We start from the raw sequence: 72,089 nt of genomic DNA on the forward strand, positions 1-72,089 counted from the left end.
TTTGATCATATTTGATTCAATTGGCACTTAAGACTCAGTTTGGAAGCAGTACATATCTTATATGTATTTGTACTGTACATATTTGCATTTGTGCTCTTTCCAAACTGAGCTTAAGAAAAACTTAAACTTCAATAAATGAATTAAAAAGGTATACATACTTTTTTAGGATGAATTGACGATAAGGATACTATATAGCAAAATCGACTGTCAGATTTTAACTGACTAGCTAACTACCCGATTAACAGATCCCGCCCCTCAACAACAAGAACTCCATCCATACAACCATTCATCGTAAGGGCACCTTACATCACCCTAGCTAGCTAACAAAAACTAACACGCCTTTTGCTTTTGGGTTGTGCTTGACGAATGCATGGCTTCCTGCTCGACTTTGTTAAAAACATCTTTTGCCCTATGTTGACCACCAAAAAAAATAAACCCCCAGTTTTTGACACTTGATCAACCGCCTCTAATTCTGGTAGCTCAGCACCATTACCTAATCGTCCTCTCCTATATGGTGATTAACGTAGGGGTGGCAATTGGGTGGGTTTGGGTTTGGGTTGAATTTCAATATAACCTATCTAATTCGTCAATTCATTAATGGCCTATTTAAATAAAGTTAAATGGATTCACCTAAATCCGTCTACCGGCCCAAACCGTTAACCATATAATAGCTTTAGCTTTAAGAAAATAGCTTAAAAGCTAAAACCAACTCATTTTTAACAACTTGGCGGTTAGACATGGTCTCCAATATGTTTTTGTTCTCTAACATTATCCCCTCACATCCAACATTAAAGAGAAACAAATGAAAGAGAAAACGAAAACCAATAATAGAAGGAAAGGGGAACATCTTTTTATGTGTCATGCAAAGTATGGCTGGTTGAATCCATGTTCTCATACTTGTCAACTTATAATTTAACCATATTGTACCAAACAATTGATCATTTTGTCATTAGAAAGTGGACTAGATACAAAAGTAAGCTTTACCGCATTTTCTTGCAAAAAGTGTTTGCTTCTAGATACTCAAACATGAAAGAATTCTCTTGTAATCAGCTTCCTAAGATTTTATAGTTGGTACAACATGAAATGAAATCTTATTTTTCATAGAAGAAAGTAAAGCATTATTTTCAATGTGCTTTTGTACATTCACTGGATCTCATACATAAGATGAAGGAAATCTACTAATAAAATATATAAATAGTTTAACGGAGATGATCAAATCATTATTTCAATATTTCTACAATGATAGGAAAAGAACATTAGACCTAAGGGATGTCCTAGATTATTGCTCAACGAGGGAAATTCATGGACAATATCATATCTCTTTGCAAAGAAGACTGCTCAGATGTATCACCAACATGATAGAATTCTGAAGGTTCAGATAATAAACTCACACTCTCTTCTTCTATTGGTTGAACCCATGGTTGTTTTCTCAACCTTTTCAAGTTTTGTAGCTCCATTGCAACTTCTTCCATAGTGGGCCTTTCTACACCTTTTAGACTGAGGCATCTTTTTGCAACCTTAGCAACTACACAAAGACCTAAGGGCCTTTCTACACAAAGTTCATTCATTGATGAAATGAAATATGTAGCCAAGTTTCTTTGTTCTTGTGGTCTTTCAAAAGAAAGAGGTGTTTTTTACCTGTTAAGAGCTCTACAAGAACCATTCCAAAGCTATAAACATCACTTTTCTCTGTCAATTGACTTGTGGAAATATTCTGGGTCCAAATATCCCAATGTCCCTTGAACCAATGTGGTTATTTGAGATTGATCCGTAGGAAGTAACTTGGAAACTCCAAAATCAGAATTTTTTGCAATATATTTTTCATCTAATAATATATTTGTGGATTTGATGTCCCTATGAATAATTGGTATAGAGACTTTGGAGTGAAGATAGGCAAGTGCGCTAGCAGTTTCTGTTGCAATCCTCAATCGATCTTCCCATGAAAGCAAAATGCCATTGTTTTGATGAAGCACTCCTCTGCTTGGGGTATCGGTTGGTCGGTGCCCTTTCTCATGTTTCTTGTGTTGTTCAGAGCACGGTCTTCTTGGGTTTTTGGGTTTAGCTTCTGGGGTGGGGTGATTGTTTTTGGGCTTAGCTTCTTGAGAAATCCATTGTTCATGTGAATTGAAGCACTCCTCTGCTAGGCGTTCTTCAGCATTGTATTCATTTTGAAAAAAGTAATGGGATCAATATTTTTTTTTTGATAAGAAAATTAAAATTTATTAGTGGGATCAATATTGAGAACCGGTGCTATTTTGCTAGCTAAAATATTGTTTAAATGTGCAATAGATTTTGAAGTAATAACAATTCTAATTCACTCCCAAACCTCTAATCTAGAAAAAAGAAATTTATTATCGTTTGTAGTCAGCTTGTAAAACATAAGAACTCGTTTTCTTTCAAAATGGATAGCAAAAAAAACATGTTATTTTATCATGTGAAAAGTTGCACTTAAGGTGGTGTTGTGTGTTCAAAGTTCAAAATGTAACTACAGAAGCGAGATCTTGTAAATGTCAACTGAGTTAAACCAGTCTTTGTCAGACAGAAAGGCCATGCTGCATTTGCTCATATTCCAAGTGTAGGCTGTTGTAGATTCATTCTTGTAAATGTCAACTGATATATCAAATGAATCAAGATCCACAGGTATCTCCTTCTGGCAGCATCCGGTGCCATTACAATGTACATTTGTCACCTCCATGTCATAGCCACAAAATGAAACGCATTCGGCGGACGACTCTAGGTGGTAATAATCAGCCATGACGCCATGTGTGTTACAACCAATTGCCGTAAGTTTGTTCCGGGAGTTGGATAATCTATATGCCTTCGGAATTTTGGTTCTGGGGTTGTCTGTTTTCTCCCCCATATCACAGTCGACATCAGCCCAATAGGACAAAGTTAATTCGCCATCTAGTGATATGTTCAACACAATTTTGTCACCATACCCATCACCGTCAGGGCCATACATCATCAGTTGCGGATGGTCAGTGGCTGTATTGCACAACAACTTGAATTCATCTCTATAACAGCTTGGATCATCTCCAACGAGGCCAAACGGGTATGGAATGCTGACATTTCAGCATTTACTTTGACAACCTAACTTTGTCTCTGGAGATGTTGGAAAGACTTGCAATTGTCATCATCAAAAGTTGTTATAAGACAAGGTAAAGGAACACGGTTAAAGCCATGGTTTTTAAAATCGAATCGGTCAGGGGAATGGTTACCGGTACGAACGGTTTGAGGCCGGTTAATTCTGACAAAAATAATTTTAAAAATTAAAAAAATTGGAAAATGGTCAAAACCGTTCGAACGGTTAACTGGCTGATTCAACGGTTTGTTGATCAAAATCAATGGTTTTAGAGAAAAAATCAATTTTGGGAGAAAACGGAATCAGTCAGGTCAAGTGACCAGTTCCCGGTTTTTCCGTTCCAACTGTCCAGTCCAATTGGTTTAAAGCATATTTCTGTTTTCTTTCCAGTTTAAAAAGGATTTTTTATGTAATTTTGAAAAGGATTTAATACTGATCTTATGTGAGTTCAAATCAACCCCCCACGTCTCACAGCACATCCTGCCGTGTATTGGGAATATCTCCCGATGATAATAACAGGAATAATGATATCATCATCGGGAGATGTTTCTAATACACAGTGGTGTAGGACGTTGTGGGGGGCAGTCTTGTCTTATGGGGAGCTGATTGTCTCGTCTTATGTTGAGCCTTTTTATATGTGCAGCCTTTTATCTCTTGAAGTTATTTCCGCAAGGCCTCTCAACTATCTTATCGATTTCACGGTTTGGTTTTAGGTTTGCATTTGGCGATACTCAGTTGTTTATGGCTATGGTTTCTATCTAATTGTAAAATATAGTTGAGTTAGGGTGATTGATAACTGTATGGGTTCTATGTTTTCTTTCCAGTAATTTTCTTTTCAAGACCGAGTATGATTTAGTAGGTCACTTGGCAATCAGTATCCCTCCTTCATATGGGTCAAAGCCACATTTACATAAGATCGTAGGGTGATCATGGGCCTAGGTCTAAGCCTAGACCTGGCCTTATTCCAAACTCATGCTTAGCTTGCATGGCTTAGCTAGGCTTTGAGCCCATGACACAAAAGATAAGGCATGGGCCTAATCTAATTCCTATACTTGGTTTAGCCTCTCCATACTTTTATAGATTAAGGCAAAGCCTTCATTCCCTTTTTGAAGCAATGTGAGACTTGGAACAGTCAATCACTATTAAATGTTGTTCTAAATCCTACATTCCTTGCAAAGGAGGCCTTACCTCTGAGGACAACTCTCTCTCACATTTGAGTTGACTCGTGTGTTGACATGTGGCATATGTATATGATAAAATTTGTATATTTTAAGTAAAATATTTGACATCTAATATGAAATTCAATATATATGCATATATAACATATAAAATATAGTAAAAATTTATGGAATATTTATACTATTAAGTATTTAATTTATTGTATATCTATACTATCTTCCTTTCTCCTTCCCCTTTCCCGCCTTCTCCTTAACTCTCTCTCTCTCTCTTTTCATTATCCCTCCCTATCCTTTACATTAAGTCACATCACTAAGGAGCCTTACTTTTATTAGTCCCCACTTTCCAATTACCTAAAATATCTCTCTCCTAAAGCCTCTTTCCAATTACTTTTATTAGTCCTCACTTCCCAATTACCTAAAATATCTCTTTCCGAAAGCCTCTTCCCAATTACTTTTATTAGTCTTCACTTTCCAGAGCTAGTTGAGGAACGGCTAGTCTACAAAGAGTCGAAAGCTCCTGAGATTGGTAACTAAGCATCCCTGAGATGAGACTTCGGAAGACGCTTCGGCCAAGCAAGCCGAAGACAAAAGATCTTAACCACTCCCGACCTCAACCATGGTAAGACCAAGGCCTGCACCTTAAAAAGAAAGAGAAAAAGGGTAGCAGATAAGCTCGGGACCAAAAAGCATACTTCCATTAATTAGCAGAGATTTGTACATAACTCTAGGCTTGGCATATTGAGTTGTTTATACAGGAAAAGAAGAAAAAGAATGGTCAACATTGCAGCAACAAAAGTGGAATATAACAAGACATGAACTCAGACTAGTATCAGCAACAACAACCAACAGGCACTTCAATCCTTCGGCCTCTTCATTCTCCTCAGGCATGTCCATGGCTGCAGTGTTATCCTTTGTAGGAGGATTGGTAGCATCATAAGGGCCCCAGTCCTACGCAACCTCAGCGATGTCGGGGAAATGGCGTAACACCCTGTTCCGAAAGAGATTGAATCCCATCTCAAAGAAATGCGCAACAAAGTTGTCCATCACATACTAGTACTCCTTCGAGCCCTTGAACTGAGCAACCACCTCCTCACTTGCACCTAAATAAGCATCTAACCAGTACAAGTCGTAAGATCGGAAAAGAAGAGTTTGATAGATAAAGAATTGAAGCGACGAAACAAACTGGCCTCCTCGCTCATCAGCTTGGCATGGATCAATATCGAGAAGGACATGTAGCACATCACGTCAATCTCCTCAATCATGCCTATTGCTGCCCTCTACTCCTCGGTAAGCCGGGCCAACGCAAGCTGCAATGCCTTAGTGCTTTATAGAAGATGAGGTCCTGACCAACACCTTGATGTGGTCCTGACCAACACCTTGATGCGCTGCCTCACCGAGAAGTAGTAGTACCCTTACTGGTGGTGCTTCAATTGAAGGAAGTAGGAAACCATCCCCAAGGTAAGCTCGACATCATGGACAAAATAGTAGGAGATGAGGCCAATCAGGAATCTAAAGGAGTTCGACATCAAATGCGCTAGTAGTACTCGGTACCACTATAACACCCCGACTTCCCTCGTGTAACGGGAACCTTAGCCCGGACTCTAAACTCTTCTCGTACACATAGAGCTCGTCCGGCCAAGCATGTGTGGGCCCCTCACCAGCCTTCGGACACTTGAGCTCATCCTCCTCAAGAATGTAGTACAGCGCTCGAATCCAAGCCATATCCCAAAGGTTCAAACATAATGGGGTGGTCCCAAATCGGTGACCCCTCCGCATAGGAAGCTCGACCTCAATAGATGACGGCCCCACCTTAGCTTCCTCGGCTCGGTAACCCTCTCAGAATCTAACCCCCCGAAGTCTTCGGCCACAGTCCCCTAGCCCTCAACCTTGGCAACATCAAGCTCAGTAACCTCGGTGTAAGACCCTGGTTCGGACTCAGAAGAGGAAGCACTATACTCGGAAGACAAATTAGAGGAAGAGGAAAAGGAACAGAAGGATGAGGAAGACATCTTACCTAGCAATAAGAACGGAAGGCCGCGGAACTGAAGCAAACACCGAGCACCGAAGACTACTCCTCGTCGAGCTCTTCAAGTGACTTCTTTTGCAAATGACGAAGGGGAAATGCTCTTCCCCCCTATTTAAGGGTTCTTAATAGTCCAGATCAAGACAAGATCAATGACAAAGATCAAGTCCTGCTTTGATAAGATCGGGAAATGAATAAGAATTTCTGCCCTTCGCACACATTCATCGTAAGGGCACCTTACATCACCCTAGCTAGCTAACAAAAACTAACACGCCTAGCAACTTGAACCCTATTGCTTTTGCGCTGTGCTTGACGAATGCATGGCTTCCTGCTCGACTTTGTTAAAAACATCTTTTGCCCTATGTTGACCACCAAAAAAAAAAATAAACCCCCAGTTTTTGACACTTGATCAACCGCCTCTAATTCTGGTAGCTCAGCACCACTAATGGCCTATTTAAATATAACAACCTATCTAATCCGTCAATTCATTAATGGCCTATTTAAATAAAATTAAATGGATTCACCTAAATCCGTCTACCGGCCCAAACCGTTAACCATATGATAACTTTAGTTTTAAGAAAATAGCTTAAAAGCTAAAACCAACTCATTTTTAACAACTTGGCGGTTAGACATGGACGCCAATATGTTTTTGTTTTCTAACATTATCCCCTCACATCCAACATTAATTAAGGAGAAACAAATGAAAGAGAAAACCAATAATAGAAGGAAAGGGGAACATCTTATTATGTGTCATGCAAAGTATGGCTGCTTCATATGGTTGAATCCATGTTCTCATACTTGACAACTTATAATTTCACCATATTGTACCAAACAATGGATCATTTTGTCATTAGAGAGTGGACTAGATACAAAAGAAAGCTTTACCGCATTTTCTTGCAAAAAGTGTTTGCTTCTAGATGAAGGAAATCTAATAAGATGAAGGAAATCTACTAATAAAATATATAAATAGTTCAACGGAGATGATCAAATCATTATTTCAATATTGCTACAATGATAAGAAAAGAACATTAGACCTAAGGGATGTCCTAGATTATTGCTCAACGAGGGAAATTCATGGACAATATCATATTTCTTTGCAAAGAAGACTGCTCAGATGTATCACCAACATGATAGAATTCTGAAGGTTCAGATAATAAGCTCACACTCTCTTCCTCTATCGGTTGAACCCATGGTTGTTTTCCCAACCTTTTCAAGTTTTGTAGCTCCATTGCAACTTCTTCCATAGTGGGCCTTTCTTCATCTTTTTGACTGAGGCATCTTTTTGCAACCTTAGCAACTACACAAAGTTCCTCAACATTTTTCTCATCCACAAGTCGATCTTCAATTAGTTCAAAAAGACGGTTTTCATTCATTGATGAAATGAAATATGTAGCCAAGTTTCTTTGTTCTTGTGGTCTTTCAAAAGAAAGAGGTTTTTTACCTGTTAAGAGCTCTACAAGAACCACTCCAAAGCTATAAACATCACTTTTCTCTGTCAATTGACTTGTGTGGAAATATTCTGGGTCCAAATATCCCAATGTCCCTTGAACCAATGTGGTTATTTGAGATTGATCCGTAGGAAGTAACTTGGAAACTCCAAAATCAGAAATTTTTGCAATATATTTTTCATCTAATAATATATTTGTGGATTTGATGTCCCTATGAATAATTGGTATAGAGACTTTGGAGTGAAGATAGGCAAATGCGCTAGCTGTTTCTGTTGCAATCCTCAATCGATCTTCCCACGAAAGCAAAATGCCATTGTTTTGATGAATATGGTGAAAAAGGGTTCCATTGGAGATATATTCATAAACCAACAAAGGTACTTCAGTCTCTAAACAACACCCCAAGAGTTTTACCACGTTGCGGTGATTAATTTGAGTTAAAATGACAACCTCATTTATGAATTGCTCCATTTGACTAGCATCCATTATTCTAGACATTTTAATGGCAACAGCTTGATGATTAGGTAAAATGCCTTTGTAAACCGTACCTTGTCCACCTTGGCCTATGATGCATTCTTCATTATAATTATTGGTTGCCAACTTTAACTCTTCGGTTGAAAAGATTTTCAAGAGCTTTGAACCTCCATTAGATAACTGTTGTTGTAAAAAGGAACCTTCAAGAGTTTTCAAGTGACAGTATTAATGGCTAAACAGAATGGCTAAACATGATTCATATAACTGATCCAGTGAAATTGAGATAAGGCTTAGATGATGATGAGTCAAATAGAAAACTATTAAATTAAATGAGAAGGTTAAATTATTCGATTATAACAGGAATCATTAGAATCTCATGGAAATAATATCATATTTATCAGCACCATGTTTATATTTTGATGACTAAAATTTATGATTCATGTATAATTTTGGGCTAGGCTTATAGTAGTTCAAGCATAGCCCAAGCTAAAATTGGACCCTGAAATTGATCGTAGGGTTGTCTCTCATCGCCTATACATGTAAATACTGAAGGAAAGGAAGAGAATATAATGAATTAGTACCTTGGCAGCCGTCGGGGAGATAAGGATTCCCTTGAAAACCTTTCTTACACTGGCAAAGATAACCGGGGCCATTTTTGGAGTGTATGCAATCGGTATTGTGCCCGCAGGCATAGTCAGTGTCTGTCCCTCCTTGTCCTTGTGCTTCCTCGCAAGAAATGTTGTTTCGAATTGCCCAGTCCAGTACTATTGGAGTTCTGAAGCCAACGTTTACAAGGTATTCCACCTCATTTCTTAAGCTCCATGGATAAGAACCATTTGAATTAAACCAGTCTTTGTCGGCCAGAAAGGCCATGCTGCATTTGCTCATATTACAGTTTTGAAGAAAACGCCAATTATCATAAATGAAGACATACCTTGGCATCCAATGGGGAGATAAGGATTCCCATTGTATCCTTTCATACACTTCCCAGAATGGAAGTCGTTAGTTGATGAGCATCAAGTGATATGTTGAGAATGTTGTGGTCTTTCCCCGGATCATCGCCATACAAAGTCAATTTTGGAGGGAAGATGGCAGTGTTGCATAACAACTTGAAATCATCATGTTTGTAACAGGTTGGATCATCTCCAACTAGACCAAAGGGATATGGGATGCTAATATTTCCGCATTTTCTTTGGCACCCAACTCTTGTACCTGGCGATGTCAAAATTATTATTGTTATCATCTAGAATTTTAAATTGGGCCGTGCCGCCAGTGGCCTGGCACGACTTTGGACTAGCTCGTATTGGCATGGTAAGACAGTATATACATTGTGTCAGACCCGATACGATGGTCCGTGCAGTGCTGGGCTTGGGGTTCAAAGTCCACGGGCCAGCACAGCACAGCACGACCAAGCAAGCAGTGCCACCCGTGGCTTGTATGTCTGCACTGCCCAGCACGGTCCAATTTTATTATAGTATATAATATATTAATAAAATAAATAATTTTTTCAATTTTATTATACTAATTTATTTAATTATTGTATATATAAGCAATTGTAAACAATAAAATTCATATAAAATTAAAATTTTAAGTTATTTTTTCAATTTTCGTAAATAAATAGGCAAAAATAGCTTTGGCCCAGTCCTTGGCCTGACTTAGGCTAAGGCTTGGCACACAGCACGACACGGGCCCACCCAGGCTTGTGCTGCAGCACGGTCCAATTTCATAGGAGAGGGCGGCACCACCCACACTTTGCGCGAACCACTTGCAATAGGTGGTGACGTCTAGAATAATATAAGATGATTACCTTTATATAACCCTAATTCAATAGTGAAATTTGAAGCAAAATTGGAAGAAGGGTGAAAGTCATACCTTCGCATCCATGGGGGATGTAAACATTCCCATGATAGCCTTGCATGCATTGGCAAATATATCCAAAGCTGTTGTTGGAGATAGAGCAGTTGGTGTTATCCCCGCATTTATAATTCCTACTTCCTTTCTCACATGTCTTTTTTGCGTTTGATCCACCCACTTCTATGCATGCAAATTAATATTTCTTAAATTAAAATCTGTTTATTTTTCATATTAAGAGGAAATTAAAGAAGTCAGACGGCTAATATGACCAATAGATGATCAGAGCAAACCGTATGGGAGATTCAAATAAATCCCCCTCTCCAACCGATCATTGATTCAAATGGGCGAATATCATATGAGTGCTCCATGTGACATTATATAGTAGTAATTAAGGTCAGTTAAACTTTACCAAAAGAAAAGCTAACTTAATGAGATCCGGTTATGATATCATTTCTTTTAAATGCATGATAAAATAACCATTACAATTAGTGTTAAAAGCCACTGCTGCAAGATGTTATTAATCTTAATTGATGAATGCTGCTCAAGATAAGCAAGAGACACAGGAAGAAGAAGACCCGTCAACAACCAAGTCTCGAGATAGGAATGGCAATGGGGCGTGGTGGGGACGGGGAGTCACTCTCCATCCCCTCCCCGTCTTCTTGGATGACAAGGTTATCCCCATCTCCATGGGGTTCTCATGATTTTTTATATTATTAAACATTTTGTTTTTGTTTTTTTATTTTATTTAAAAAATTAAAAATAAAATAGTTAAAATTTACAATCATATTAAAAAAGATTCAACCATATTTTTAAAAATATAAAATACCCACATGCATACATATATAAAATATATTAGCAGAGATCCCTAGGGGCCGGGGATCGATTGGGGTCCCCGTGGGGCAGGGAATGCACTCCCCATCCCTATCAAAATGGATGAAAATTTTTCCATCCCCATTCTTGCAGGGAGAAAATCATCCCTATCCCCACTTCATTCAGAGAGAGTCCCCATGGGAATTGGGGAAATGAGAAAAATTGCCATCCCTAAGCTAAATGTAAGTCCTAGTTATCTCTCCCTCTCTCTTCAAGAGAAAGAAAATTTTATTAAGATGAAAGGAAAAAGGGGGAAAAGAATAATACAAATGGGTCAAAGCCCGAGGCTCACTCAAGAACCCAGAACGGAACACACTACTAATCAAAACAAACTGACAACAACAACAAACCAGGAAGGACAATAAAACATTGCTGCAGAAAGCCACATAACCAAAGGAAAATCAAAAAGACCAACAAAGACAGTGATAGACGCATGGCCCATGCAGGTGTGTGACGTGGCGTAGGGAGAAGAGCAGTAGATTTCCTCCATTTTCTTTTCATTTTCTTGTTAGTTTATTTCTTTTCTATTTCCTTGTAACCTGTACATAGGAATAGGTCAATAAAGCCAAAGTGTTGGCCTTAGGAAGTAGTCAATTTGGTTAAGTAGTTATTACTTAAGAATAGGTCAAGTTGTGAGTAGTTAAGTAGTTATGTTCCTATGGTTTAGGGATAGACTAACTACTAGAGAAGCTAATCCCTTAATCAGTGGCTATGTTAGTGGAAAGAAGTTGAGAATTTTCTGTATTTAAACACCACCCATCCAACATGGGAGGGGAGTTGGAAGTTAATAAAATCTTGTGGTCTTATTCTCACCCTAAGCAGAATACTCTATCACTCTAGCTTTGACTAGGAGCTATCATTGGTATCAGAGCTAGGCACCATGGCTACTAACAAGGAGAGAATTGAGAGCTTAGAGGCTGAACTTGGAGGCGGGAGTAGCTGATAAGTTCCATCAGCTAGAAGATGCCATCAACAAATTATCGGAAGCTCTACTCTCCAACCGTGATATAATCGACTGCCAACAGCCTTGAATTTAAGGCAAACTCTTCTACCGGGCATTCTCGCAACATGAGAAAAGAATCTCGAGACAACTCCGAAGTGGGATGATAACTGTTCTCTTCCAAACTAGCCAAATTGGAGTTTCCTCGATTTACGGGAGATGACCCCACCGAATGGTTCACAAGAGTTGTTCAATTTTTTGAATACCAAGGCACTCTTGAATCTCACAAGGTGTCCTTGGCTTCTTTCCATTTGAAAGGCGAGGCTAATCAATGGTGGCAATGGTTGAGAATATCCTATAAGGAAAAAGGCAAAGAGGTGATATGGGAAAATTTCCAAGAGGAACTTTGGGCAAGATTTGGTCCTACCGAATGTGAAGACTTTGATGAAGCATTGTCAAAGATTACACAGGTGGGCTCCTTACGTAATTATCAAAAAGAGTTCGAACGGCTGGGAAATCGGGTACAAGGGTGGACTCAAAAGGCATTGGTAGGCAACTTTATGGGAGGTCTTAAAATTGAAATAGCAGATGGGATTCAGATGTTTAAGCCAAAATCCTTGAATGCTACATGTCAATTCAATAGGACCACTATCGACTCTTCTCCAACGAAACTGAAGTCTGCTTCACCAATGAAACGACTCACTTGGACGGAGATGTAAAGGAGGCGTGCTCAAGGCCTTTGTTTTAATTGCGATGAAAAATTTGTACCGGGGCACAAATGCAAAGGGCCGCAGTTGCTGTTGCTTGAAGGAAATTATGACGAAAGTGAGACAGATGACGAAGAGGGAGCTCACACCAACCTTCGACGAGCTATGAAACAGATACATCAAATTGGACCTTGAGGATAAGGTTCCTCTGAAAGACGGGGGCAATGATAGACGCATGGCCCATGCATGTGTGTGACGTGGCGTAGGGAGAAGAGCAACAGATTTCCTCTCTTTTCTCTTCATTTTCTTGTTAGTTTATTTCTGTTCTATTTCCTTGTAACCTGTACATAGGAATAGGTCAATAAAGCCAAGGTGTTGGCCTTAGGAAGTAGTCAATTTGGTTAAATAGTTATTACTTAAGAATATGTCAAGTTGTTAGTGGTTAAGTAGTTATGTTCCTATGGCTTAGGGATAGATTAACTACTAGAGAAGCTAATCCCTTAATTAGTGGCTATGTTAGTGGAAGGAAGTTGAGAATTTTTTGTATTTAAACACCACCCATCCAACATGGGAAGGGAGTTAGAAGTTAATAAAATCTTGTGGTCTTATTCTCTCCCTAAGCAGAATACTCTATCACTCTAGCTTTGACTGGGACCTATATACAACCAACCTCGAAACTCTTTAATTGACCTAAGGCCCAAAAACTAAGTGGGACAGAGTGACAACTTACCTCTTCCTCCTCTTCCTTAACCTCTAATTGCCTTCCATCCTCTTAGATCTTCTTTAACTGAATCATCCACATCAAATTCAACAAGCCTTCTTATCTTTCTACATCCTAGAAATCCCCCAAACTTGTATTATATTAACAACCACTTAAGGCTGTTTGGTATCCCACTTTTAAAATCACTTATTATGTTTTTAAGCACTTATTGGGGTGGGAATGTTTGGTAAGCTATTTTCCCCATAAGTGCTTATATTGATACAAATGACAATTTTAGCCCTCACTTCACTTATACATATAAACAATGCTTTTCACATGTCACACTATACATTTCAATTGAGAATCCACATGGACCCACACGTGAATCACCATGTGAACTCAATTAATAACAATAATAATAATAATCATAATAATTGATGATGCAAGTTTTGGCAGTTCCTGACTGGCCGGTGACTCGGATGCTAATTGATAGTGTGCGATCCGAGCGTTCTCTGGTCATCTGGCGACTTCTTGGTGGCTGGTGACTCAGAGGCCGAAGTAGAGGATTTCCACCGGATAAAGAGTTGGATGTCGAGCTAACTAGGCTAAGCTAGGGGGTAGATCGGGTGCCGACCTAAGTTGATTGTCGAGCTGTGTAGCTCTTCAGAGAAACTTGCAAGGAATTAATGTCTGAGTGTCCGGGTTGCTTTACCCGTGGTGGGCACTCCGATGCTTAAGTTAGTACTCGGTTGTGCAAGCTGAAAGTATGTATACTAGAAGGCTCGTGAACAAGTAATTGTGCATACCCTGTTCCTTGAGGTCTAAAGTCCTTATATAGTTGAGTTGTCGTCGATCCCACGTACCACACCCAATATTTCCGGGAGGTCGTGCCTAACCGGTCAGAGATCCTCAAAGGTAATCGCCATACACGTTGACCATCCTCTGGAATATCCGGTATGCAGGCCAACTTCCTAGAGACCTGGGAGTATCAGCATATGCATGCCAAATTTGTTGGCGAGCACATTTCGCAGGTCACTGCCTGGTCCTCAGTCAGGTCGACAAGCCCTCGAGGGAGGTCGTTCTTTGCATCGAGGTCACTTCGGCCAGTGGCGAGGAGCTATAGGTCAGCCCTGAACGAGGTGCTCCTAGCTGACCTAAGTTGTGGTCGAAGTCGCTAGGTCGGAGTAAAAACGAACCGCGATCTGGGACTCCAAATCATCACTTAGGTGGTATTTATGTGTCATTCAATAGTTCTAAGATGCCATGTGTCACGATGTCATTGGAGGGCCACATCCGCCCATCATCAATTGCCCCCCACTCCCGAGCTGAGAGTACCTAGGCGAAGGAAGTAGATAGTTCATTTGGCCTGGAATGACTGTTTGATGAACTCATAGTCGTAAGCATAGGTCTGATTTGCTTCTCAGGTTAGAAGAATCCAAGTGTTAGCAGCCTTACACAGGACCTCGTTGTCTTGATTATCGTGGCACGAGAGCGATCTCATCTGCTCGAGGAAAGGTGGAGAAGATATACGAGGACATCTACCTTATAAGGGATGTGACCATCAAGGGGTCTTGCAATCCGACCTATTACCTCAAGAGTGGAGCTCATTGGGTCACCCTCAAGAAGGGGTTCTATGTGACTGCTTTATCAAGTTGCTCCACCTAAGTAGACTCTAACGTAGCATCATTCAAACTGGTTCTGAAAGAGTATCCAGCGAATTTGACACAAAGACTAAACCGAGGTGAAAGAGTATCTTGCTTTATCAAACAACTGGGTCTTATGTGGTGCCGAGGTCTAATAAGCTCGCAACTAGATTGCCCAAGCCGAGGAGGCGATTGGGTCTTATATGGTGTCGAGATCTTTTATCAGTTCGGCACCTTAGCTCTTAGGCTCTAAGAGCGACTTGTGGTCCACTCTACTTATCCTTGATCTTGCCCATGCCAAAGAGTCAATTGCGTCACATGTGGTGCCGAGGTCTTTTATTATCTCGGCGCCCTAGCCCTTAGGATATGAGAGCAACTCGCCGTCAACTCTCCTTATCATTGATCTTGCCCACATCGAAGAGGAAAATGGGTCTCATGCGGTGTTGAGGTCTTTTATCAGCTTGGCACCCTAGCCCTTAGGCTCTATGAGTGACTCACAGTCCATTCTCCTTATCCTTGATCTTGCCCATGCCAAAGAGGAGACTGGGTCTCACGTGGTGCTGAGGTTTTTTATCAATTGGGCATCCTAGCCCTTAGGCTCTAGGAGCGACTCGTGGTCCACTCTCCAAAATATTATTTAGCCAATGTGCGCATTAACCTTTCCGCCTAAAAAGGTGGTCGTTCTGTAGTAACTTCCCATATGGCTGCTTCTAAATTGTCTCATGGGATTATCTTCCTGGGTGAGTGCTTGCAAGACCACAACTATGCACTTCAGACCCCCTTGTGAGGGTTGTTGATACATAAACATGTTATTCGTGTGAGTCAGTAGTTCGAGGCCACAACTACACTGCATCAGCCTTGTAGTGACGTCGGTCATCCACCCCTACAAGAAGCCACTAGGAGCTCGACCTGCGGGAGAAGCACTATTGACTTTAGGTCGCCAGCTCGCATGGGAGCCTTGGAAGGCTCGACCTACAAGGGCGTCCATGTAATCCTTTGGCCGCCTACTCCCATGGGATCTAGGAAGTGCTCGACTTGTAGAAGCAAACTTGCGAAACTAAGCAGAAGAGGCTTCATTCGGTTTAACCGTTGTTGAGTATAAACATAGAATGAGCTGAGGTCGGTGGGGCTTCTTTACAATCTATTAGCTGTCAAACACCGCGGGAACTATGGAGGGCTCGACCTGTAGGGGCGGCCTCACTCCAAGGTGCTTGTCGCCAAACTACTGGTTGTCGAGGTCATTATGTTGTTTACATCGGGCTTCTCCCATTCTCAGATTTGGAAATTATTCCTTCATTTCATAGAACCGCCACGCTTCAATCCTGGTGGGAACCATTGATGACTCTACCGCGAGGAGAGGGGTGTTCACAAGCCATAGCGGTGTGTTTACATAAGATACTAGGAGTGATGACTTTGGCATGGTTGCTACTGATTGTAATAGGGTGGGTCTCAAGGTTCATCATGGACGCCTTTGCCCCCCAGTAATTGATTATTGATTCATGATGTTGGTACTGGTCAAAAATGCCTTTGAGTTCATAAAAATGGAAATTAGAGAATGAAAACTTAAATCTTTAAAATGTGAGATCTTAACTTTCTAGAAGATGAGCATTTAGTTTTCTAGAAGACAAGAACTTAGCTTTTTGTAGCATCTCTCACAGATGATGCCAGTTGATGATGCAAGTTTTGGCAGTTCCCAGCTGGCCGGTGACTTCGATGCTAATTGACGTTGTGCAATCTGAGCGCTCTCTAGTCATCTGGCTACTTCTTGGTGGTGGGTGACTCAAAGGCCGAAGTGGAGGATTTATGTTGGATGAAGACTTGGAAGCCGAGCTGACTAGACTTAGCTAGGGGTAGATCAGGTGCTGAGCTAAGTTGATTATCAAGCTGCATAGCTCTTTGGAGAAACCTGCAAGGAATCAATGTTAGAGTGCCTGGGTTGCTTTACCCGGGGTGGACATTGCGATTCCTAAGTTAGTACTAGGTTGTGCAAGTTGAAAATATGTATACTAGTTGGCTAGTGAACAAGTAATTGTGCGTACCCTGTTCTTGACGTCAGAAGCCCTTATATAGTTGAGTTGTCATCGATCTCACGCACTACACCCAAGATTTTCGGGATGTCGTGCCTAACCGGTCCGAGATCTTTGGAGGTAATGGCCATGCATTCTCTAGAATATCCAGTACGTGGGCCAAATTCCTAGAAACCTGGGAGTGTCGGCATATGCATGCCGAATTTGTTGGTCAGCACATCTCACAAGTCACCGCCTAGTCCTCACGTTGAGGTCACTTCGACCAATGACGAGGTGCTACAGGTAAGCCCTGAACGAGGTGCTCTTAGCTGACATAAGTTGTGGTAAAAGTCACTAGGTCGGAGCGCAAATGAACCACGATCTGGAACTCAAAATCATCACTTAGGTGGTGTCTATGTGTCATTCAACTGTTCTAAGATGCCATTTGTCATGATGTCATTGGAGGGCCTAATTTGCCCTTCATCAATAATAATAAATAATAATCATAATAATAAAATAATAATAATAAATAATAAATAATAATAATAACTATTTGGCACTTCAATGAAACCCCATCCCTAAAAATCATTCTTGCATTATGCAAGTCGCCGCATTTTGCATACATGTCAACTGGTTAGGTTTGATATTGCTACAATTTACAAGATTATGGATTTCTTTTTCGTGATCCAAAGAACCATTTTGTGCACAAGCTGATAATGCACTTGCTACTGTAACTTCGTCAGGCTTAAATCCCTCGAACTGCATCTTAGCGAGAGCCTCTAGAGCTTCTTCGCAATATCAATTCTGTGCATATCCAGCAATCAATGAATTCCAGTTCACCAAATTCTTGACTGGAATGCGATCAAAGATCTCTCTCGCCTCCTTGACGTTACTCTTCTTGTAGTAACCAGCAATTATTGACTACCAGGAATAGCAGTTCCGCTGTGGCATCTCCTCAAATAGCTGCCTTGCCGTCTTCAACTGCCCAATCCTCACATATCCATCGATCATCACAGTCCATGTCACTAGATTCCTCATCTCATGTGGAGAGCAATTGAATAAACGCCTAGCAGCAATAATAACCCCATTCCTTGCATATCCATCAATCATCTCTGCCCATGTAACTTCCGTCTTCTCTAGCATCCGTTCAAAACTAAATGATGCAGAACCCATGTCACCATTCCTTGAACACCCTCTTATCATTGCATTACTTGTCACCAAATTCCTATCAGGCATTTCATCAAATACCCTGTGGGAACCAACTATGTCGCGGCATTTAGAATACATGCTAACCAATGAAGTCCCTATCCCCACATCTGAATCCACCCCAATTGTGATCGACTCAGCATGGAACGCTTTCCCGGCAGAGACCCACAAGCCTTGAGTAGTAGAGGAATAACACCATAATGGTGGATTCCTTTTGCAGAGAATTTGGGTGTAAAGAAGAAGAGCTTCTTCTGGGGCTCCTTGAGAGAGGTACCTTTTTATGACATGAGACCAAGATCCATTAGTTGCGGACGAGAGGAGAGAGATTTCTTGAGAGGAGAGAGGTTTCTTGCTGCCACTACCCTGTTTTCCATCTCAAGGTGGGAGACGATGAACAGTGACTTCCCTTTCTCCCACAAGGCCACAACCTCCGCTCTCCACTGTTTCATTGTACACCAGCAACAAAAAGAAATATATTACAGCTAATTATAATTTCATTAAAAATCTCATTCTTAACTATAATTTATAAATTATAATTCTTAAAGTTTAATGTTTTATGGGATGAGAAAGACCCAACTCTCCTATCCAACCATAAAATATGCATTGGCAAAACTTCGATGTGAAAATATAAATAATAATTATTTATTATTCATTTTCAAAAATTATAAAAAATAAATAAACATTATATAATATATTCAAAAATTAGTTATTAAAGAAGAAATTTCGATTGCTTTGTGGATATGTTAGATCACCGATAGATTTATAATACATTCAATCATTGTGATCAAATGATAAAATTTAATTAATTAATTAATTTTTAATTGGTCTGATAGATCATCCATAGAGTTATAATATATTCAATTGTTGTGATCAAATGATAAAATATAATTTATTATTATTAATTTTTTTAATTTTAAAAATATTCAATTATTCTATGGATATGATAGTTAAATCCATAGGCTCGATATATCTCCAATACACACCAATATGCCTCTAATAGGATACAATACACCTCATATCGGACATATCATATCAAAAATTTAAACAGGGGTTCTCATTCAACTTGGAAACAAATAACAATGTCAAAAACAACTCTATCAGAACTAAAGAAAAAGCTAGAAAACAAAACTTTTGGAATAGGAAAAATCTTCGTGTCACATGTCTCACTGTCCTCTAAAATTTCAGGTTCAAAATAGGAAGGCGCACATCCTACATGGATTTGAGCCGTTTGGGATCTCTCACAAAAGCAGGGGAAGAAACTCTCGGTTTACAGATTGAAGTGCATAAATCTCGGTTTACAGATTTGAACCTTGTAACATTTTACGCTTCCCAGAATAGAAGTCATTAGTTGATGAGCATCATGTGATATGTTGAGAATGTTGAGGTCATCCTCCGGATCTTCGCCATACAAAATCAATTTTGGAGGGAAGATGGCAGTGTTGCAGAACAACTTGAAGTCATCATGTTTGTAACAGGTTGGATCATCTCCAACCAAAGGGATATGGGATGCTAATATTTCCGCATTTTCTTTGGCACCCAACTTTTGTATCTGGCGATGTCAAAATTATCTCTGTATAGCATGAGGAGGTTAGGAAACAATAAATACATTTTCCTAGCTACTTTTTGAACAAATTACACATAAAAGAAATAAAACAATAAATACAGTAATTACAAGTAAATCCGTTCCGGGATAAGTCATTGAGCAAATGTGACCGGTGAAGATATGATGAATATCACCTGATGGGACACCTCTTTTATGATGTGAGGAATCCGTTCCTCACAAATGGGTGTATCACATGCACATCCACGGTGCATTAGGAACATCTCCTGTATATAATAACTAATAAATACGCATGATAAGGTGTGCGTGTGAAGCTCCCGTGAGGCGCTAGGTCCAAGGAGCTGATCGGGTCTCCTTTTATGATACGGGTTGATTGGTTATATGTTTTTGAGGTATCATGTCTCTTGGGAATCATAGCTAAACCCTGTTAGACAGCAAAATCAAAGTAAAGAATTAGAGACCCTAAAACGGCCCCAAACAAAACTACAACAGAGTCGAGGGCAGGGTCAAGCATATCAAATCAAAAGGTTCACTAAAGTCCACTTGGAAAAACACAACTGTAAGATAATAATAATAAGCGAGAATGACGGTTCAGCCCAGGGTCAGAATTTGTTGGCTCAAAATACATTTGGGGTAAGTGTTAGCTTGAAATTGATGCCAATCTATGGATGGATATGAGTGCATAGAGTATCTTTTTTTGACATTTTGAATGTTTGTAACTCTGCAGTGGAAATCAGAATTCTGCATTGAGCCTGTCCGTACTTCTCAATAATAATAATAATAATAATAAGGCCTGATAAAATCAAGATACTGCTATGAGTGGGGTGCTCATGAAAAAATTAAAAAAAAAATTGAAAGACTTAAACCTCCCTTCAAATTTCTATTAAATACTAAACTTCCCATGTCCTTTTAAAAAACACTAAGAGACCTCCCCCATAAATTTATTCCTAACAGAATCATCAAAAGAACTTTTTATCATTACTAATTTTTTAAAATTTTAAAACAGTGGAATAGTTTCTTTGTCCATTCCGTTATCTTCTGTGGTGGCCTATGCTTCCTCAAGTTTTCTTGTTGATTTACTGGTTTCTTCCATTGATCGGCCTCTCTTATCTTCTCTCGCTAACGTGTGCATTAATCTCCCCGACTCTGCATTGTTTGTTCTGTCTCTTCATTTGTCTCTTGTAGACGTCTCTGCACTTGCTAATGTATTGAAGGATGTAGCTTGCAGATCAAACTCTTGCCCTTATTTCTGCAAATCTGTGTTCCCCATAATATGAGCAGCAATATTTATGACTACGACTGGTTTTCTGTTTATCACTTTCTTTCAACTTCCAGGAAGTTTTTTGCGCCTGGTTGATGAATACCTCAAGGCTCGATTTGAAAGTAGAAATGTAAGTATGTACGGTACAAATACATATAAAACAATACAAAATATAATGTTTTGCACTCTACATGTTTGAATTTATACTCTTTCCAAACTTATCCCAAAAATCAGTGGACCTAACACTTTCCAACTCTGCCTCAACCCCCTTAATCGTTTTTAAAAACGAACAGTGACCGAACCGGTCAGGGGTCCAGTTACCGGTTTGAACGGTCCGGCCGTTCGACTTGAACGGCTGGTCCGTTCTGACAAAAAAAATAAAAAAGTTTAATAAAAATATTGGAGAACGGGCAAAACCGTTTGAATAGTTTGAACGATTAACCAGCCGATTTAGAGGTTTGTTGACCAAAATCAATGGTTTTAGGGAAAAAAGCGATTTTGGAGGAAAACGGAACCCCGGTTTTTCCGGTCCGACCATCCGGTCCAATCCGATTTTAAAAACAGTGATATATATAATGCTAGCAAGGAAAAGAAGTTTGCTGCATTGAATAATATTTTCTTTTAATTTTTCATAGCATCATAGAAATGTTATTGAAAAAGGTGGAGAAGAGTTTCAGACTGACAAATTAAATTGAATTCAGTTTAGATGATGAACATGCAACTCTACTTACGGAATTGGATGCAATACAAAGCTAAAATAACATTCAATGGGTCCCCCCTCCATTTGTTTTTGCCCAAACAAGAAAAAAATGAAAAAGATTATAAAGAAACAAAGGAAAAGAAAAATTAAATGCATCTCACTTCAGAGAATGAATTCTCTCCAAATGGATGTGAAATATTTACAAGAATTTAAATTAGGGTTAGTTAGGCTTAACTAGCAGAACATTCATGATTGGTCACTATATTGCAGTTGATATATCAAATGGTTTAATGGTTGCATAAATTGATTAAGGCTAGTTTTCCATAAATCGGTTTCTTTTTCAGCTGTTAGGAGTTTTTGGGCATGGTTGATCAAATAGTTCAATATCTCATAAATCAGTTGAAATTTAACAAATTTCATCCACATTTGATGTTATATGCAAACGGATCTTCACTGATTATTATTGAGGGGAGGCTTTTGTCCTTTAACATCACCTGACAAGAGAGGTCTTAGTCCATTTTCAAAAGTAAGGTTTAGTATTTAGGAGAAACATGGAGGGAGTTTTCAAGTATTTTACCCTAAGAAAAAGACCAAATTGAAAATCCGTAAAAAAAAAATTTGATTAGACATAAAACAATACAAATATACATTATATGTAGAATGTAATTATATGTTACATTTTCTTAAAACATGGATTTATATTATATATATTTTTATACATAAAAACCAAAAACTGAACCAATCATCTGATTAACCTATTGATTCAGTCTATTTCAATTTGGCACCATGCAAAATCGGAAGGTACCAATTTGGTTAAAATATGTGCTCACTGTTTGGTTAACCGAACTATGAACACCCCTAACTATGGGTTGATTTAACAAACAGCAAGGACGCTTACTTTCAATCTAAACAGCAACAAGACCAACATAGCTCAACCAAAATCAAAATGATCAAATTTCTAAATTTCTTCCTATTGTAAATTTAGTAAAGGGAGAATGGAACTTATTGTTTTCTAAATTTCTTCCTATTCTAAATCAAAGGTCCTTCCACTACTATTGACCACTAGCTTTAGTAAATTTGGAATAAATTAGGGATATCTTGACTAGAAAAGGATTGTCAGGGGCTCTAGATTTCTCTACTCAGTTTTTGGTGCTTATGCCAGCAAATCCCCTAGAGGCTCCCCTATCTATTTGAAGGAGGCCCAATGCCAAAAATCTTCACTCACCATTTAAGATATCTTTCAAAATTTTCAATTTCATCTAAAGCCCGATAGGTTTAGCTGAATGAAATAGTTGTTCATTAATATTAATTTAGAAATTAGAACCACTAATAATAATAATACTCACAGTAATCATAAAATAAAATACATGGGGCACAACATAATTTTTCACTAGCGTGATGTATTATCATCGGTTCCACTGCCCACTACATGGCTAATGCCTTTAGCTAATCGAAATTCGTCAAAACTAGAGACCATGGCAACAAAGAAAGGTTCCTACCGTTGAGCTACAGTGGATTAAGATTAAGCACCCTCATGGCTTTCAGCTCAGATTCAAAGACTAAAAGTCAATGTCGCACTTGAACATTTTTGGTCACCGAAGGCAAGTGTCTTCTCCATGTCACCTTAGTCCAACGACTTAGTTCAAAAGAAAGATGCGGACCCTCGATTTTTTTTGACACTGTTGTAACCATGCTTCCTGTTTTGGTACATTGACACTCGGGTGATCATTAAATTAGAGCTACAAATCACCTTATTAACTAACCCTACGTCAACACAGTTGAAAAGCAAAAGGTGGGCCAGTCGGTGGCCCACCGAGCTGTGCCCACCATTCTATTTGGTGGCGGTGGCACACCATTTGTAAATCACACCATTTGTAAATCACTGATTGTGGTTTGTTTAACTATGAAGAAAATTTTTAAAACACCCCATTATACCTCTAAGTTCAAGTGTAAATAGGGGTCCCTCTTATGTTAGTTCATCATATACTCCATTCCATTTCAGTGTATAGTGTATATAGTGTGTTGAGAGGAGTATTGAGTGTCGGATACAAGTGTGATTCCGGTAAGACCATCTTTGTATCTTCTCCTGTTTATAGTAAGAAGGAAGCTCCGAATTGCTGTCCGTGGCCCTAAGCAATTTTGTCGAACCACGTAAATCTAGTGTTTTCTCTTCTTTCTTTCTTTATTACTATTTGCTTTTATTTTATTTCTGTGCATGTACAGATTACATTATTTCTGTTGTGCAATTCCAACAATTGGTATCAAAGCCACACGGTACTATTCTAGGATTTTGCCAAAATCTGTATTTGCTGTTCCGGTATTGCACGTGTTGAATATAGCGAGTTCAAGCTCTACCCGGTTCGATATACCGAAATCCAACGGATCCAACTATGCAATTTGGAAGCTGAAGATGCATGCTGTGTTGGTGAAAGAAGATTGTGCAATTGCCTTTGAAGGAAAAGAGAATAAGCCTACTGATATGAAATACGAAGATTTTGAGAAGAAAAACCAGATAGCCATGGCTGATATTCTTCTTGCTTTAGAAGATTCAGTTTTATTCGACGTGTCCGAGGGAACCATTGCCAAAGGTTTATGGGACAAGTTGCAGAATCTCTACGAGGGAAAATCGATGTCCAACAAAATCTTTCTCCGACGATAACTCTACAATTTGAGGATGAAGGACGGAGCCTCTTTGCAAGTACACTTGAATGAGTTCAACACTCTAGTAAGCAAATTAGCAGCTATAGAGGTACGTATTGATGACGAAGAAAAGGTTGCTCTTTTGCTTTGTTCTATGCCAGACTCTTGGGATAGTTTGATAATGAATTTGAGCAATACTAAAGATCTGTCATTAGAATCTACTATTTCTATGTTGCTTATGGAAGAATCTCGTAGAAAAGTTGGTTAGAATTCTTTAGCTGACGCAATGATGGTACGAGGTAGATCGAATGAGGGAAATTGCTCTATCAAAAATCAAACGAGATCCAAGTCAAGAGGCAATAAGAAAGGACTCAAGTGTTGGAATTGTGATAAGAAGGGGCACCTTCGAAAAGATTGTCGACAATCCAAAGAAGAGCAAAATCGGCCCAACTCTGACAAAGATCTGGCTTCAAACAATTCCCAAGGAAACATCGCAGAAGGAAGTGATTCATCAGAAGATGGTGAGGTATTGTCTATTGATTCTTGTGAAAATTTAAAGCATAACTGGATATTAGATTCTGGTGCTTATTTCCATATGACGCCATGCAGAGATTGGTTCTACACATACCAATCGTGCGATGGTGGAACTATTTACATGGTCGATAATAGCACATGCAAAATAGTGGGAATTGGAGACGTTAGAATTACTATGTTTGACAGCACCACTCGTACAATCTCTGGTGTACGGTATGTTCCTGAACTACGAAAGAGTCTCCTATCACTGAGAAAGTTTGATGAAGACGACTATAAGTTTTCTGGAGAAAAGGGCCAATTGAAAATCAGTAAAAGAGCTATGGTAATTGCAAAAGGCAAATTACAAGGGAGGCTATACCACTTGATTGGGGATACCATGGTCGGCGATGCCATCGTTGCAAATGCTATGACCGATTCCGTCATGATTTGGCACAAATGTTTGGGTCATATGAGCAAACAAGGACTTAAGGTACTTCTTGATCAAAATCTACTAATTATCTAAAATAATTAATTAATCAAATTCGAATCGAATCGAATATTCAAATATTTAATCAGAGTCAAATTCGGATATTAATTTTCAATATCCGTCAGATATCAAATCGAATTCGGATATCAGATTTTCCAATCGGATTCAAATTCGGATATTGCCTGATCCGATTCGAATTCGATCCGTTTACACCCCTAGTTTGATAGGGACATCTCACTCAACAAAGGCTGAAATTCTAGCTATCTTCACAGGTCTCTGAATTGCAAAAGACAAAACTCTGCAAACACAATAAAATGGTTAGGAGAGAAGGATGGAGGTCCTTGGAGGTTAGCCCACTATCTGACAAAGGCTAGAGACATCTTGGGTTCCTTGCATGTCAACATTAATTGGGTTCCTAGGGAACTAAATTCTATAGCTGATCAATTAGGGTTGTCAATGGCATGGTGGTACAGAAAAATAAAATATACCTCACCTAGCCTAGGGTTGTCAATGGCCTCTGAAAGTTTGATGTCTGTTCTGACATCCAATCCAATTATCTTGGATTAGGATTATGTGTTTACATAATCGGATTGTATTTGGATTTTGCAATCTGCATTACTGGATGTGGATTTAACTCCATCCAATCCAGTTAAAATCCAAATTCGATTATATTATAATATTCATTGATTTTAATATATAAATTTAGATAATCACATTTGAAATTATAAAAAATATAATTGTATATTATATATGAAAATATATATAATATATTTAGTATGTCATATTTACATGAATTTATTAAAAAGTTATCAACTTTTTAAATTTTTCTGTATTTTAAAAATTAAAGCAGTGTCGGATTAAATTTGAATCTGATCCAAGTCCATTAGGATTCAAATTCGAACCCAGGATCTTCAAATCTGATCAGAATTCGGATTGGATTCAGATGCCATTTTTCAATATTCAGATTGGACTCAGATATTGTTAAATGCAATCCATTTATAGACCTCACCTAGCCCACTACTCCTGATTTACTGATTATCTATAAGTGGGATCAAGTGCTGGATCTGCAATTGAATGCACATTCATCAAGCAAGCATGTAAGTATGGTCAGCTACTAATAAATAACCAGCAGGTCCAAATGCATTTTCTGCAGCCTTGGTTGAAGCATTTTATTGTGACTGACCATAAAATATACACACAATTCCTATAGTTTTAAATTCAAAAGACCAAATCATCTGGTCTTTTTGATTTGATCACTACAACTAGGGTTGTAGACATGAACCCCCTCTTGATGTGCTCAATTGTTTTAAAGTCAACTGCTGATCATACTTGTCAACGCATCAGGTGATTCTGGGTGACAGTGGGGTACCTAGTTGCCTAGGTGGGCTCCTAGGCAATGCCAAGATGATAAGAATTTTATAAAATAAAGATCTAAGTTTTTGATATATCACTAGTTTTATATACCATTCAGCATACATATCATTTGAAAGAATAACAATTCTTGTGGTTAGGGTGCAACCAAAGCATTAATGTGCAAAAATCATGCGACTATTTTACTTTATAAGAAGCTTACTTTCCATAATTTTTAAAGTGAGGGAACCTCTATTTGTACTAAATTTAATGCTTTGATGGCCTTCAGATTTTCTTATCTCACAACATTTTGGAAATAGTGGTTTAGAATGATAACCAATGTTTGTTTGATATATTCAATGAGAAAATACCCACACCCTTGGCAAGTTGGCATCTAGCAATATATGTTTCAAAAAATAAAGAAAACAAGTGTTGGCATGAGCCTTTCCTTTTCTTAAACATTAAAACAAGGCAACAAGTGTACCAACTTCATTGCTAATAAGGGTATCAATGAAGAAAACTTCTATGATTATAATACCATCAATGAGTTTCCAAGCATGGCAATGTTGCTACATGCTTAAAGAATACTTTGGTATTCCGTCTATTTGTGTAGGTCAATGGTCTTGTTGGTTTATGATTGGTTTTTTTTTCTATTTTTTAAACCTTGTATTGGGTTAGGATGAGAGAGTTAGGTTGTGTGCTCTATTTTTGGGTGAGGTGCTTATTACTCTGATTGCCTCATCTGGACTGACTCTCTACAAAACTCTATTGCCCCGCTTATTGAGGCTGAAGGTTGATAGATTTAGTCAATCAGTTGTAATTGAGATTTTTTACCAATGAGAAAATTAAAATTAGGGGTGCAACTTGAGTGGGGATCAAAAACACTTTATAAATTGGATCCTAATGAATCCTTGGCTACTTTCTACAGAAAAAGAAATTCCTATGAGTTGATAGTAGTGACAGTACCCACTAGTGAAGTAGAGAATTATCTAGTTTTTGTAGTGAAGTAGAGAAAAATTATTGCCACTTTCAATTTTTATTGTGTTTTCACCTATAGTTTCCCCACCAAATAGGGCTTTTCTTACAAGATGATGATAGTAAGGGAAATCTATGAGTCGAGAAAATAGTACATAACCAGTAAAGAAGAAACCCCAATAAAATGTTAAATAAAAAACTCTTTAAGAAACCTAAATTCTCCATCTCCAAAAATTTGAACATGAAGACAGCTATATATTCTTTATTCCACAAATGATTTCTTTATGCTTTGACATACCTACGTTTGAATTTGGCTTGACCTACTGCCGTGTTTATGCTTCAACAATCCAATATGTCTCTTGTATTTAGGGCTTCACAAAAGATTGGGGTACCAACTAGAGGCCGATGGATGAAATCCCTGCATATGAGGGGAAAGAGAGGTGAAGATATATAAATAAAGATATCTCATAAGAAAAAAATATAAAATCAGAAAGGAGAGAAGATGAATATCATTCGCACAAGCAGGAATGGAGTACCAGGAACAAATCTCCTGGCTTCAACTCAAACCCTCTAGTTTCAAATCTTCAAATCTTTATACACAAGTTCGTGGGTTCAAATCCTTCTCTCTGAGCATATATTCACAACCGATCCACAGTTCTCTTGAAATCTCCACTCTCACATCCACAGTTCTCTTGAAATCGAACTCTATGCATGGCTTCTCACAGTTCTCAAATGATATGTTAAATGGAGGAACAAAGATATGGCATCGAGATTCAAGGAAAGGATGATTTAAAGTGAGAGATATTCGTCGTTATGTTTAACGAATCCCTCCTTTGGTGCGACATAGCTGTTTTGGCGGGACCCCTGTTTCACTGGTCAATTGGTTATTATTTTCTTTTTTTTTTCAAAATAATAACTGCCGGGACTCATCATGCGGTTACGTTATATGGCCTCTTAAAATTTGACCGTCTTTGATTTGCCATCGAATATTGCATCTGAGCAAGGGAGGATGGGTTAAAACTAAGAGAAGAGTAAGGGATTACCAGAGGAAATTACTTCGACATAACGAGTATTTTGGCCTGATAATCGGCTGGTGCTACTGGCAATGACTAGCTTATTCCCGCGTCACACTATGTTTGAGAAATTAGTGCTAACGACGAAAAACTGATGATGAAAACTTGATACCATTGTGATGAGTGAAGTAGGGGATGAACAGCTTCTTACCCCTTCAGAGCCCTCCCCCTCAATTCTCCTCCTTGTTTTTCTGCCAAAAAGGAAGCGTCCAACACCTCTTTTTAAAGAGTGTCCAGGGACAACTTCATGAATTTTTGACAAACTAGGGTGAAATTGGTGGTTTGGGTACGCGAGTCAAAGAGGGATTAATCGGTTAAACTGGGGTTTGGTGCAATGATGGGTGGCTTTGGTTTAAAGAAAAGTGGAGGATTGAGATTGGTTCGACCAAAAAGAGGTTTTTGTGCTAGTAAACTAGCGAGATTGATGGAAATGGAATCTTTTCCGATGGATAGGTAAATTGGAGGTGTTCTTGGTGAAAATTGGTAGGGTGAGGTTTTTGGAGGTCCTGAGCTATTTAGTGGGGTTGGATTGGGCCATATAGGCCCAGATCGGACAGATCTGGAAAAGGCTTGATTCAGCTAATCTAGGGGTTCGAAACAGAATCTAGGTATGATCAATGGGAAAACAAGGTCTGTTTTGGATGAAATTTCTTAGGGTAGAGTTTTTGGGTAGTCTGAGATGATTGGTAAAATCAGAAGGACTTGGGATTTGGCTGATCTAGAGCCTTGAAACAGAATCTTGGTATGGAAAAAGGTAAATGGGGGGTATTTTGGTGAAAATTGGCAAAGTGATGTTTTGGAGTGTCCGGAATCTAATGGTGATGTCTGATTAGTCTTGGGGGTCAAGATCGTAGGAATTTAGGTTAACGGGATATTTTAGAACGAAATCTTTGTTTAATTGACAAACAAATGGGGGAATCTAGTTTTGAAACTTTATGGGTAGGTGTTTTGATGTGTTCAAAGTTTAATGGTGTGATTTGATGAGTTCAAATGTATCAAGATCAAGGGGATCTGGGTTCTGAGTGTTTAGGTTAATGAGATTGGCCAAAATGGAATCTTTGCTTGATGAAGGGGTAAATGGAGGAATCTTGAGTTGAAATTTTATAGGTAGGTATTTTAGGAGGTCCTAGGTCTGATGGTTATGTCTAATCTGATGGTTGAGATATAAGTAGGGGTCAATCGAGGCCATCGGATAGGTATCAAACAAGTTTGATGGTGGATTTAAGGGTTTTTTGGGTGGAACTCGGGTTTCTTAGGTTTTAAGTGTTTCGGAGAGGTCCGAAGGGTTTGATGGGGTGTTTGGGGTGAATTGAAGGTTCAGACGATGAACTGAGTAAAAATCAGGTGCTAACAATGATTATACAAGAATGACATGGGTTTATTTTATGTATGAAAGGTCAAAAGTCTTTAAGATTTTTGAAAGGTTCAAGAATTTTGTTGAAAAACAAAGTGGCCAAAGCATAAAGGTGATCAAAAGTGATAGAGGAAAAGAATATACTTCTTATGAATTTGAGAAGTTTTGCAAAGATGAAGTCTTGGAGCATTAGTTGACCATCGCCTACGCTCCAAAGTAGAGTGGAGTTTCAGAAAGGAAGAATAGAATAGTAATGGAGATGGAAAGATCAATGCTCTTGGAACAAGGCATGCCTAAGATTTTTTGGGCAAAAGCAATATATATTGCAGTTTATCTACTTAATAAATGTCCAAAAAGAGCAATAGAAAACAAGACTCCTATATAAGCTTGGAGCAGAAGCAAGCCGTCGACACAACACTTGAGAGTTTTTTTATGCATTTGCTATGTTCACATTCCAGTAGGAAAAAGGAACAAGCTAGAAGATAAGACAAAAAAGGGAATATTCCTGGGATATAATATGTAATCAAAAGACTATAGAATTTATAGCCTAAAGAGCAAGAAGCTAATTATTAGTCGAGATTCGAGATGTAGAGTTTGATGAGAATGCTACATGGAACTGGAAAGAAGAAAAAGTAGAGATACATAACATCATGGTACCAAAAGTACAAAAACTAAGGCCTTTTATTAATGAATGAGAAGAAGGATAAAAAAGTCCTGAATCTACAATATCACTATCAACTCCATCATCAGCCACAATAGTAGAAGAACAAGAAGAGTTATCTCTAGAATTGCCACCAAGAAGGATGAGGCCACTTAGTGTTAGACAGTTTTGTATGCCCTTAGCTCCAATCAGTTTTGATGTACTTTTGACATTTAGTGTAAATGAATAAACTGCATGTTTGATTCATGTTGTGCGGTATGTTTCTGTGTAAGACCCTTAAACTGGACACTTAATGAGACTCGTGTTAGTTTAGAATGTTCACAGCCGTTGGATAAGTCTGGGGAGATTTATCCTACCAAGGCTGACATTGGTGTGCTACCAAGTGTTGGGGTGGCCTGTCTCAGCTGCCAGGGTGAGACCCAAAGCACATGTAGTGTAGGATTACTTAAATCTTTGAACCAGACCAGATTTCCAGTATTGCCCTGGACCTTAGTGATTGATGGGTAAAATTGAAAAGTTACACCTGACCCCTAGACTCGATTATGATACTGCACTAGGTATCGGATTGGGTTGTCTTTAATATGTCAATCAGTGAGATCCTTAGCGGGGGTCAAAACCTAGGTATGTTGGGACAGTCTGAGAATTCATTTGAATGGGTGATCATAGTGACATGATCAACCCCTTTGCCGGACAAAGGTAATGATCGGGGATGCACTCTCTCTAATGGAAGCCAAACTGCCGGTAGTTGATTTCAATCGTTGGAATTTTGTTTTGCAAAATTTATATATAAGATATATAGATATATACGGTTTCAAAATGTTTGCAAATGGTTTTAATTCCCGGGATCCATATGAGCAGAGAGTGCAACACTCTTCCTTGCAGCCGAGGGAGAGGTCCTCTCTTGTCGGGCAGTGTTTGACCATTATGGGTTGAGAGGTTAAGTGTAAGGCCATTTAGGGTTATACCTGATGGGTTAATCTTGCATCTGCCCACAGTCCCTGGGTTTTTATAAGATGGCTTGACCCAGGGACCACTTAATGTAAGTGTTGGGCCCAAAGAGTCCATGTGATGGGTTCAGGGCGTTCACTGGGCTCTTTAGTGAATTCGTTAGGCCTTGTAACAAAGGCTGGGCCGAATCCAAGTGGTTGATGTGTAGATCAATGCTTGGGTCCCACGCCATACAAAGAAGCTCAACTGGGCAGCAGTTTGGAAGCCATTTGAGCACTTAATACATATTGGGCCTAAAGCCCATATCGAACTGGCTGATTTAATTACCCACTTAAAGGGACGGATTTGAGATTAGGGCAAGCCAAAGGATTGGGTCTTGACCCTATCCATTCTTGGAGACCAAATTCAAATAAAGATTTGAATCTGGTAACCTCCTGATGAGATCAAGAGTGGGCTGACCTAATCTGTAGATAGGATTAAGATAATTACATATCCAAATACAGATTTGGATTGGGATAACTCCTAATAGGATTTGGAGGTTTCTTAATCACTAAGAAAGAGGAGAAACCCTAATCTTGAATTACAAGAATTCGAACGAAGTGTTTAGCGGAAAAATCCTCCTGCAATTTGAGATAGGATCTTAGAAACCCTAGAGAGAAGAAAAGCAAATACGCCAACTTCATCTCTAGAGTTCTCCTCCAGCCGTCGCCATTCACTGCCTGGTTCGATCTCTTTGAGAGGGAAAGATCAAGTAGGTATTCTTGATATCATTCTTTGCTGAAAGGCTGATTGTGTACGGTGCTCTTCGCTTCCATCGAATTCTTGTGAAGAATTTGGTTCGTAGGACGAACATTGCTGGTTCTATTCCAGTATCACTGCGTCATCTTCAGTGGGAGCAGATCTTGGGAGTATTCTTTGGGCATGAACACCGACGTTGGTTTGATTAGATCCTTGAATATTGTATTATAAAATCAGGGAATATGATTTTCAGTTGGAAGGGAGGAGAGAAAATATTTGAAATTTGCCCACCCTGTTCCGCTGCATTCTTGGCGTCCATACGATGGATCTCTCCCTCCTTTCACTTAGTGAGATATATTTGACATGCAACTTTGTAACTATGGAGCTTGAAAGCTTTGAAGCAGCAACAAAACAAGAAGTATGGGTAAAGGCGATAAAGGAAGAAATCAATATGATTGAGAAAAATAAGACATGGGAATTAGTGGATCGTCCTCAAGACAAAGAAGTGATTGAAGTTAAGTGGGTATTAGCTCAACCCTAATGGCTTAATACAAAAACACAAAGCGAGACTAGTCACTAAAGGCTATGTACAATTGCTTGGGACAGATTACAATGAAACCTTTGCTCGGTGGCACACTTAGACACTATAAGAACACTAGTAGCATTAGTGTCATAGAAGAAGTGGAAGATCTATCAAATTGATGTTAAGTCGGCGTTTCTTAATGAAGTGCTCTAGGAAGAAATATATGTAGAGCAACCTCAAGGGTTTATAGTAAAAGGACGAGAAGACAAGGTACTAAGATTGAAGAAAGCTCTCTATGGCCTAACGCAAGCACAACGAGCATAGAACAATCAGATTGATAGTTACTTCATCAATCAAGGATTAGGAGTCAAAGTAAGGCTACTCTATACATCAAGACCCAAGGTAAATATAACACTCTCATTACTTCTCTATACATAGATGATCTCATGTATACATGAAACGATGAGACAATGATTAAGGTGTTCAAAAAAGATATGATGAAGACATTTGAGATGAGTGATCTCGGAATAATGCACTACTTTCTTGGTATTGGGATCAATGAAGAAGGTATCTTTATATCACAAAAGAAATATATCAAGAACCTACTGAAGAAGTTCAAGATGCAAGGATGCAAGATGGTCGCTACACCACTCATTACAAACGAGAGGTTCAAGAAAGAAGATAGTTCAAAGAAGGTTGGTGCCTCAATCTACAGAAGTCTTATTGGGAGTTTACTCCTCACAACTACATGGCCAGGCATTATGTATGCAACAAGTCTACTCTCAAGGTTTATGCAAAGCCCAAGTCAAGCTCACTATGAAGCAGCAAAAAGGATACTAAGATACTTGGAAGGCATAAAAGAATACTTCATTTGGTACAAATCCAAATGAAGAGTACCTCAGGCTATGCCTTCTCACAAGGTTCTGGAATATTCTCTTGGGTATCAAAGAAGCAAGACACATTGGCACAATCATCCGAAGAAGCTGAATACATAGCAGCGGTAGCAACAAGTCAAGCTATATGGCTAGGAAGAATACTCGAAGACATGGGTGAAAGGCAAAAGGAACCGACAATGATCTATTGTGACAACAAGTTTGCTATAGCAATGGCAAAAAATCAGTATACCATAGCAGAACGAAACACATTGCAATCAAGTACCACTTTTTACGAGAGACACTAGCAAAGGAGAAATTGAGCTCAAGCACTACAACTTTGAAGAATAATTAGTAGAAATTTTCACAAAGGCATTACTTTATTCAAAGTTTGAGTTGTTACAAGAGAAATTAGGAGTTACAAGAAAGTGTATTAAGGAGGAGTGTTAAAAAAATAATCCACTTTCTAGAAGTTTTCCAGAAATTCAAACTTCTAGAACTAATTATCAGGTATGACTAGAAATTAAATCTCCAAGCCTCTAGAAAATGTAAAGAAACTATATAGAATGTCAGTTGGCTTTTGCTCCATTGACTTGGCTCCAATTTAAATAGGACTAAGCTTCTACATTTGGGGACAAACCAATACAAGTTCCCATTTTTCCAACATCTTGAGCCTTTGCCATTTGCTACAACTATATCTTACCTAGTTTACTCTCTCTCACATCCCAAGTTCTAACAACTCCACTCTCCTCCATATCCCAATAATTTGATATATAGTATTGGAATTCCCAAATAGGAGGTCAATAAATCAAAATAGGGTTGTTTGGGCTCTCCGGTCTTGGGAAGTTGAGTTAGAAGTCAATCATGTGATGGGTTTTTGGCTTGGTGGAGTGAGATCGAGTCATGGGTCCCATTCTTTGAGAGATGACATTGTTGCTGCTACTGCTGCTACTGCTGTGGTGTTGTTGGAAACCCATGCCCTGAGGGTGGAATTATATTCGTTCCCCACCATCACAAGCCCTAGAGTTTTTAAGTTCAAACATATCAAATTCTCAACTAGGTGAAATAGTGGAAAAAATGTCAATACTATATCTGTGTAGGTTTTGTACTGAAACTCGTGCCCAACTTATACTGATTTAATCAAAGATATATTTCAATTGAGCCTCTTCTCCCATGTATAAATTCAATATATTGAGTCTAGTGGTAGATGGCTAGTTGAGATTCAACATTTAAAAACCACCTTCCGAATATGATGGAGGGGGATGTAGTTGAGACTTAGAGAAAGGGAGAGCTGAGAATGGGATCCTATGTTTGGTTAACTACAAAGAGAGATGGAGAGCGAAAGAGATATGGGGGGGGGGGGTAACTCAAAATGTCCACTTAATGGAATTTGGGCATTTGGAGTCTGCTTCCACGTTAACGTTAAATCTGAGGAAAACTTGAGGAAAACTTCGCACTCCCAAGTGACCTCCTCTAAGATAGAAAAATTTGAGACAATCATTGAATACTTGAACTCTTGCAGCTCGCTCCTAAAAACACCTAAACCCATTATTAAAACAAAACTTTTGATGTAGTTAAGAGCAAGGTTCAAAATATCGATACGTATCAGGTCGTACCACTGATACATATTGTAACGAGGCCTTTTGGATTCTCCCATATAGGGGGTGTTTTAGGTCGGCGAGTCTTTTAGGGGGTAGACTAGCCTTATACCGGCCCCTTTGAACTAGATTCGAAAAAATAAAACAAAAAGAAAATCGATACAAGCTGATACGCCTTTTATATTTTATTTTCTAACCTATCGTCATTAATCTAATAAATCAAAAGAAATTTGCTCAGGGGTGATCATTTCAATCCAACTCAGGCCCAGGTCCACATCACGTCCACAAATTCTACTCTCATTTATTTGTTTTATATTCAAATTTTATTTAATTGGTTAATTGTCATAAAATTATAATTTAAGCCTAAAAACTAAATTTAATAAAATATACTAAAATTATTAAAATATTAAATTTTACTAAGCTTTTATCTAGGAACTATTAAAAATTAAGAAATTAATAAAAATCAGTAGTTCACAAATTAAAAATTCAAGTGCGTTGAATTATATTTAAAATAATTAATATTAATAAGACAATTAAAAATAATTTTTTTGAAGCTAAATGTATAATTTTGTTAAAATGAAAAAAGAAAAGGGGAAAAGTAAAAATAATAGGATAAGTAATAATAATAATAATAATAGTAATAATAAAATAATAACTATAAAATTTATTAAAAGTAATAAAACAAACCATTTGCATTCCAAATAAAAATTTTAAAATTTAATTAAAAAATAAATCTAATAATGGCACGATTAGAAATATCATAAGGCTCCTTCTACTAAGGGATAATAGTTTATAATTTAGCCTAACCTAGCTAGACCTATAAATTTTTATGCTCAAGCAATTATTTTCTTCTGAGCTAGGTCTAGCATAGATTTCCACCTAGCCCACAAATATTGTAGGTAGTAGTGTTTTAAATTGAACAAATTTAGATCGGATCCTAGTGGACCCACATCCACATTCAATTATGAAATCTCCATCTCCACATCTACATCTAATTATTATGTTAGATTTGGGATCAAATGCAAATTTAATCTACAACCATTTTATTGTGTTTAAAATGACAAAAAAAAATTTAAAATCTTAATTATTTTAAAGTGTATATGTATAATAAATGTATATAAATATAAAATATTAAATTTATCAATTATAAATTTATATAATTGTACATAATATCTTTATGTATACATAATTATACTACATATATACATAAAATAATAATTTTTATTGAACTTGGATTTTAGGCAAACCGAATGATGTTAAATCCACATTTGATCCAATTATTAATTACATACTAGTTCTAACATCCAAATCCAGGATTTTCAGATTTAGAGTCAAATCAGGTATCAGACTTTTGGAGTCTATTAATGGCCCTACTAGGTAGGTCCAAGCTAAGCAACCACTAAGCTCAACCTGGAAGTTATATATGAGGTTCAAAATATTGATAGAGGGTGATATGTTGATAGTGTGTATACACTGTATTGGTACTCTTTTTTTTGTTATTTTATTTTTTTTCAAATATGGTTCATAGGGGCTGGTTTAAGGGCAATCTATCTTCTGAACCACTTGTCGACCCAACCTCGATACGATACGTATCAGTTGATATAGCCTGATATGTATCAATATTTTGAACCTTAGTTATATACATATATATTTAGATAACAAGTTTCATATAAATATATAGATCAGAAATTTTATGTATTTTTTATAATAAACTAAAATTACGTAGAAATTTTAATTTGTAAAAGAATCATACCTTAGTTAACATAGGCAATCCGGTACCTATCCCAAGCCTAAACAAACATTATTATGCTTGGGGGTGTGGGCTAGGCTGGGCTAGGAAACCTTAAAAACTATAACTACACTATAATGATTTGGCCTGAGATCTTTTATGTTTTTTTGGTTCATTAGGCTATACAATGTGGGTAGCCCATCCCCATAGCCATTCAGCTTCAATCTTAATAATTTTTATCTAAATAGTAAGAAAACCCAAAAATAATGCATGCTTGGATTGTACTCGGTTTGGTTCAGTCTAATTACAAATGTCACATTGCTCTTAGGGGTGCAAGTTAGGGGAAGGGTCAAGTCGAGGATCAACCAAAGCCCAACCCGAAGTCTTAAAACTTGAGCTCAGGCTTAGATTAATTTAATTATGACTAAAAATGGTAATATATAGATTAATTTAATTATGACTACAACCAAATTTTATATATTTACTAATATTTAAGTAACATTTACAAAAAATTGTAAAATTTAATCATTAATATAGTATAGTAAATAAAATAAAACATGAACAGATAATATGAAAAATTAATTATTTTATTAAATAATTAGTAGTAGCTAACTATTTTTGTTAAAAATTATTAATATAATTAACACAAATTACTAAACTATTTTTGTAACAAATTAGTAATATAAAGATGAATTATTTTAAACAATATTGCATTCCTTCCTTGTAATGGTTATTGATGCTTGTTGTTACACTTTCCCTTGACAAATCCCTTGAATCCCACAGGTCCTTGCTAGAATTATATTATTTTAAGTGGAAAGTTTTAAAGAGAAAACAATGGTATAGGTTTCGGCATAAGTTGGCTACATGGTGTTTTTACATTCTTTTCGTAAAACAGTGATAATTAAGATTGGGTTCAGTTCACTGAGTTGATCACATTTGAACATGGTGTTTTTGGTTTTCGAAGGTTACTTTGGTTCTCCATTTGAACATCTGAACACATTTTTGAATTCTAAAAATTGATCTCAAATCTCAAAGTTTAACATACCTCTTTATAAATTTAGATCCAAATTAAGAGTTTAATTGAACTATAATGTACAGTATACAAGATATATCAGCCCAAGGTACAACAGTAGTGATCTCACCGGGTCCAAAAAACACTCAAAACACAAGCGACCTACCCAATTAAAGATCCCGCCCCTCAACAACAAGAACTCCATCCATACAACCATTCATCGGCACCTTACCATCACCCTAGCTAGCTAACAAAAACTAACACGCCTAGCAACTTGAACCCTTTTGCTTTTGGGCTGTGCTTGACGAATGCATGGCATCCTGCTCGACTTTGCTAAAAACATCCTTTGCCCTATGTTGACCACCAAGAAAAAATAAACCCCCAGTTTTTGACACTTGATCAACCGCCTCTAATTCTGGTAGCTCAGCACCATTACCTAATCCTCCTCTCCTATATGGTGATTAATGTAGGGGTGGCAATTGGGTGGGTTTGGATTTGGGTTGAGTTTCAATATAACCTATCCAATTCATCAATTCATTAATGGCCTATTTAAATAAAGTTAAATGGATTCACCTAAATCCGTCTACCGGCCCAAACCGTTAACCATTATTCTAGACATTTTAATGGCAACAGCTTGATGATTAGGTAAAATGCCTTTGTAAACCGTACCTTGTCCACCTTGGCCTATGACGCACTCTTCATTATAATTATTGGTTGCCAGCTTTAACTCTTCGGTTGAGAAGATTTTTAAGAGATTTGAACCTCCATTAGATAATTGTTGTTGTAAAAGGAAGCCACCATTTTGCTCAAAGTATTTCTCTTTCAATTTCATGAGCTTTCTTTTCCTTATGATCAAGTACAGCCAAGAAATACAGATGAGTAACAAGAAGATGCCAAAGCTTATACCTGCATAGAATATATATATCAATCATTAGTTAATGACAGAATAACCACTGTTATATATGTTGTAATTTTCTCAAGGAACAACATCTCATAAGTTGACTAATAAAATCACCTTTTTTATGAAAAAAAGAACTAATCATAGAGCTGACAGAATCTATGTAATATTTATTTTTTTCTCATTTTTGGTTTAACCCTTACAGCATCCCGGACATATACATGATTGAGGGACTTCCTGGAAGTTGCTATGAAGCAAAAAAAACATGTTATTTTATCATGTGAAAAGTTGCAGTCAAGGTGGTGTTGTGTGTTCAAAGTTCAAAATGTAACTACAGAAGCGAGAAATTTGCTACTGCATGCCTGCAGAAAATTGCATAAGGACAAGAGCATTACCTAGGATGACCTTAATTACAGGGAAAGCTTTCTTGCAACCTTGCCCATCTTTCCTACCATCACCATGCGTACCCTTTGGACATGGGCAATTGTATGATCCAATTGTATTAAAGCAAGATCCTATGCAAGGATTTCCTTTTGGATCATTACATTCGTTTACATCTGGCAAAAGAACGATAATAAACAAAGCATTAGCTCAAATATTTAAGTGTTGTAAATTTTACAACAAATCAGAAAATATCAGAAGTTAGAAGAAATGAGTCATTATTGCAATGGCTTTCTCAAACCACAAATTTTGGTACATTTGTGGGACGTGTGACATAATTTTATCAAAGGGCAAATATTCGATTCTAGTTCAGATCATTAGAAACTAATGGAAATAATATCACATTTGATGACTTAAATTTATGATTCGTGTATGTAATTTTGGGCTAGGCCAGTGGTAGTTCAAGCCTAAGCCAAGCTGAAATCCGACCCGACAATTGATCCTAAGGTTGTAACTTGTCTCTATATCTAAATATAAATACTGACGAATAAAAAAAGAATATAATGAATCCGTACCTTGGCAGCCGTTGGGGAGATAAGGATTCCCTTGAAAACCTTGCTTACACTGGCAAAGATAACCCGGACCATTTGTGGAGGTTATGCAATTGGTGTTGTCCCCGCAAGCATAGTCGGTGCTGGTCACTTGTAGTGCTTCCTCGCAAGAAGTATTGCTTCGAATTGCCCAGTCAAGTACTATTGGAGTTCTGAACCCAACGTTTACAAGGTAGTCCAATTCATTTCTTGAATTCCATATATTAGAAGCACTTGAGTTAAACCAGTCTTTGTCAGACAGAAAGGCCATGCTGCATTTGCTCATATTCCAAGTGTAGGCTGTTGTAGATTCATTCTTGTAAATGTCAACTGATATATCAAATGAATCAAGATCCTCAGGTATCTCCTTCTGGCAGCATCCGGTGCCATTACAATGTACATTTGTCACCTCTGTGTCATAGCCACAAAATGAAACGCATTCGGCGGACGACTCTAGGACGCCATGTGTGTTACAACCAATAGCCGTAAGTTTGTTCCGGGAGTTGGAGAATCTATATGCCTTCGGAATTCTGGTCTCGGAGCGGTATGTTTTCTCCCCCATATCACATTCGACAGCAGCCCAATAGGAGAAAGTTAATTCACCTTGCAGTGATATGTTTAAAACAATCTCATCACCATATTCAGCATAATCAGGGCCATACATCATCAGTTTCGGAGGGTCAGCGGCTGTGTTGCAAAACAATTTCAATTCATCTCTGTAACAGGTTGGATCGTCTCCAACGAGGCCAAACGGGTATGGAATGCTAACATTCCCGCATTTGCTTTGACAACCTAGCTTTGTCTCTGGAGATGTTGGAAAGACTGTTGCAATTGTCATCATCACAAGTTGTTATGAGACAAGGTAAAGTAACACGGTTAAAGCCTTAGTTTTTAAAACCGAACCGGTTAGGGGTCCGGTTACCGGTTTGAATGGCCCTGAATTTTCCATTTTCCATGAAGAGAGGTGGATAAGGATGGAGATCAAAACTTAACTGTTGAGTATGTATTTTTTACAAAATGAAAAAATTAAATTTGTCTAAGTGGAAACGAAAAGATATGATATAGAAAAAGTTTTGACCAATAAATAACACCTAATTAGCTATGATATAGAAAAAGATATGATATAGGAAAAATTAAATTTACGATTCCAATTAACTGATTAGAAGTTTTTCAGATATCGACAGCTGGCAGTTTAAACTGAATATATGGCCCCTCTATTTCTTGTAGTATCAGATGGTGTAATCAAGAGCAAGTCTAATTACTCCAATTGTACTACATTTCTCTTACAGGGAATTGTTATAAATGACCACATACCTTTGCATCCATTGGAATTGTTATAAATGACAACATACCTTGGCATCCGTTGGAGAGATAAGGATTCCCATGATAACCTTCCATACAATGACAGATGTATCCACGATTGTTGGTAGAGTTGGAGCAGTCGGTGTTCTTCCCGCATGCATAGTTGATGGATGCCTTCTCACATGTCTTGCTCTTGGCAGCAATTGACCCGTCTACCACTACGTACCCAAAAATAATGCTTTTAAATACTATTTTTCTTATTAGGAGATACTGAAAATTCAGATTGCTAATTGTTATTAACACGACTATGGGATCTTGTTCGGGTAATTGTTATTAACTTTCGGGTTAAGACTAACCTACAGGAATACGAGAGAATGCTGGAATATATTATTATTTGGATGGGTCAGGTCGGGTTTGGTGAACCTATTCCAACTAGTCAAGTCGTGTTATTGCGCATAGGATCGGGTTTAGGTCGAACAAAACCCGTATAGAACCCGTTCCATGTGACACAAAACAGCAAGGCATTTATCATGCTACTTTCATAATTTTAATATTTGTATTTGAATTTTAAAGTAAAAGAAGATTAATTATTCTTTGAACTTAATTAATACCATACCTTGGCATCCATCGGGGAGATAGGGATTCCCTTGATAACCTGGCAGGCAATTGCAAAGATATCCAGCGCCATTTGAGGAGTTGGTGCAATAGGTGTTACTCCCACAGGCATACCCAGCCACGTCTCTTTGTGCTTCCTCGCAACTCTGGTTTCTAAGTATTGCCCAGTCCAGAATTATGGAAGTGCTGATCCGGACATTTAGAAGGTATTCCACATCGTTTCTCATCTCCCAGAGCTGTGAAACTTGTGAGTCAAATAATGAATCCTGGGCGTCGGACATAAGAACAGCCAACCCACATCTACTAATGTTCCATGTGTATTTGAAGTCGTTACGGCTCCCTATGCTTACTAAAAACTCATTAAGATCGTTTGGTATGGTTGTCTGGCAGCAACCAAAACCACCGCAAGATGAACCAGCTGTCACTTTTGTATCGTTGAAGCATGACGATAGACAGTTGACATAGAACACATTGCCCTCGTAATCATACAACTCGCCATACGTGTCGCAACCGACTGCCATGAATCTGTTTCTGGTATTGGAGAGCCTGTATGTGTTTGGAAAAGAATATCCAACGTCATAGCCGTCCATGTTATAATCTTCACCCGTGTAACATCTTACGCTTCCCAGAATGGAAGTCGTTAGTTGATGAGCATCAAGTGATATATGGAGAATGGTATGGTCATCTCCCTTATAATCGCCATAAAACGTCAATTTTGGAGGAAGGATGGCAGTGTCGCAGAATAACTTGAAGTCATCATTTTTGAAACAGGTTGGATCATCTCCCACTAGGCCAAACGGGTATGGGATGCTAACATTCCCACATTTGCTTTGGCACCCAGGCCTTGTATCTGGCATTGTCAAAGTTGCTGTTATCGAGTCATCATTTTCTCATTTTAATTTCGTTTTTTCATTCAAGTTGAACAAATTAAGCATAAAAGCAATACACAACAAAATATATATTAATTTCCATAAACTCATTACGGGATAAGCCATTGAGCAAATATATTCGGTGAAGCTTTCTTCATCAAAAGTTAATGAAAACAAAGTCATACCTTGGCATCCATGGGGGAGGTAAGGATTCCCATGATAGCCTTGCATGCATTGGCAACTATATCCAAGGCTGCTGTTGGTGATAGAGCAGTTGGTGTTCTCCCCGCATGCGTAATTTCTGCTTTCTTTTTCACATGTCCTGTTCGCATTTGATCCGTCCAATTCTATGCATACAAATTAATGTTTTTAAATTACAAGCTGTTTATTTTTCAGATTAAGAGAAAATTAAAAATTCAGATGGCTAATGTGACCATACGAAGGTAAATTAATGAGATCCGAGTATGTTATCATTTCATTTATGGGATTTTTAGATTGCACTCCACGAATTCGGATTCAAAGGGACGTTGGTTTGTAGGGCTGTCAAAGGGACGGATTCTTGTAGGGATGTTGGTTTGTAGGGCTGTCAAAGGGACGGATTCAAAGCGGTCGGGTCGGTTCTGGTTTAGGAAAGTTCTGGTTTTTGATATATATATATATATATTATATATATATTATAATTTAATCGATCAGGTTAGACCTGATTATCCTGAGAACCGATTAATTCAGTTTTATGTCGAAAATTACACACCCTACCGTTTTAGGTTGTTCAAATGTAAGGTTGTGGAATGAAGAATCTTTCAATCATCTTTTCTCTAAGCATTTCGAAAACTCAGCTAGGGCTAGTTATTCTTGAAATGTATAATGTATTAACACATATGTCTAGTCAATTCAATTATGAGAATTATTATCTTAAGAAAAGTTTTATATATAGCCTTCATCCTCATTCCTTAAGCAATGTGGGACATGGAAAACACTCAATTGTTGCACTAATTATTTAGTGTTGATCCAAATCCCACATTCCTCAAGAAAGAGAATGAAGGCCTTTCCTTCTCCTATAAAACGATATTAACAATTAAATGAGGTTCGGGCCATGTGTATTTTTTTTGTATGTATTATTCTTTTATATTACTTAATTTACAAATTTAAATAAATTAAATTTTATTATTTCATTTCATGGGCTTAAAGTCTTTACTCGTTAGGCCCAAAAAGCCCATAAACCTGGCCTAGGCCTATATAGAACCGGTCTTGGGCTTATGATTTAGAGGGTACAGGCTGGGCCAGGCTTAGGCCTAGCTTCCAACCCTTATCATTAGTTCTCAACCTGGCCCACCCGACCCATGATCAGCCCTAAACTCAAGCATGCTAGAGACAGAGCCATTGATTAGTGGAACCTTTGCAAAAAAAAAAGAGCTATCAACACAATCAAATCCTTCATTATTATTTAGGGAGATTTGGGTTGAGAGGTGTAAAGACTTTATAAAGGAAAGGCTACGCCGGTTAATCATGTTATCATTAGAATTACAAATTTGTTGAGAGAAATCAATAAAGTTTGTGAAGACATATAAGATGCCTGCCTTTCTTTCCTACTTAAATAATTGTAAAATTTGAAGAAAACTGGAAAAATTAAAATTTGTGAAGACATACCTTGGCATCCATCAGGAAGATAAGGATTCCCATAAAACCCTTCGGTACATTGGCATATATATCCAGGGCTTTCTTTGGAGATGTAGCAGTTGGTGTTATTCCCACATGCGTAATTGCTGTTTGCTTTCTCACATGTCTTGTTTGGATTAGACCCGTCCGATACTATGCATGCATATAAATTAAATTAAGGTCTAGTTCTTAAACTAAATTCTGCTCTTTTAGAGGTTTAGGAGTGTTTAAAAATAAGTGTTCATTTGAAATAAATACTTATTTGGGATTGGACCAAATTATTAAGTATTTATTGATATTTAGGAAATAAGCTCAAAAAAAATATTTATTTCAAAAGGAATAAAAAAAAAGTAAATAAGTGCTTATTCAAACACTTATTTTTATGGTAAGCACTCCCAACACATGGCCGAACTTTGACCAATTAATCAATACTACTCTGAGAAGTTTGATGAATACCAGCTGATTAATTTAACTGGTTAACACTTACGATATCCAGAGGATATCAAGAAACAGAAAATTCAAACGGTACCGAAACCGTTGAATGATGAGAAAATGGGCAATCCAGACAAATCCTACTTGCCCGATCAACGATATTGACGACATCAAGTGTTCTCCTATGACAATATTGAAACGCAATTAAGCTCAGTTTGGAAGGAGTAGAAATGCAAATATGAAGAAAATACAAGGTTTTGCAGTCAACATATTTGTATTTATACTCCTTCCAAACTGAGCGAGCCTTAAGTGAAAAGCAAGAGAATAATTAGAAATTGAGTTCATACCTTGGCATCCATCGGGGAGGTAAGGATTCCCATCGTAACCTTGCAAACAATGACAAAGATATCCAGGGCCATTTGTGGAATTGGAGCAGTATGTGTTTCTCCCGCAGGCAGAATTGTTCATTCCTCGTGCTTCCTCGCAAGACTTATTGTTGTTTCGAATTGCCCAATCCAGTACTATTGGACGTCGAATGCCAGAAGTTACAAGGTCATTCACGTGGTTTCGGGCATCCCATAGGTGTGATACTTTCGACTGTAAGTCGTCCTGATCGGTCAAAACAACAATCCCACATTTACTAATATTGAGTGTGTTTGTGAAGTTGTAAACGCTATGAATCTGTATTTGAAAATCAGCGATACCCTTGGGTATCGTGGTCTGGCAGCATCCAAATCCACTGCATGGTAAGCCCATTATCACTTTGGTATCGTTCAAGCATTTTGAGGTGCAACCCACGTAGAACTCTTTGCCATTGTAGTCATACAAAGTACCAGATGTGTCGCAACCGACGATGGTCAATCTGTTTCTGGTATCCGAGACCCTAAATGCATTTGAAAAGTTAACCCCAGAGTCGCCAATCCCCTGCCATTTGTTGTTGGGGATGGTGTCCAGGTAGCATTTGGCAGCTCCAGGAACAGAGGTGGTCAGTTGGCCTTGCAGAGATATGTTCAAAACGGGCAAATTGTCGTGGAACGACAATTGAGTTTCACCGGTGGTGTTGCATATCAAATGAAAATCTTCGTTCAAGAAACACTTTGGATCATCACCGATGCCAAACGGGTAGGGTATGCTGAGGTTTCCACATTTCTCCGGACAGCCGGGCCTTGTCAGAGACGTTAATGTCGACGACCCTGTTGTTGCTGCGTTCATCGTGACCAACCGTAGTAGGATGAGATGAAGAAGCAACAAGGGCCAAATCATGATCGGATGATAAATGCGTCCTCAGTAAAAGGAAGGAACAGAATGCTGTTGTACCTGGAAATGGAATCATCGTGACCCACGCCACTATAAATATAAGTACGACTGATCAAAGCTTACTACGCTGAGCCGTTTAATCCCAAGTCAATCAAGTGAATGAACTATCGATATTTTTCCAAGTCCCTAACGTTAAGCTTAAGGTGTGGAATATTACACAGAAGCCAAAAATAAAGCTTTCAATCCAGGCACACGCAGACAAATATCAGTGACTTTTTCCACTGTCACGTCACATTAGTGGTCGAGAAGAGGACAGATTTGAAAAAACAATTCTAAGAAAGTGGGAGATTTGAGTGTTAATTAAATATTTTGTGAATGGAAAATATAGAGTTCAAGCCCCTTTTATGGGATAAGGAATTGCTGAAACTATTATTTAACATTTTATAAGAGTTTGCCATTGATTAATTACTTCTCTTAGGGTTTTTTTTCTAGGTGATGGTATTTATTCATAAGTCAAGTCAATGGTACTCCCTTTCAATCTTCTTCTATGTCTTAATTTGTATAGGATGATATACAAACAAACAAACAAAAAAGGGCGTGTAGAAGGGGGGTGCGGGAACCATAAATCATGCACTCAAACCTGGGCCCAAGGTTATCTGTTCAATTCAAGTTTATACCTTACTAAAAATTAATGCATTTGGGTTGGACCTGGATAGTGTATGCATGTATGTATATATGCAAATAATGTGTCTATATGTGTATGTATGTATGTATATATATATATTTGGTCCAGGTTTAATTTGAGATAAAATCAAATTGATTTGAACTGGGTTCGAGTTCCCCAAACGCTATAACCAAGCCCAGCCTAAACGTTAAGAAAACCCAAAATTTTGGACCCAAACCCAGCCTGAAGACTAAAATTCCATGCCTAGCCCAAGTAAAATTGCAGGCTAGATCAATTCAGGCTCTGATTAGGCCCACTCCAGTTGCACCTCTAATGATATTGGAGAAATCTCAACCTCCTGAAATGGAGGTTATCTAAAATTATAAAATGAGATACATGCCAATTCAAGGGGAGGGTTGGTGGCCACAGTTCACTTTACATCATATATAGTAAAAATGTTTTAGCACACCAGTATTTTCCTTTTACAAAACACATAATCATTCAACAAGTATACTAAAAAGGTAGCCGCATAGAAGGCAAACCAATAAAATGTATACATTATATCATTGCCCCAGAAAAGAAAATAACTTACCTTATAAAAATAGTTAAATAGATAATTGATTAATTTAAGATAGTTAATTAATTAATTTATTTTTACTACAAATGGAATTTATATATTTATAATAATTAATCTAGGATAATATATTTACTAACAAAATAGGACATGATTTTATTAATAAAAAAGTTTTTATCTCTGATCACTACTAATCTAAACTAAATCATAATCAATATACAAATTAACTTAACCACGTATAGGTATAATTAATCCAAGTGTTTTTTACTTCAATATAAAGTACATTAGCATAGCTAATTAAGATACGATAATTAAATCTAGCAAGGGCCTTGTGCAATGTATGAGCTTTGTTATACAAAATCCAAGTTGAGAGACTGTTTTGACATTTTCAATTGGGCAAAGCGAAACTTGTATTAGTTTTTCTATTAACATGTTAGGTAAACTTGTATTATTTATCTAATTTGTATTAGATAAACTTGTATTATTTATACAAAATCCAAGTCGAGGGACCAAGCATTGTTTTTGTGTTCTATAGTGTTAGATAAACTTGTACTAATTTTTCTATTAATGTGTATAGATTTGTATTAGAGTTAGATAAAGTGTTGCTAATTTTCATTATTACAAATTTAAATTAAATAAATTTTAATTTTTATTAGATAAAGTTTTTTTATTTTTTTATTTTTACTAATTTTTATTTGATTCTACTCTTTTTCATTTAATTTAAATGAAATTAAATACAGGTCCAATACAAAAATTATAATCTTAGATTAAATTGCTAATTTAAAACATCTAATGAAATATTGCACATATATACTTAATAATAGTTATTAACTTGTTTTATATTATTAATTAATACTTATTTTAATTTTCCTAATTATCTTAGTATTAATTTATAGCTACTAACTTGATGTTTTGGTATTATATACTATTAATTATTAATTTTATTACTATTACATACATAATTTTTTGATTAATTTAATATTTTGACATGGTGGAATTTAGGAATGTTAATGGAATGGGTCTAGGGGGAACCATACTCTCCATCCCAATCCCTAATCCTTGTCGGGAAGAAAAATGAACCTCCATTTTGATAGAGATAAATTCCCCATCAATGACCCAAATTCCCAAATTATCTTTTCTTTCTAGAATTAAAAGCTTGCTTTGGGAATGAGTTACTTAAAATATAAAAAAAAAAATCTCAATAATCAAACTTGGTTTAACACTTAACTATAATCATTAATCACCAAGATAACATAGAAATTTGTCCAATATATGTAATTGCATTATTGGAATTATACAGAACTCGTCAAAATTTGTCCAATTTGTCCGGACAAGTTTCCTATCCGGGTGGGGACTTTACTCCCCATCACTTTCCCTGACCTTGATCGGGTATCCCAGTTATTCCTTGTCCCCATCATTGTCCCCATGAGAGAAGTCCTCATCCCTATCTATCTCGATGGGGTTGAAGAAACAATATGCCCAGTGGGTATTTCAATTAACTAAATTATGTACGTTACATTTGTTAAGTTTGTTTGGTTTTGTTAGTTAATTTAAATGATTAAGTTAAATTTATCTTGTCAGGTCAATTAAATTAACTATTTAGATGGGTCAATGTATTCTCATTCTTGGTCTCAGCGAGCCTGGGTTTCACAAATTAATGTTGGTGGAATCCATATGGATGAGTGTGCAGGGGCGGGCGTTGTTATTAAAGATTCTAATGCAAATTTTGTTATGGCAATGGCCATTTCGATACATTGTTTCATATGTGGTATTAATTTGGTTGTGGAGATGAACTTTCACCAGATATCCTCATTTGAAAAATGTGTCTGGACAATGTAATGTGAGTGATCACCTTGTTGCACAAATGTTGTAATCTTTTTCGAATCTACTACGTGGTATTTCATGGAATGTGGGTTTTAACCTTTTGTTTTCGCTTTTACTCTATCCCTCACAATACTGTCCAGTATTGATGGAATTTTTCAGCATTCCAAAATGATTGTCAATTCTTCATTTCATTGAATTTTCCCACTGTCACGTCACATTAGTGGTAGAGAAGAGGACAAATTTGAAAAAAAATAATAATTTTAAGAAAGTGAGAGATTTAAGCGTTAAATATAGTTTGTGTGGATGGAATTGGGTTTGTGGCCCTAAATACGAATTGGGTTTGTGGCCCAATTCTAAGAATTGGGTTTAAGACCCAAGCCCAGTTTGTACACTAAACCCAGACTGAGACCAAGTCTGAGGACCAAAAATCCATGCCTACTTCATGTAAATTTATAGGTTAGATCAGTTCAGACTCTAATTAGGCCCGCTCCAGTAGCACCCTTGGAGAAATCACAACCTCCCGAAACTCAACCTGTTCAACTTGTTCTAACGATTGCAAGGGGAAGAGAGAGAAATTGCTAAAGGACTCAAGATGGGAGAGTAGAAGAATGCTGCTGATGCTAAAAGTTGGTGAAGAAGAAGGAGAAGAATGCTGCTGATGAAGTGGAGCTTCTTAACCACTCAAGATGGGAAAACCGCACCAAATCCAAGGAATCCAACAAACAAGCATCACCTCACTCTCTTTCTAGGCCCTTGAATAGCTTCTGAAAGAAACAAAGCTGTTGCAGGCTTTGGGTGAAACGAATGATCAATAGTCAAAATCGAGACCCAAATTGGAGGGACACAAGATAAAAAGAATGATAAGAGGAGCTCAATCCAATGAACCAAAACTAACCACATTCAAATTCGAGTTCAACAACCCCAAAGGCACTCCTTAGAAATTAAATCTCTACGTGTATATTTGAGGACAAGCCAATACAAATTCTCATTTTCCCAACATCTTGACCCTTTACCATTTGCTACCACTCTATCTTACCTAGTTTATTCTCTCTCACATCCTAAGTCTTAAATCCTAACAATAGTGATATCAGAGCCGTTCGATTATTTTTGGGTGTTATTTCCTTTTAGCTGAAATTCCCTATTATTCCAAACCTTATCATGGCCACCATTCTAGCTAAAAGTCAAATTCCAATCCCCATTTTTTCTTGAGCAAATTATGACTATTGGGCCATTAAAATGAGGATTTTTTTCATGTCCCAAGGTCTATGGGAAATTGTAGATAAGAGATTTACTATCCCTAAATGCAGTTCTACTTTATCTGCAACAAAGCAAGAGAAATTACAAAAGAATACAGAAAAGGATAATTTTTCTCTCTATCACATACAATTGGCAATGGTAGAACACTACAAAAATATAGGTTTTTGCCGACGGTTTGGGACCGCCGACAAAAACTACATGACCGTCGGCAATGACCAATGCCGGCGATTTACCGGAAGTCTTTCTTTGCCGGTATAGCCACCATCGGGGAAACTCATGACCGCCGACAAATCTGTACAAACCCGCCGGCCATCAATTTGGACTATTAAATTAAGTATTGCCAGCATTTTGTCAGAACTGTTGGCTTATCCTTTACTATACCAGCAGTCCTAAACCGCAGGTAAAGTAAAAAAATAAATAATTTTTAAAATATAATATAAATACCGACATTACAAACCGTCGATACAAATAAAAGCAGACCACTGGCATGATTTTCAGTTTACATATGTGCCGATGGTTTAGACCACCGACGTAGACGCCATGGACTGCCAGCGTAGGTTTTGGTAAAAAAGCCCTACTCTTTTAGGTAGCGGTCTGAATCGCCGGCTTTAGTTTTGTCAAAAACTGGCTGCTCCTTTAGGCGGCAGTCTGGACTGCCGGCCTAAATTTTGCAAAAATTGTCCTGCTCGTTTTAGTGATGACCTGAACCGCTGGCTTAGATCATACTTAATCATTATAACATCGGAAACAAATTGTTCCTCGGATTGTTCATCTTGCCAGAATAATTGGAACGCTTCAGGGCAACCAGGAATTGATAATCCTAAAACTCCCCTACCTGTACATAGATTACAAACACGCAAGTCATAACACAAGTTTGAATGGTATATGATAATATAACATGCATAGAACACAATAAATAAGTGCCCCATGAAAGGTGTATACATTCTCCTAAGAATAGGTAGTTGAATTGAAAAAAAAAAAAAAGAGAAAAAAGTGTAGGAAATCGAACCCAAGTTAATTTATATCTGGGTTGAGTTTGATGATAGTGCAATTATGATTGAATATATATGAAAATGGATTCAGGACTATAAGAAAAATAAGCTGATGTGAATAAATGCAATTGTAAACTCCAGCAAATTTAAATTAATATTTAAAATCTGTAGATAGATATTTCCTTTTATTTCTTTCTAGATCCTAAAATGTTGAACAATGGCATACAAGCAGGCCACATATGCACAGAAAGCCACTGCTTAAGCCTGTGCCTATCTTTTATAGAAAATTGACACTTCTACACCCATCATGGTGATGCTTTCAGAAAGCCACTGCTTAAGCCTGTGAAACTACAATATATCTCAACCAAGCAATGAAAGGCATCCGAGTAGAAAACTTAGACTTCTCATGTGCCAACTTATAGAAATGGTAAAATTATTCATCAATCACACACAACCACAGCATGCCATTTCCACCAATATCTTCTTTGGTAAATTTCCACAAGTAGAAGAATGACTGTTGTAGGTACATTGTAAAGAAAACATCAAAATAAACCATCTTAAATGGTTACTTGTTTAGGTTATGGCCTCTGACAATCAGCCCATCTCTGTTCCATTATGGTGAGACCGCGACGTGATGTGGGCTCGCCTAGAAGATCATGGAGATTCAATATTTTGGGCCCTTTGTGCCACATTCTCAGCCATGAGGCCTAAGTTCCCAAACCCATACCTCAATTTAATTGGAACAAGATTGGCATTTTGGACAACACATTAAAAAAGACAAATGGCACTGTACCCTACCAACACATGCATTGACTGTGAAGATCATAGTAGAAATCTACTAGTCTTTCTTCTATCACTAGAATTAAAAATTGGTCAATAGGGTCACCAATCATTCAAAGTATCTGCTGAACAGGAGAAGACCGTGGAGAAGCTGGGAATATCCCTGTAAGCTTGTGGATCAAAACCAGATCACTTTCATTGTGGGCAAATCTTCATCCGCAAGAAAATAAAGTGTTTTGGTGAGCCTGTATTGTGTAGCCAGCTTTGAGTATTGGTTACACTGATTAGCTACTGATGGCACCCACAATTTCTGGATAGAAAGCTGGAAAGGAAGGTCTTGGGGACCCAAAGTCAGCCAGTGAGCCCTACCAATTATACCTTCATAGGTAGAAGATCAACCTATTCTGAAATCTCCTAGGCATGGATGTAGATGTAGACCCTAAATCAAAGTAGCATTCCCTGGTGCCTTCAAATTTCAAAAAAAAAAAAACAAAAAATGTAGACCATCATTTTCCATCTAAAGTAGTAAGACTTAATATATACAATTGAATTGGCGAGAAGGAATGGGAAATGAATTCTTCTTCCCCTCTTATTCCAGTACATGAAATAAAGTTGAATGAAATCCCGGTAACTACAAGAGTTTCTGACAGTTTATATTTTATACATCAATATGTATAGAGCTTTTCAATAAGTGGCCATCTTCCATATATCTTGACACAGCAGAGAAGCTAAGAAATTAAGAGCATTTCATTTTAACAATCCTCCATTCTTTTGAAGCTAAGAATAAGAGTATGACAAAGTAAAGAAAAAATGTGGCATGATTAATACAACAGCATCTTTATTTGATTTAAAAGAATCACCTGTCATTTAAAACCCCATCAAATTTGAGATTCTAACCCAAATACAATTATCATTTTTTTGTTCAGCCTTCTTGATCTACCCCCGTCAAACCCTTGATTCGTCCTAATTTAATTTTGAAATGCTGATGATGTCTTAACAGCATTGTTGATGAAGTATGAAAAGCATCTCAATAATTATTTTTGCCTCAAGAAATATATCAGCATAAGAACCGAATTCTTTATTTAATTCTTAATAATGTGGTGATTCAAAAGAAAAGTAAGAAAGAAAGAAAGAAAGAAAAGAAGTGGGCCGATCAGATTAAAATCTTTTGGTAATTTTGTATGGAGAAACTAATTTGATCTGATGCTATTTTTTCTTTCTAATAATGAACGGCACCAAACGATCTTCAACAAGAAAAACTCTAAATATGTAATTATTTCTAACCCTGATCCAACACCAGTACAGTATGCAAATCTGAATCTCACTACCCACAAATCTAAACTTACCAAAAACCAAAAGCCAGGGGAAAAGAACTTGATAAAACAAAGTAGAGAAACATAAACAAACACTACCAAACAATAGCTACTCAACTCGAGCTTCTTCTGATAACCAAATAAAAGGGGCAGGGTGGAGAGCAACGAGATCAGCTATTGTTTCAGCAGTCTGGGAAGAGAGGAACACTAGGATCTTCCAAGGAAAAGGAAAATCAAAGGATGAATTGGTAGAAAAACATAACCACCGATTTCTTAAATTGGCTGAAAACATTGGATCTGTTCAAGGCTTTTACAGTAGATGACTGAGGTTGGAGTACTGTAGCAGGCTCCTCTTCCTCATTCCCACTATTCATGTAAGCTGATCTCCTCCTCAACAGAATAAAGCTAAATTTTGGTGGTAGTTCTGTAGGTAACCCTGGTCTCCAACCACCTTGATGATTGAATCCTTCCCAAAAATTTTGACCTTTGTCTCATCCCCTCCTCCTAGAGAGGACGCCTTTATACCTCTGACATGTACTCAAATCAACTAAGTTTTGTCCCTATTATATGGGGTCAACTACATTGGATCTGTTCTGTCATTCTACTATGTTCAGTGCTATATTTACTGTTAAGTTGTGGTCCATTAAATCATTTCTCTACTTCAACCCATGTCCTTTTTGGTCTGCTCTTCAGCTTTTTCTAGACACTCCAACTTGTAAAAATCACTCACTGGTGCTGTAAGCAGTTTACAACACAGACATGGTACTCAATTTGAAGTCTGCATATGAATTGTTGTTGTTGTTGATAAGCAACAGAAGTGATTGTATTAATAAATTTAAAATCTCCTGATGGCCCAATTCATGAGTGACATGCTAGATAATACACAAGATGCAAGAGAAAATCAAGGAAATTACAAATTTACTCATAGCATAGGTAATCCCCATTCTAGACTCTCCTTTACAACCCCCAATCAAGTACTTAGCTCATTGCAACAAAATTCAAAAGGTCAATACCTGGTTTTTTTGACACAAACCTTCTTTATTCTGTTTTATTATTTGGTTGTAGAAGACAATAAGGCAGTTCATATCAGATATCCGATTACAACCTGTCCGACTTGAGTTCAAAACTCATTCTTGTTGCCAACGAGTTCTAAAAGCTAACAATGCAAAGCTACCTAGGTAAAGCAACAAACCAAAACCTATCATGCTACAGTCTCAAATTGATGACAGTAGACCAATTCATCAAAGTAGTTCAAGTCAAGTGATAGTGAAACCTCTGTTCTACTCAACTAGCATGCAACAAATCAAGATTGGTGCCATGGGATTAATGCTAACATGAAATCATCTGTTCTACTCAACTAAAATGCTAAATTAATGCTAACCTGAAATACTCTCTATTTTATCAAACTCAAAAAGGGGGACAGACTGATGTTGCCATGGGATTATGTAGATACAAGCAAACTCAAAGATGATAAACTGACCCAAGTTCTTATTTTGATAATGGGATCTTCACCCATCTTGAAGGGAAGAAAAAAAATGTTTAGGGAACACAGAAGAAGATTTCTCTTGCAAATTCTCGTTAAAAAGTAGGATATACTCAAATACACCACAGAAATCACATCAGCGCCCCACAGGCTCATCTCAGTGTGCATTGGGAACATCTCTTCTACTTGTCGTTGAAAGATTGATGTTTTCAATACACGGTTGGAATGTGCTGTGGGGCATGCCCTGTGGAGCCCCGAGTTTCCAGAATGCAGTCCTAACAATAATTCAACACTGTAAGGGTGTTAGGTGGGGCAGGGGCTGAAGTGGAAGATAGGGCGGCCAAGCATGCCTTCCTGGAAGTTACCCATTACCTGAAGGACCAGATTACCCATTTTGATAAGCACCGGATTGGTGCCATTTTCTTATTTTGACAAGGACCAGATTGGTGCCTTCTTAAAAATCTACTCAAACCACTGACCCCAAATTATCTCAAGGACCAGAAATCTAGTTAAGGATTTAGAAAATTAAAACATGGAGGGTACTCATTCAAATTTGCCACAGCTGGGCATGATAATCTGGAACAAAATTATTCAAATTTAGAAAGAATTTAATCTGGAATAAAATTAAAACTAGTTTGACTTAAATCAAAACAAATAGGAATTGCTAGACTTGGTTCAACAACCTCTGAGTTCAAAGGCAGAATATGAATAATAAAGTTTTTAAGGAGGGAGTGACGGATAATAAATAGGAACAATAAAGTCTTTCAGTTCAAAACAACCAGTGAGTAAGACTTTAAGGAGGGAGTGAGGGATAATAAAGTCTAAGTTAAGCAACCTCTGAGTTCAAAGGCATCTTGATGGGTGATCTTCAAATGAACTTGTTAGAGATCCTGCGTTCATCTCCTAGACCATTAAGTATTATTACCAGAAGCTGTCCTATACCAGAAGTGTTGGAGTTGAAAGTAAATTTTGATGGTAGTGCCATTGGTAACCCCATTTCAGCAGGGGTTGGTGGTCTGTTCAAGAAGAGGGATGTCAAAATTTGGTGGGTTTTTAGTGGTCTGATATAGGGGTGTCAACGGTATTCGAAAATCCGATTTCGAATTCGATATTCGACATAATCGAATCGAATTCGGATAATTCGAATATCTAATCGGTCGAATTTGTATATCCTATTCTTACTGAATAGTTAATCGGATTCAAATTCGGATGTGACCTGATTTGATTCGATAAATATCCGAATTCGACCAATTATTTAATTCTTATATAAAATATTTTATATAATATATATAATAATTAAGTTATATAATTAATTTATATATTTATTAATTATCTAAAATAATCAATTAATCGAATCGAATCGAATATTCAAATATTTAATCAATCAAATTCGGATACTAATTTTCAATATCCGTCAGATATCAAATCGAATTCGGATATCAGATTTTCTAATCGGATTCAAATTCGAATATTGCTTGATCCGATTCGAATTCGATCCGTTTACACCCCTAGTTTGATAGGGACATCTCACTCAACAAAGGCTGAAATTCTAGCTATCTTCACAGGTCTCTGAATTGCAAAAGACAAAACTCTGCAAACACAATAAAATGGTTAGGAGAGAAGGATGGAGGTCCTTGGAGGTTAGCCCACTATCTGACAGAGGCCAGAGACATCTTGGGTTTCTTGCATGTCAACCTTAATTGGGTTCCTAGGGAACTAAATTCTATAGCTGATCAATTGGAAAAATTTGGATCTGCTTGGCATGGTGGTACAGAAAAATAAAATATACCTCACCTAGCCTAGGGTTGTCAATGGCCTGTGAAAGTCTGATGTCTGTTCTGACATCCAATCCAATTATCTTGGATTAGGATTAAGTGTTTACATAATCGGATTGTATTTGGATTTTGCAATCTGCATTACTGGATGTGGATTTAACTCCATCCAATCTAGTTAAAATCCTAATTCGATTATATTATAATATTCATTGATTTTAATATATAAATTTAGATAATCATATTTGAAATTATAAAAAATATAATTGTATATTATATTATATATGAAAATATATATAATATATTTTGTATGTCATATTTATATGAATTTATTAAAAAGTTATCAACTTTTTAAATTTTTTCGGTATTTTAAAAATTAAAGCAGTGTCGGATTAAATTTGAATCTGATCCAAGTCCATTAGGATTCAAATTCGAACCCAGGATCTTCAAATCTGATCAGAATTCGGATTGGATTCAGATGTCATTTTTCAATATTCAGATTGGACTCAGATATTGTTAAATGCAATCCATTTACAGACCTCACCTAGCCCACTACTCCTGATTTACTGATTATCTATAAGTGGGATCAAGTGCTGGATCTGCAATTGAATGCACATTCATCAAGCAAGCATGTAAGTATGGTCAGCTACTAATAAATAACCAGCAGGTCCAAATGCATTTTCTGCAGCCTTGGTTGAAGCATTTTATTGTGACTGACCATAAAATATACACACAATTCCTATAGTTTTAAATTCAAAAGACCAAATCATCTGGTCTTTTTGATTTGATCACTACAACTAGGGTTGTAGACATGAACCCCCTCTTGATGTGCTCAATTGTTTTAAAGTCAACTGCTGATCATACTTGTCAATGCATCAGGTGATTCTGGGTGACAGTGGGGTACCTAGTTGCCTAGGTGGGCTCCTAGGCAATGCCAAGATGGTAAGAATTTTATAAAATAAAGATCTAAGTTTTTGATATATCACTAGTTTTATATACCATTCAGCATACATATCATTTGAAAGAATAACAATTCTTGTGGTTAGGGTGCAACCAAAGCATTAATGTGCAAAAATCATGCGACTATTTTACTTTATAAGAAGCTTACTTTCCATAATTTTTATAGTGAGGGAACCTCTATTTTACTAAATTTAATGCTTTGATGGCCTTCAGATTTTCTTATCTCACAACATTTTGGAAATAGTGGTTTAGAATGATAACCGATGTTTGTTTGATATATTCAATGAGAAAATACCCACACCCTTGGCAAGTTGGCATCTAGCAATATATCTTTCAAAAAATAAAGAAAACAAGTGTTGGCATGAGCCTTTCCTTTTCTTAAACATTAAAACAAGGCAACTACTGTACCAACTTCATTGCTAATAAGGGTATCAATGAAGAAAACTTCTATGATTATAATACCATCAATGAGTTTCCAAGCATGGCAATGTTGCTACATGCTTAAAGAATACTTTGGTATTCCGTCTATTTGTGTAGGTCAATGGTCTTGTTGGTTTATGATTGGTTTTTTTTTTCTATTTTTTAAACCTTGTATTGGGTTAGGATGAGAGAGTTAGGTTGTGTGCTCTATTTTTGGGTGAGGTGCTTATTACTCTAATTGCCTCATCTGGACTGACTCTCTACAAAACTCTATTGCCCTGCTTATTGAGGCTGAAGGTTGATAGATTTAGTCAATCTGTTGTAATTGAGATTTTTTACCAATGAGAAAATTAAAATTAGGGGTGCAACTTGAGTGGGGATCAAAAACACTTTATAAATTGGATCCTAATGAATCCTTGGCTACTTTCTACAGAAAAAGAAATTCCTATGAGTTGATAGTAGTGACAGTACCCACTAGTGAAGTAGAGAATTATCTAGTTTTTGTAGTGAAGTAGAGAAAAATTATTGCCACTTTCAACTTTTATTGTGTTTTCACCTATAGTTTCCCCACCAAATAGGGCTTTTCTTACAAGATGATGATAGTAAGGGAAATCTATGAGTCGAGAAAATAGTACATAACCAGTAAAGAAGAAACCCCAATAAAATGTTAAATAAAAAACTCTTTAAGAAACCTAAATTCTCCATCTCCAAAAATTTGAACATGAAGACAGATATATATTCTTTATTCCACAAATGATTTCTTTATGCTTTGACATACCTACGTTTGAATTTGGCTTGACCAACTGCCGTGTTTATGCTTCAACAATCCAATATGTCTCTTGTATTTAGGGCTTCACAAAAGATTGGGGTACCAACTAGAGGCCGATGGATGAAATCCCTGTATATGAGGGAAAAGAGAGGTGAAGATATATAAATAAAGATATCTCATAAGAAAAAAATATAAAATCAAAAAGGAGAGAAGATGAATATCATTCGCACAAGCAGGAATGGAGTACCAGGAACAAATCTCCTGGCTTCAACTCAAACCCTCTAGTTTAAAATCTTCAAATCTTTATACACAAGTTTGTGGGTTCAAATCCTTCTCTCTGAGCATATATTCACAACCGATTCACAGTTCTCTTGAAATCTCCACTCTCACATCCACAGTTCTCTTGAAATCGAACTCTATGCATGGCTTCTCACAGTTCTCAAATGATAAGTTAAATGGAGGAACAAAGATATGGCATCGAGATTCAAGGAAAGGATGATTTAAAGTGAGAGATATTCGTCATTACGTTTAACGAATCCCTCCTTTGGCGCGACATAGCTGTTTTGGCGTGACCCTAGTGAAAATTGGTTATTATTTTCTTTTTTTTTTCAAAATAATAACTGCCGGGACTCATCATGCGGTTACGTTATATGGCCTCTTAAAATTTGACCGTCGGCCCCTACTCAAAACGTGAGCGGGCAAATTTGTTCACTGATGTTGTTGGGATTTGTTGGCATGCTTATATGAAATTTCTTGTAATGTAACAGATTTTTTCAAGAATCAGTGGTGCTACAAGTGCCAAAGGTGCATAGGATACCTTAAAGGAGGAATTTCAAGGCAATGCCAAGATACCTATTATTAAACTTCAAACTCTTAAAAGGGATTTGGAGAATATGAAAATGAAGGATTTTTAGACCATTAAAATTTATTATTCTAGATTAAGAGAAATTGTCAACCAATTAAGAAAATGGTGGATGAAAAAATATTAATTAGTGTGGTAGAAAAATATAATCCAATAATAACCACTATTGAGGTGACAAAAGATATCACCACTCTCTTAGTGACAAAATTGGTAGGCTCTTTAGAAGCTTACGGAAAAAGAGTAAGTAGGCGTAATGAAAGCTCTATAGAGAACACCTATCAACCCAAGCTCAATATAAGGTCTCATAAATCCAAAATAGGTGAAAGAAAATTTAGAGAAATTTCTGAAAAAGATGAAAGTTGTAGAAACGAAAAAATTGAGGAGATATTAGGATAGATAAAAAAAGGAAAATATCTGCCATGCCATATTTGCAAGAAAACTAGTCATTTTGAAAAAGATTATTGGTTTCAGGGAAAACCACAATGTCAAAATTGTAAAGAAATTGGGTATGTAGAAAAGGATTGTTGTCTTAAGGAAAGACAACAAGTTAATTACTCTGAAGAGAAGGATAAAAATAATTATCTATTCTACGCTTGTCATGCTACTTCAGAATTGAAGGATGATACTTGGTTTTTGGATAGCGGATACAATAATTACATGACAATTGACAGGTAATGAGAAGATCTTTAAAGATATAGGAAAGTCAGTTAAGTCACAAGTCACGCCTAACAATGGAGAATTATTGGAGGTCGAAGGTAAAGGACCTATCAATGTTAAGACAAGGAATGGGATACAATTCATACAAAATGTGTGTTGTTAGTCCCAAGATTGAAGACAAATCTATTAAGTGTTGGGCAAATGGTGGAAAGAAGATAGTCTTTGCTCTTCAAAGGCGATTCATGCATGATATACAACAACAAAAATAAAAATTTGGTGATTGCTAAAAGTACTTCATCAAAAAAACATGATGGGGAATCTTCTATCCATTCAAGTGATGAACGACATATGTGAATGATGCTTGCTTGGTAAACAAAATTGAAAATTGTTTCCATCAAACAGTGCATGGAGAGCCAAGGCAATCCTGTAGCTTGTACATACAAATGTCTGTGGACTAATGATAACGACATCCTTTGAACAAATCAAGTACTTCATTCTCTTCATTGATGATTGTAAGCGTCAGAAAATGGGCTCACTTGTGACTTGGGCTGGAGACGGAATCACCACCCATCAAGTAAATGAAAAAGAGGTGATGCAATCTCTAGGGTTTACATTGGAAAGCACTTTTAATTTATTAGTGATTTCAAAGCCTGAGGCATCGGCTAACCAAACCGGGTAAGACTTGGATAGGAGAGGGAAGAGATTAGACACCCCTCTCCCGAGCCCAATAGGCGGGGCTCACGTGGGATTCCAAACAAGCCAAATTAAAGCAAGTAATTCAATAACTAATTAAGAGCAATTAATAATCAATAATGCTGAGCGAAAACATGAGCAAGCCACCACAAGAAAAAAAAACTAACTAAATTATTTTATTTTAATTTATCTCCCCTTTTTATTTAATTTTATCATTTGTATATATTTTTATGAAAACCATTTTTATCTTTATTTTTTTATTTTTCTATTACCTAATTTTTTTAATCTTTTAATTTGTATTATCATTTTTTTTTACTTCATTCCTCTTTCAGTAACATATCCTCTCCTACCACCTAAGTATGTCCAAGTTGGCTGCCTAATCCTCTCGATCCCTTTCATGCTGCTGATTCTATATAGGGAAAGATCATTTCTACGTTGTTACCTATCTCCCATTGTCATCCCGGTTCCTCTTTTTTATTTTTTTTTTATTCTTACTCTTTTACATGAATGATCTGGGTGGTTATAGTCGGTGTATCTGAAATCTTTTGTTAGGAGGAAATTAAGCTCAAACACGACCACCAGTGTGCCTGAAATCTTTTGTCAGGAGGAAATTAAACACACACGATTGGGCCAATTGTTAGACAAAATAAAACAGATCTGGGTAAACTTCCAGACTGACGAATCAATTCAACAGAGCTCCGTCATCGGTTCCGATGACTTCCCCGACTCTGGTCATTCATCATAAAACATAGGTAGAATGAAAAAAGAAACATAGAGGCATATCACTATGATAATGATAGGAATGGAGTAAGTGAAACAAAATCAATTAGTTAAACGCTGGTAATGATATATGAAACAGACTTCTACGGATTACCTTACATGATTAACTTCTGTGTAAGTAGAATAAAACAAGAGAAACTCATTGAGGAACAATCAGAAATTACAGCTAGAGAATTGTAAATCAATCTGCTGAGTGAAGAAATGACTAAACATCAAAAATCAACAATTGGGAGAAGAAAATATGAACCTAAAGGCATAAGCTTTAGTTGCATTTTATCTGTTATAGAAGTTGGTTCGATGGTTATACCCATCACCAATATAGACGAAGGATTCAGTACATTACCAACTCACATCGGAAGTCTCAGTAACAGAAAAATGAAAATAGTAATAAGAAGAAAGAAGAAACGAACACCTTCGAAGTAAAAATAAAAAATAAAATAAAATAAAACCAAGAACGGAGCACGACAACAAGATTAAACTGAATGCAAATGATGAAAAAGGTGCTACAGTAAAAACACTCCCATCTTGCTTTTTACAGAGACAACTCAACACGGTTCATTGCCGTCTCTGATCTGCCATCGAATATTGCATCTGAGCAAGGGAGGGTGGGTTAAAACTAAGAGAAGAGTAAGGAATTACCAGAGGAAATTACTTTGACATAACGAGTATTCTGGCCTGAAATCGGCTGGTGCTACTGGCAATGACTAGCTTATTCCAGCGTCACACTATGTTTGAGAAATTAGTGCTAACGACGAAAAGCTGATGATGAAGACTTGATACCATTGTGATGAGTGAAGTAGGGGATGAACAGCTTCTTACCCCTTCAGAGCCCTCCCCCTCAATTCTCCTCCTTGTTTTTCTGCCAAAAAGGAAGCGTCCAACACCTCTTTTTAAAGAGTGTCCAGGGACAACTTCATGAATTTTTGAAAAACTAGGGTGAAATTGGTGGTTTTGGGGATGCGAGTCAAAGAGGGATTAATGGGTTAAATTGGGGTTTGGTGCAATGATGGGTGGCTCTGGTTTAAAGAAAAGTCGAGGATTGAGCTTGGTTCGACCAAAAAGAGGTTTTTGTGCTAGTAAACTAGCGAGATTGATGGAAATGGAATCTTCTCCGAGGGATAGGTAAATTGGAGGTGTTTTTGGTGAAAATTGGTAGGGTGAGGTTTTTGGAAGTCTTGAGCTATTTAGTGGGGTTGGATTGGGCCATATAGGCCCAGATCGGACAGATCTGGAAAAAGGCTTGATTCAGCTAATCTAGGGGTTCGAAACAGAATCTAGGTATGATCAATGGGAAAACAAGGTCTGTTTTGGATGAAATTTCTTAGGGTAGGGTTTTTGGGTAGTCTGAGATGATTGGTAAAATCAGATCGGTCAAATGCATTCCGATCAGAAGGACTTGGGATTTGACTGATCTAGAGCCTTGAAATAGAATCTTGGTATGGAAAAAGGTAAATGGGAGGTATTTTGGTGAAAATTGGCAAAGTGATGTTTTGGAGTGTCTAGAATCTAATGGTGATTTCTGATTAGTCTTGGGGGTCAAGATCGTAGGAATTTAGGTTAACGGGATATTTTAGAACGAAATCTTTGTTTAATTGACAAACAAATGGGGGAATCTAGTTTTAAAACTTTATGGGTAGGTGTTTTGATGTGTTCAAAGTTTAATGGTGTCATTTGATCAGTTCAAATGTATCAAGATCAAGGGGATCTGGGTTCTGAGAGTTTAGGTAAATGAGATTAGCCAAAATGGAATCTTTCCTTGATGAAGGGGTAAATGGAGGAATCTTGAGTTGAAATTTTATAGGTAGGTATTTTAGGAGGTCCTAGGTCTGATGGTTATGTCTAATCTGATGGTTGAGGTATAAGTGGGGGTCAATCGAGGCCATCGGATAGGTATCAAATAAGTTTGATGGTGGATTTAAGGGTTTTTTGGGTGGAACTCGGGTTTCTTAGGTTTTAAGTGTTTCGGAGAGGTCCGAAGGGTTTGATAGGGTGTTTGGGGTGAATTGAAGGTTCAGACGATGAACTGAGTAAAAATCAGGTGCTAACAATGATTATACAAGAATGACATGGGTTTATTTTATGTATGAAAGGTCAAAAGTCTTTAAGATTTTTGAAAGGTTCAAGAATTTTGTTGAAAAACAAAGTGGCTAAAGCATAAAGGTGATCAAATGTGATAGAGGAAAAGAATATACTTCTTATGAATTTGACAAGTTTTGCAAAGATGAAGTCTTGGAGCATTAGTTGACCATCGCCTACGCTCCAAAGCAGAGTGGAGTTTCAGAAAGGAAGAATAGAATAGTAATGGAGATGGAAGGATCAATGCTCTTGGAACAAAGCATGCCTAAGATTTTTTGGGCAAAAGCAATATAAATTGCAGTTTATCTACTTAATAAATGTCCAGAAAGAGCAATAGAAAACAAGACTCCTATATAAGCTTGGAGCAGAAGCAAGCCGTCGATACAACAGTTGAGAGTTTTTTTATGCATTTGCTATGTTCACATTCCAGTAGGAAAAAGGAACAAGCTAGAAGATAAGACAAAAAAGGGAATATTCCTGGGATATAATATGCAATCAAAAAACTATAGAATTTATAGCCTAAAGAGCAAGAAGTTAATTATTAGTCGAGATTCGAGATGTAGAGTTTGATGAGAATGCTACATGGAACTAGAAAGAAGAAAAAGTAGAGATACGTAACATCATGGTACCAAAAGTACAAAAACTAAGGTCTTTTCTTAATGAATGAGAAGAAGGATAAAAAAGTCCTAAATCTACAATATCACTATCAACTCCATCATCAGCCACAATAGAAGAAGAACAAGAAGAGTTATCTCTAGAATTGCCACCAAGAAGGATGAGGCCACTTAGTGTTAGACAGTTTTGTATGCCCTTAGCTCCAATCAGTTTTGATGTACTTTTGACATTTAGTGTAAATGAATAAACTGCATGTTTGATTCATGTTGTGTGGTATGTTTCTGTGTAAGACCCTTAAACTGGACATTTAATGAGACTCGTGTTAGTTTAAAATGTTCACAGCCGTTGGATAAGTCTGGGGAGATTTATCCTACTAAGGCTGACACTGGTGTGCTACCAAGTGTTGGGGTGGCCTGTCTCAACTGCCAGGGTGAGACCCAAAGCACATGTAGTGTAGGATTACTTGAATCTTTGAACTAGACCAGATTTTCAGTATTGCCCTGGACCTTGGTGATTGATGGGCAAAACTGAAAAGTTACACCTGACCCCTAGACTCGATTATGATACTGCACTAGGTATCGGATTGGGTTGTCTTTAATATGTCAATCATTGAGATCCTTAGCGGGGGTCAAAACCTGGGTATCTTGGGACAGTCTAAGAATTCATTTGAGTGGGTGATCATAGTGACATGATCAACCCCTTTGCCGGACAAAGGTAATGATCGGGGATGCATTCTCTCTGATGGAAGTCAAACTGCCGGTAGTTGATTTCGATCGTTGGAATTTTGTTTTGCAAAATTTATATATAAGATATATTGATATATACGGTTTCAAAATGTTTGCAAATGGTTTTAATTCCCGGGATCCATATGAGCAGAGAGTGCAACACTCTTCCTTGCAGCCGAGGGAGAGGTCCTCTCTTGTCGGGCAGTGTTTGATCATTATGGGTTGAGAGGTTAAGTGTAAGGCCATTTAGGGTTATACCTGATGGGTTAATCTTGCATCTGCCCACAGTCCCTGGGTTTTTATAAGATGGCTTGACCCAGGGCCACTTAGTGCAAGTGTTGGGCCCATAGAGTCAATGTGATGGGCTCAGGGGGTTCACTGGGCTCTTTAGTGAATTCGTTAGGCCTTGTAACAAAGGCTGGGCAGAACCCATGTGGTTGATGTGTAGATCAATGCTTGGGTCCCACGCCATACAAAGAAGCCCAACTGGGCAGCAGTTTGGAAGCCTTTTGAGCACTTAATAAATATTGGGCCTAAAGCCCATATCGAACTGGCTGATTTAATTACCCACTTAAAGATTTGAATCTGGTAACCTCCTGATGAGATCAAGAGTGGGCTGACCTAATCTGTAGATAGGATTAAGATAATTACCTATCCAAATACAGATTTGGATTGAGATAACTCCTAATAGGATTAGAAGGTTTCTTAATCACTAAGAAAGAGGAGAAACCCTAATCTTGAATTACAAGAATTCGAACCAAGGGTTTAGCGGAAAAATCTTCCTGCAATTTGAGATAGGATCAGAAACCTTAGAGAGAAGAAAAGCAAATACGCCAACTTCATCTCTAGAGTTCTCCTCCAGCCGTTGCCATTCACTGCCTGGTTCGATCTCTTTGAGAGGGAAAGATCAAGAAGGTGTTCTTAATATCATTCTTTGCTGAAAGGCTGATTGTGTACGGTGCTCTTCGCTTCCATCGAATTCTTGTGAAGAATTTGGTTCGTAGGACGAACACTACTGGTTCTATTCTAGTATCACTACGTCATCTTCAGTGGGAGCAGATCTTGGGAGTATTCTTTGGGCGTGAACACCGACGTTGGGAGATACCAACTCTCCATATCAGGTATAACCCTTCCCTTTCTCTTTGGTTCAGATCTGGTTCGGCTTTGGTTCGATTAGATCCTTGAATATTGTATTATAAAATCAGGGAATATGATTCCCAATTGGAAGGGAGGAGAGAAAATATTTGAAATTTGCCCACCTTGTTCCGCTGCATTCTTGGCGTCCATACGATGGATCTCTCCCTCCTTTCACTTAGTGAGATATATTTGACATGCAACTTTGTAACTATGGAGCTTGAAAGCTTTGAAGCAGCAACAAAACAAGAAGTATGGGTAAAGGCAATAAAGGAAGAAATCAATATGATTGAGAAAAATAAGACATGGGAATTAGTGGGTCGTCCTCAAGACAAAGAAGTGATTGAAGTTAAGTGGGTCTTAGCTCAACCCTAATGGCTTAATACAAAAGCACAAAGCGAGACTAGTCACTAAAGGCTATGTACAATTGCTTGGGACAGATTACAATGAAACCTTTGCTCGGTGGCACACTTAGACACTATAAGAACACTAGTAGCATTAGCATCACAAAAGAAGTGGAAGATCTATCAAATTGATGTTAAGTCGGCGTTTCTTAATGAAGTGCTCTAGGAAGAAATATATGTAGAGCAACTTCAAGGGTTGATAGTAAAAGGACGAGAAGACAAGGTACTAAGATTGAAGAAAGCTCTCTATGGTCTAAAGCAAGCACAACGAGCATAGAACAATCAGATTGATAGTTACTTCATCAATCAAGGATTAGGAGTCAAAGTAAGCCTACTCTATACATCAAGACCCAAGGTAAATATAACACTCTCATTATTTCTCTATACGTAGATGATCTCATCTATACATGAAACGATGAGACAATGATCAAGGTGTTCAAAAAAGATATGATGAAGACATTTGAGATGAGTGATCTCATTACTTTATTGGCATTGAGATCAATCAAGAAGGTATCTTTATATCACAAAAGAAATATATCGAGAACCTACTGAAGAAGTTCAAGATGCAAGGATGCAAGATGGTCACTACACCACTCATTACAAACGAGATGTTCAAGAAAGAAGATAGTTCAAAGAAGGTTGGTGCCTCAATCTATAGAAGTCTTCTGGGAGTTTACTCCTCACAACTAAATGGCCAGGCATTATGTATGCAACAAGTCTACTCTCAAGGTTTATGCAAAGCCCAAGTCAAGCTCACTATGAAGCAGCAAAAAGGATACTAAGATACTTGGAGGGCATAAAAGAATACTTCATTTGGTACAAATCCAAATGAAGAGTACCTCAGGCTATGCCTTCTCACAAGGTTCTGGAATATTCTCATGGGTATCAAAGAAGCAAGACACATTAGCACAATCATCCGAAGAAGCTGAATACATAGCAGCGGTAGCAACAAGTCAAGCTATATGGCTAGGAAGAATACTCGAAGACATGGGTGAAAGGCAAAAGGAACCGACAATGATCTATTGTGACAACAAGTTTGCTATAGCAATGGCAAAAATTCAGTATACCATAGCAGAACAAAACACATTGCAATCAAGTACCACTTCTTACGAGAGACAACTAGCAAATGAGAAATTGAGCTCAAGCACTGCAGCTTTGAAGAATAATTAGTAGAAATTTTCACAAAGGCATTACTTTGTTCAAAGTTTGAGTTGTTACAAGAGAAATTAGGAGTTACAAGAAAGTGTATTAAGGAGGAGTGTTAAAAAAATAATCCACTTTCTAGATGTTTTCCAGAAATTCAAACTTCTAGAACTAATTATTAGGTATGACTAGAAATTAAATCTCCAAGCCTCTAGAAAATGTAAAGAAACTATATAGAATGCCAGTTGGCTTTTGCTCCATTGACTTGGCTCCAATTTAAATAGGACTAAGCTTCTACATTTGAGGACAAGCCAATACAAGTTCCCATTTTTCCAACATCTTGAGCCTTTGCCATTTGCTACAACTCTATCTTACCTAGTTTACTCTCTCTCACATCCCAAGTTCTAACAACTCCACTCTCCTCCATATCCCAATAATTTGATATATAGTATTGGAATTCCCAAATAGGAGGTCAATAAATCAAAATAGTGCTGTTTGGGCTCTCCGATCTTGGGAAGTTGAGTTAGAAGTCAATCATGTGATGGGTTTTTGGCTTGGTGGAGTGAGATCGAGTCATGGGTCCCATTCTTTGAGAGATGACATTGTTGCTGCTACTGCTGCTGCTGTTGTGGTGTTGTTGGAAACCCATGCCCTGAGGGTGGAATTATATTCGTTCCCCACCATTACAAGCCCTAGAGTTTTTAAATTCAAGCATATCAAATTCTCAACTAGGTGAAACAGTGGAAAAAATGTCAATACTATATCTGTGTAGGTTTTGTACTAAAACTCGTGCCCAATTTATACTGATTTAATCAAAGATATATTTCAATTGAGCCTCTTCTCCCATGTATAAATTCAATATATTGAGTCTAGTGGTAGATGGCTAGTTGAGATTCAACATTTAAAAACCACCTTCCGAATATGATGGAGGGGATGTAGTTGAGACTTAGAGAAAGGGAGAGTTGAGAATGGGATCCTATGTTTGGTTAACTACAAAGAGAGATGGAGAGCAAAAGAGATATGGGGGGGGGGGTAACTCAAAATGTCCACTTAATGAAATTTGGGCATTTGGAGTCTGCTTCCACATTAACGTTAAATCTGAAATAGGGAAAATAACGTATTTTTGACTTTTGGCTTCAAGTTGAGATGCCAACAGAGGGCAGACCAACATTTAACCTCATCCACTTTTGCACTGAATTGCAAACCACATTGATCAAACAACACTTGAGGAAAACTTCGCATTCCCAAGTGCCCTCCTCTAAGATAGAAAAATTTGAGACAATCATTGAATACTTGAACTCTTGCAGCTCGCTCCTAAAAACACCTAAACCCATTATTAAAACAAAACTTTTGATGTATTTAAGAGCAAGGTTCAAAATATCGATACGTATCAAGTCGTACCACCGATACATATTGTAACGAGGCCTTTTGGATTCTCCCATATAGGGGGTGTTTCGGGTCGGCGAGTCTTTTAGGGGGTAGACTAGCCTTATACCGGCCCCTTTGAATTAGATTCGGAAAAAAAAAACAAAAAAAAATCGATACAAGCCGATACGCCTTTTATATTTTATTTTCTCACCTATCCTCATTAATCTAATAAACCAAAAGAAATTTGCTCAGGGGTGATTATTTCAATCCAACTCAGGCCAGGTCCACATCACGTCCACAAATTCTACTCTCATACAAATCTCATTTATTTGTTTTATATTCAAATTTTATTTAATTGGTTAATTGTCATAAAATTATAATTTAAGCCTAAAAACTAAATTTAATAAAACATACTAAAATTATTAAAATATTAAATTTTACTAAGCTTTTATCTAGGAACTATTAAAAATTAAGAAATTAATAAAAGTCAGTAGTTCACAAATTAAAAATTCAAGTGCGTTGAATTATATTTAAAATAATTAATATTAATAAGACAATTAAAAATAATTTTTTTGAAGCTAATTGTATAATTTTGTTAAAATGAAAAAAGAAAAGGGGAAAAGTAAAAATAATAGGATAAGTAATAATAATAATAATAATAATAATAATAATAATAATAATAATAATAATAATAATAATAATAATAATAATAACTATAAAATTTATTAAAAGTAATAAAACAAACCATTTGCATTCCAAATAAAAATTTTAAAATTTAATTAAAAAATAAATCTAATAATGGCACGATTAGAAATATCATAAGGCTCCTCTACTTAGGGATAATAGTTTATAATTTAGCCTAACCTAGCTAGACCTATAAATTTTTATGCTCAAGCAATTATTTTCTTCTGAGCTAGGTCTAGCATAGATTTCCACCTAGCCCACAAATATTGTAGGTAGTAGTGCTTTAAATTGATCAAATTTAGATCGGATCCTAGTGGACCCACATCCACATTCAATTATGAAATCTCCATCTCCACATCTACATCTAATTATTATGTTAGATTTGGGATCAAATGCAAATTTAATCTACAACCATTTTATTGTGTTTAAAATGACAAAAAAAGTTTTAAAATGTTAATTATTTTAAAGTGTATATGTATAATAAATGTATATAAATATAAAATATTAAATTTATCAATTATAAATTTATATAATTGTACATAATATCTTTATGTATACATAATTATACTACATATATACATAAAATAATAATTTTTATTGAACAGGGATTTTAGGCAGACCGAATGATGTTAAATCCACATTTGATCCAATTATTAATTACATACTAGTTCTAACATCCAAATCCAGGATTTTCAGATTTAGAGTCAAATCAGGTATCAGACTTTTGGAGTCTATTAATGGCCCTACTAGGTTGGTCCAAGCTAAGCAACCTCTAAGCTCAACCTGGAAGTTATATATGAGGTTCAAAATATTGATACAGGGTGATATGTCGATAGTGTGTATACACTGTATCGGTACTCTTTTTTTTGTTATTTTTTTTTTCAAATATGGTTCATAGGGGCTGGTTTAAGGGCAATCTATCTTCTGAACCACTTGTCGACCCAACCTCGATACGATACGTATCAATCGATATAGCCTGATATTTATCAATATTTTGAACCTTAGTTATATACATATATATTTAGATAACAAGTTTCATATAAATATATAGATTAGAAATTTTATATATTTTTATAATAAACTAAAATTACGTAGAAATTTTAATTTGTAAAAGAATCATAACTTAGTTAACATAGGCAATCCGGTACCTATCCCAAGCCTAAACAAACATTATTATGCTTGGGGGTGTGGGCTAGGCTGGGCTAGGAAACCTTAAAAACTATTAATACACTATAATGATTTGGCCTGAGATCTTTTTTGTTTTTTTGGTTCATTAGGCTATACAATGTGGGTAGCCCATCCCCATAGCCATTCAGCTTCAATCTTAATAATTTTTATCTAAGTAGTAAGAAAACCCAAAAATAATGCATGCTTGGATTGTACTCGGTTTGGTTCAGTCTAATTACAAATGTCACATTGCTCTTAGGGGTGCAAGTTAGGTGAAGGGTCAAGTCGAGGATCAACCAAAGCCCAACCCGAAGTCTTAAAACTTGAGCTCAGGCTTGGATTAATTTAATTATGACTAAAAATGGTAATATATAGATTAATTTAATTATGACTACAACCAAATTTTATATATTTACTAATATTTAAGTAACATTTACAAAAAATTGTAAAATTTAATCATTAATATAGTATAGTAAATAAAATAAAACATGAACAGTTAATATGAAAAATTAATTATTTTATTAAATAATTAGTAGTAGCTAACTACTTTTGTTAAAAATTATTAATATAATTAACACAAATTACTAAACTATTTTTGTAACAAATTAGTAAAATAAAGATGAATTATTTTAAACAATATTGCATTCCTTCCTTGTAATGGTTATTGATGCTTGTTGTTACACTTTCCCTTGACAAATCCCATGAATCCCACAGGTCCTTGCTAGAATTATATTATTTTAAGTGGAAAGTTTTAAAGAGAAAACAATGGTATAGGTTTCGGCATAAGTTGGCTACATGGTGTTTTTACATTCTTTTCGTAAAACAATGATAATTATGATTGGGTTCAGTT

At 37.0% G+C, this 72,089-nt stretch overlaps 2 protein-coding genes and 2 pseudogenes across 2 annotated transcripts; all 4 read right to left on the reverse strand.

Moving 5' to 3' along the window:
• Positions 1-7,341: 7,341 nt before the first annotated feature.
• LOC148791532 (putative wall-associated receptor kinase-like 16 pseudogene) lies at positions 7,342-9,075 on the reverse strand (annotated as a pseudogene).
• Positions 9,076-16,795: 7,720 nt separating this feature from the next.
• Positions 16,796-18,577, reverse strand: LOC148791533 (pentatricopeptide repeat-containing protein At3g21470 pseudogene; annotated as a pseudogene).
• A 20,095-nt stretch (positions 18,578-38,672) lies between these two features.
• Positions 38,673-42,766, reverse strand: LOC104591011 (wall-associated receptor kinase 1-like). The gene is made up of 5 exons (XM_088888217.1): positions 41,911-42,766; positions 41,345-41,512; positions 39,978-40,814; positions 39,417-39,578; positions 38,673-39,029 (listed from the first exon to the last, which is right to left on the reverse strand). Exons 1-5 carry the CDS (start codon positions 42,764-42,766, stop codon positions 38,707-38,709), a joined length of 2,346 nt encoding a protein of 781 aa, XP_088744343.1. The 3' UTR covers positions 38,673-38,706.
• Positions 42,767-42,957: 191 nt separating this feature from the next.
• LOC148791534 (wall-associated receptor kinase 2-like) lies at positions 42,958-46,169 on the reverse strand. The gene is made up of 3 exons (XM_088888218.1): positions 45,214-46,169; positions 44,426-44,587; positions 42,958-43,100 (listed from the first exon to the last, which is right to left on the reverse strand). Exons 1-3 carry the CDS (start codon positions 46,127-46,129, stop codon positions 42,958-42,960), a joined length of 1,221 nt encoding a protein of 406 aa, XP_088744344.1. The 5' UTR covers positions 46,130-46,169.
• Positions 46,170-72,089: the final 25,920 nt, after the last annotated feature.

Source organism: Nelumbo nucifera, chromosome 5 (assembly GCF_055504915.1).
Source record: "Nelumbo nucifera cultivar China Antique chromosome 5, China Antique-T2T, whole genome shotgun sequence".
Lineage (NCBI taxonomy): Eukaryota > Viridiplantae > Streptophyta > Magnoliopsida > Proteales > Nelumbonaceae > Nelumbo > Nelumbo nucifera.

Bases quoted from the DNA above. Each gene is read 5' to 3' on its own strand.
- LOC104591011 (XM_088888217.1), bottom strand. From the start codon at position 42,766: ATGCCAGATACAAGGCCTGGGTGCCAAAGCAAATGTGGGAATGTTAGC. The intron at 39,579-39,977 runs GTACGGATTCAT...TTCTTTTGCCAG, and splicing joins TCTCCCCAACGGCTGCCAAG to ATGTAAACGAATGTAATGAT. The intron at 39,030-39,416 runs GTAATGCTCTTG...TATTCTATGCAG, and splicing joins TGTAATTAAGGTCATCCTAG to GTATAAGCTTTGGCATCTTC.
- LOC148791534 (XM_088888218.1), bottom strand. From the start codon at position 46,129: ATGATTTGGCCCTTGTTGCTTCTTCATCTCATCCTACTACGGTTGGTC. The intron at 44,588-45,213 runs GTATGAACTCAA...ATGCATGCATAG, and splicing joins CCTCCCCGATGGATGCCAAG to TATCGGACGGGTCTAATCCA. The intron at 43,101-44,425 runs GTATGTCTTCAC...AAATGCGAACAG, and splicing joins TCTTCCTGATGGATGCCAAG to GACATGTGAAAAAGAAAGCA.